Source organism: Zingiber officinale, chromosome 3A (assembly GCF_018446385.1).
Source record: "Zingiber officinale cultivar Zhangliang chromosome 3A, Zo_v1.1, whole genome shotgun sequence".
Lineage (NCBI taxonomy): Eukaryota > Viridiplantae > Streptophyta > Magnoliopsida > Zingiberales > Zingiberaceae > Zingiber > Zingiber officinale.
The window spans coordinates 38808393-38880481 of record NC_055990.1 but is presented as its reverse complement, the minus strand read 5'-3'; positions in this window follow the sequence as shown (position 1 = coordinate 38880481).

Below are 72089 nucleotides of genomic sequence, written 5' to 3'. Positions count from 1 at the left end.
TGTTATAACTAAGTACTCGACCGGCTGTTCATGCTCAACCTGTCTCGGCCTGCCGAACTCATATACTCAGTCGATCCATCTCACTCGGTCTGTCTTTGCCTACCGAGTAGACTATGTTCCTTTCATGTTATAACTAAGTATTCAACCGGCTGTTCATGCCCGGCCTGCCGAACTCATATACTCGATCGGTCCATCTCACTCGGTCAGTCTTTGTCTACTGACTAGACTATGTTCCTTTCATGTTATAACTAAGTACTCGACCGGCTATTCATGCTCGGCCTGTTTAGGCCTGCCGAATTTATATGCTCGGCCGGTCGATCTCACTCGGTCGGCCTTTACCTACCGAGTAGACCATGTTCATATCATGTTATAACTAAGTACTCGACCGGTTGTTCATGCTCGCCCTATTTAGGCTTGCTGAACTCATATGCTCGGTCGGTCCATCTCACTTGATCTCTTCCTCTTCAGCGCTCTATCATACCATTCTTGGCCTATCCCCTCAATCTCCACTACCAGGGGTCCGCTTATCATAACCCATATCACTAGCCTCCCCTTTAAATCTAGTTGAAGAAGGTGTGTCCGACTGACTAGACCCGAGTTTATTCTTGCTTCTTCTACTGTCTCTAGTAGTGGCCCCGTGACCTCCTCTGCAGCGATCTTGTGATCCCTTCTACAGTGATCTTGTGACCCCTTTTACAGTGATCTCGTGACCCCTTCTAACAAGTTAAATAGAGGTGCGATCCTACTTCTTGAAACACCCATCCTCGTTCTTATTTGTCTCCTTTCTTTTTATAGAGTTTTTGAGACTTATGGTCTCAGATCCTTCCCTTTGGGATCAAATGTTACGAGAGAAGGAGAAATCTCTAGTTGAGGCGATACAAGCATTAGACCTGCATCATTCCAGACATAGAGAGTTGGAAGTGTTGGTGCAACCTTAGGTCAAGGTTGACTTGGTTGACCTGACTCGAGTTGTGTTTTGATGTTTGACGATGTTTGACGAGAAGAGAGTTGTATTCTTGATGTTTGACAAGAATAGGTGTTCGGGAGATTGTAGGTGCAACCTTAGGTCAAGGTTGACCTGGTTGACCTGATTTGGGAAAAGTCCAAGCAGGGAGCTTGGCACGCGAAAAGTCCAAGTATGGAGACTTGGCACTGGAAAAGTCCAAGCAGGGAGCTTGGCACGCGAAAAGTCCAAGCAGGGAGCTTGGCATTGGAAAAGTCCAAGTATGGAGACTTGGCACTGGAAAAGTCCAAGCAGGGAGCTTGGCACGGGAAAAGTCCTGGTGAGTGAAGCCGGGCAGTGAGAAAGTCCTAACTGGGATGTTAGGCAGTTGGAAAGTCCTGGTGAGTAAAGCCAGGCAGTGGGAAAGTCCTAACTGGGATGTTAGGCAGTTGGAAAGTCCTGGTGAGTGAAGCCAGGGAAAAGTCCTAACTGGGATGTTAGGCAATGAGAAAGTCCTAACTGGGATGTTAGGCGGTGTGGAAAGTCCTGGTGAGTGAATCCAGGCAAGGGAAAATCCAGATGGATCAGGGATGATCGGACATCTGGTGTTGAGGAAAGTCCAAGTAGGTCAAAGGGATTGACCGGACACTTGGCAGGGAGTTCTAGCAGGTCAAGGGAGTGACCAGATGCTAGGGATGAAGTACCAATAGGTCAAGGTTGACCGGATATTGGTTTGGAAGTCTTGGGACTTGGTTTGGGCAAAAACCAAGCTCTGGATCGGTCACCAGACCGATCCAGTGATACCTTGTTTTCTCTGATCGGTCTGGTGACCGATCGATATCAACAAGCTCTGTTGGTTCTTATCGATCGGTCCGCGACCGATCGAAGAAAACAGAGGCGAAAAGAAAGCGACTGATCGGTCCACGCATCGATCAAAGATGCCCTGATCGATGCGTGGACCGATCGTAGACGCAGCATCGCGAAGGAAAGGAAGGGGATCGGTCGTGGACCGATTCACCTCTTCCCCGATCGGTCCGTGGACCGATCGGGGTCTCTGATTTCGAATCAGTTTCTTCACTGTTTCTTCTTCGCAGGTATAAAGGATCAAGGGCATCTGCTGTGCGTCTCTCTCCTTCTTCCTCTTCTTTCTGCTGCTGAGCTCTGCTGAGTTCTTGAAGCGTTGAAGCTTTGCGTGAGCTTCCTTTTGGCTGGTCACCTGCTGTTGTAGGCGCTTGGAGCTGCTGCTTCTTCCAGTCGAAGAGAAGGCAAGCAAGAGTTTTCTTACTGTTGTATTTCTTGCTGTCTTTCTTTGTATTTCTGTACTCTCCTTACTTGCTGTTGCAAGAGTGTGTTGTGGCGAGGTTTCTCCACCCATAAGGAGTTTGTATTAGCCGGTTCTCCGGGGACTCATCCACCGACGGATTGACTGGAGTCGTCCACCTTACGGACACGCCGAGGAGTAGGAGCCCTAATCTCCGAACCTCGTTACATCGGTTTGTTTGAGGTTTGTAGTCTTCCTTTCGTTTCTAGTTTATTTTTCCGCTGCGCTAACGAATTGTAGGAAGAAACGAGCGATTTGGGGCGGCTATTCACACCCCCCCTCTCTAGCCGAGTACGAAGAGATCCCAACAGGAAGTGCTATTGTTGGTTGCTGAACTCGAGCTCAGTCGGAATCTTTCCTGAGGGACAAAGCCTACCGGGATTTAGAGCACAACACTTAGGAGTTGAATGATTTGAGAGCCCGGCATGCTTCAAAGATAATCATGTTAACCAGGAAAGTCCATGTAGACAGTCTGCTAATATTGCAACAACAACAAGATTTAGATCGGTTGAAGGCCAAGGTAACTGGTATGGAAGCAGAGTTGGAACAAATTAGACTAAGGGTGGACCCTTCAGTCACATGTTTGAAGAGGTGAGGTATACAAACGCTTAGAGCCCGGGTAAGTTTCACACTCCTTGCCCACGCTGGCATTCTACTTCATACATTCACTTGGGCATGGAGGAACAGTCTGGCACCTTTGGAAGGAGATGAACTTCTGTTAGGTGACAGATTTTTCAATCAACAATCGTACCGAGCAAAATATTCCCACTTCTCTCCTCTTGGCCAGGAACAATTCGTCTGGGGTTGATACACTTATAGCAACCTAGGAGCTATGTTTGTAAAATTATTGGCAATAATGTCAAATTTTGGTGTTTGGAAAGGATGTGTAATGTATTTGATTATATTCGGGATGAAAAAATGGGTGATCTCTTGTACAAAACTAAGTAAATCTTTGAAGTCTATCCTGTCTATAAGACCGGACGAGTTTATACATTTTTTAGACACTGCGATGCTTTCTCAAATTATAATTTAACAATGGCTCCTCTCATTTATTACACCTAGGAAACCAAATATCTTTTTCAAAATCTTCTGTTCTCTTATTGGTCCTTCAACGGAAAGAGAATATTAGTGGTGTGTGATACTTCGGCACGGATATGAGTATGATTTGCCCCACTATGTCTATCATAAATGCTTGTTTATGGATTTATGACACGTGTCACTGGTTCCTTATCAATGACGTAATAAGCCGCACACTTTTGGCAACATCCTGTCATATTTTTCCTTTCGTAAATCAACGACTATCTATATGAAGTTTACTTATATCCAACGGTGATTCTTGCAAATCAATATTTTCAAAAAACCCTGAACCCTTTACATTCTAACCTCTTCGTCTTACTCATTCTCACTTTCTACTTGCTCGAGCGTTACACAGTTCCTGCCAACCTCGTTTCTTCTCCTGTCCTTCTTTTTTCCTCTTTCTTCCCAGAATCTCAGTAAGTCACTTTTCTTGTACTATTGTGTTACTCCATGGCTGAAGAATCTTTCTCTGCTTGGTTTGCGCAAATTTCCTCTGTCTTTCGTGAATCTGATAGGTCTACTCTTCGTTCCTTATATAAGATCCCCGAGACTTATCGCATTACCATTTCTGATTCTAACGTCCGCCCTCATCTTCCTCCTAAGAATCATGTTACATTCTTTAAAGACCAACTAGTAGCAGGCTTGTGTTTTCCTATTCCCCCTTTTTTGGTAAAAATTAGCCAATATTTTGACATTCCCTTGCAATAATTCACCCTCAACGCCTTTCGCTACCTATGCGGTCTATACATGCTTTTTCACCTTTATGATATTCCCCCAACCTCTCAGAATTTTTTCATGTTTTCTTATCCGAAGAAGTCAGAACCGGGTGTCTTCTTATTTCAATCTAGACCTAAAATGACCTTCTTTTCAGAAATACCTTCTTCCGTCAAGGGATGGAAATCTCGCTTCTTTTTCATGGAATTTCTTGGACCCCTCCCTTGGTCTTCTTCTTGGAAATCCTATCCTCTTGTTCTTCCTGATGTAAATGAAGTGCATAGACTTCCTTCCTTTGCCATTTACTCAAAGAAATTATTAGGTTGTCGCTTATTCATTCACAAATGGATTCGTGATGATCTCCTCTATCTTTTTGGATTAAGTCCTATTAAGACAGAGCCTCGGAGCTCTCTTGGTAAGTAGCTATTTATTTGCTGAAATTCTTTTTTACTAACTAAGATGTGCTTTGCTTGGTATAGTGGATGCCTTCTTCGAAGCTACAATTGATGATCAATTGCATTTGGCGGAGGAGGTGATCAAGGCTAAGGAACAAGAGCTCCTCACCGCATTGGGTCAATCTCCCTCAACAGAAGTTCCTGTTACCACGGAGGGTGCTTCTGCTGCTCAAGACGTAGTCCCTGAAATGACTGCCATTGATCCTCCTCAAATTGTTGAATTCATGTCCCCAATGGCTTCAGAGAAGTCTTCCGAAGGAACTCCTACCCGGAAGAAACGCAAGTTGACGCTTGCTCCTTCTTCTAAACAAAAATCTATCCTACCTTCTGAAGACCCTACGCCGATAGATGCTACTCCTTCTTCTCCTGATTTACCCTTTTCAGTTCTCTACCTAATCTCGCTCCTTCTTCCTCTACTACTATATCTATTCAGGGTGATAGCTCCTCACCTACTTTTGTTATGAGTTTTCCCGAGCAGATGGTTTTGCCTCCACGAGGAGAAGGAACTCAAGATTCTCCTTTCTTACTTTTTTACCCCCCACCCTTCTATTCAAACAACCCTATCTTCATCCTCCTCTTCTGTTGCTACCCTTCCTATACTGTTGGGAGGGTCCCTTACTACAATTTGGGAGGAGACTCGATAACAACTTGAAAAAACTAACCGTTCTGAGGTGGCCGATAGACTTTCTTTCGAGGAAACTAAGGTACTGCAACTTATATTCATGTTCACATTTTTGTGAATATTTTTATAACACCCATTGTTTTAACAGTGTTTGATAGAGAATATGAGCATATATCGTTTGTTGCACATACTAATCCAAGAGAATGAGGCATTAAATAATCAAGTTTTTGAATTATCCTCCACTGAGGTTGCTAAGAAGATGAATGGCTTGTCTTCCCAACTGGAAAAAACCCTCCAATTGCTTAAAACTGAAACTGAGCAATCCCTGCAATACAAAGTAGACACAGAGAATCTTCGGTCCCAACTACACTCAATCAATGCTCATAGCGCTGAGTTGTCCTTTAAATTAGAGGAACAATCTTCTGAAATTACTCAGCTATCCTCTCAACTACAATCATTGAAGGACTCTCATGCTACTGAATTGGCCAACCAGTTATTTGTTCTAAATCTCAAAGAGACTGCTATGAAAGCTGTTTAGGATGAATTAGTTGACTACAAGGCCAATGAAGACAGCCGCTTCGCAGTACACAAAAGGCCTACTTTAAATCTCCTGATTTTCTCATCCCAATGTCAAACTTTTTTATAAATGATGTCAAGTTCATAGCCCTAGAAGGGGCAGAGCAGCTGAAGGAGTTAGAATTACTAGTTGCGGATCCTCCCCCCAGCTTTCCCGACACTAGGAGGATAATAAAGAATCATCCTCCTGATTTCTTCCCTCAATTTCCATAGTTGGGCCAAGAATATAACTTTTGCTTTTCTTCTGAACTCTTGTTAGAATGTTTCTATACAAACTCTAATGTTAATGTCATTCGCTCTAGATGCTTTGTTGGCCATATATTCTTATCCATTTGTAATTATTCGTTTGGTTTAATGCCACCAGGTGGCCTCTTCCATGTGTTTTCTCTCTTATTACATAAATTATCATTTTGACTCGTGAAAATCAAGATATTACCCTTTCATTCTTCATCTGATAGGTAGTGACAGGGCGAGCTTATCAAACTAGCCCGCTTTATCGGTCGAGTTGGGTAATTTACCCGTGCCTTTCTTCCACTATGTCTTTTACACATAAAGCCGAGCGACTTCATCTCAACTCCTCTCAATAAGAGATCTATCATTTCTCGCCTGATCCATGATGATAGGGCGATCTTCGATAGCCCGACCTGCCCTTCCTAATGTACCTATCTGTTTTTTATTATACATATATATATATGCTTGATTACCTTTAAAGTAATAATTAGAATTATTCCAAATCACATCATCAAATGAAAGAATATCAAAATACTGATCGCCACATCCCTCGGGATCTCACAACTTTTCCAGTTTGAAAACGAGTCTCGGGAATGTTGTCCCCGCGGTAAGTATATTCATTTTGTCCTACCTAATACTTCACCTAGGTATTTACTGGCCGGTTGTTATTTCATCTCTTTCCTGATCCAACGTTTACCTTCCTCAATAATTACATCAAGGGTTTTGAGAGGTGAAATAAGGATTTTCCTCGTGGTCTTCTTCCTTTGAAACCTTTCCGTCTCCTCTGTTCCATTCGCGATTCTTCCTTTCCCTCTGCTTTTTGTCTTATTTGTGTTCCATCTTCTTCCTCTGCTCTTATGCTAGCAATGGTGTCTTCCTCTTCCCCCGCCGAATGGTATGTTCATTGTTCTTCTAGTATCAACGAGTCGAAAACTTTTAAACTTCGCTTAAACTATGGTTTTCCCTCCAATCTGGTTGTCCCTGGTCCGGAGGTTCGCCCACATTGTCCTCCTATTGGGAGTATTGCTATCTTTTGGAAACAAGTTCTATCAGGTTTTCAATTTCCATTTTATCCCTTTTTTGTTACTGTGAGTCAATACTTCAACATACCTCTACATCAACTCATCCCTCAATTTTTTTCTATAATGTCTGGCTTCATTGCAGTCTCTCAATTGCTTAACTTTTCTCCAACTCCCCACTTATTTCACCACTTTTTCATTCCTCATCAAGTAGAGGTCAGTCTCTTCAAATTTCAAAGTCGCCCCAAAGCCATTCTATTTAGTGGGATTCCGGCACAAGAAGAATGGAGGAAAAAATTCTTCTTTTTGCACTTACCTTCTTCTCCTCTCTATCCTCTTTCTTGGCAATGAACTCTCCCTATTCCCCCTAGACTTACGAACTCCTCTATTGACTCAACCCTTCATACTTCTTTATCGAAGTTGAAGGGGGCCAAATTCAACCTGCCACATTTAGTTGTGGAGGGTTTGATGTATCTGTTTGGAATAAATTCTGTTAATACAGAATTGGAAGCTTATTTTGGTGAGTTATATACTTCCTGCAATGTTTATTTGTTATTCTTACATTGCTTCTTTTCTTAAAGCCTATGATTTATATCTCTCTTCAATTGATGTCATTTTCCCATCCCTGATGTATAAGAATTCAGGGTTGACAAAATCGATTTTGGCTAAGCTGGGAGAGGATATATTGAGGAATCGTTGCCTCAATCCTGCCCCCCTCATCTCTTGGATTACTTCCTCCCAAGGAGGTGGCTAAAGGGCCCGCTGAATCCTCCGAGGAAGATGTTGGTGCGAAAAGCATCCGACGATCGAACCTTAGTTTTGATAATGGCAAAGGGATTCAAAGTTAAGCTTAATTGTTATCTAATGTGTATGATTGAATGTTTCAGGAAAGTCTTAGCTGCAGTTAGGAAAGTGGAAAACCCTAGGTGGTGATAACCCTAGGTCATAGGGGGTGGTAACCTTATGCGGAAAGTCTTGGCGGGTCGAAGCTTCGGGCAAAAATTCTAGGGGGTAGTAACCCTAGGTTAAAATCCCGGTATCGCGAACCGGGTAGAAGTCTAGATAGGTTGAGGACCGGACATCCAGCATGAAGACCGGAAGCTTAGGACGCTGAGAAAAAGTCCAGTCAGTCTGGAGGATCGAACTGGCAAAAGGTAAATCTCCTGAGTGGAGTAGGTGAGGACGCGTTCCCCATAGAGGGAACAGTAGGCGTCGATTCAACCTAGGGTTTCCAGTAGGAAATCCGAAGTCAGAACCGGACAGTCCAGAGGCTGTCAGAATATTCTATTATCATATTTATGTGTGCTAACTTTATTTTACAGGGTATGTGTGTGTTTTGTGGACTAACATGTCTTGCAGGGACAAAGGAGCAAGTCAAGCCTCGGATGAACAGTGTCTGAGGCGCCTCCATGGAGCTTGGAGGCACCTCGGGTGCAAAGGAGCAGACGTTGCATGCTGCAGGCTTTGAGGCACCTTGAATATGTTGGAGTGTATACTAAAAGCCTAGCTTTTGTACAAACATTTATAAGAATCACATTGGTCAAGTGTCTACATTTATATATACCAAATGTAGATGTTCAATTAATTTATATTGTAGATAACATAGTGTGTGGTGTCACACACAGAAGATCGTGTTATCGGTTCTTTATTAATTAAAAACAGTAGCTCACGACCAAGATGGAAAGGAACAAACCATTGGAAGGTCGTAGTGTAATTAGATATTCGTTTATCTTAACTATATAATTACACTAGTACACTTAGAGTGTATTGAGCAGGACCACTTAGAGGTCGTTTCTTTTATACTGACTTTATAAAGGAACAAAGACCTCAGTTATTATGGAAGTGTGTGCTCTTAATCCTAATATAATAACAAACATATATATTTGATATTTATTTCTTTAATTTATCAATGGGTGAGATTTAGTTCGATAAATCAATAAGCCCGATAAGTTGGGAAATGATATCACTTATAGTGTGTGTTGTTGATTATAGAAGGAAACTGTGTCCTAGTGATCTAGGCTGATAATGTCCCCAAGAGGAGCTCATAAGGATTGTCATGTTAAACCCTACAGGTGGACTTAGTCCGACATGATGATAAGGTTGAGTGGTACTACTCTTGGAGTAAGATATTAATTAAATGAGTTATCAGTAACTCACTTAATTAGTGGACATTCGACATCTTAAACACAGGGAGACTAACACACTCATAATAAGAAGGAGCCCAAAAATATAATTTGGGATTGGTGCGGTAGTTCAATAATAGTTCTTTAGTGGAATGAATTATTATTGATGGAATTAAGTTGTGTGTTCGGGGCGAACACGGGAAGCTTAATTTCATCGGGAGACAAAAACCAATTCCTCCTCTCGGTCCCTATCGTAGCCTCTTGTATATAGAGATTTATACCCACCATATACCCACCTTCTTACCCACTTTTGGTGGCCGGCCAAGCTAGCTTGGAACCCAAGCTAGGGCCGGCCAAGACCCAAAGGTTGAGCCAAGTTAATTGGCCGGCCATAGCTTGGAGCCCAAGCTTGATTGGCCGGCCATATTAAAAGGGAATTTATTTTTAATTAAAATTATTTCTTATGTGGATATCATGGTTTTAAAAGAGAGTTTAAAATTTAAAATCATTCCTTTTATAGCTTTCTACAAAAGATTAAGAAAAGATTTGAAATCTTTCCTTATTTGTAGATTGAAAGGAAATTTTAATTTTGAGAAAACTTTCCTTTTTAACCATGTTCATGAATTAAAAGAAAGTTTAAAAATTAAATATTCTCTTTTATTAATTTCTACAAAAGATTAAGAAAAGATTTGATATCTTTCCTTATTTGTAAATTGAAGGGAGATTTTAATTTTTAGAGATAACTTTCCTTTTTGAAAATTATCCACATGTTTAAAAGAAAGATTTTAATTTATAAAATTTCCTTTTACTAACCAATCATGAAGGGATAAAATTATTGGAGAAATTTTATAAATTTCTGAAAACAAATTAGGAAGTTTTAATTCTTGTTTAATTAAAACTCTCCTTGTTTTGGGGAAATAAGTGGCCGACCAATATTATTGAAATAAGGAAATTGATTTTTAATAAATTAATTTTTCTTTTTCATGGCAAAAGAATTAAGGAAGTTTTTAATTAAATTTCCTTATTTGTCAAGACCAAGGAATATAAAAGAGGAGGTAGAGGTGCCTTCAATTGACACAACTCTATTATTCTTTTCCTCCCTCTCTTCCTTGGTGTGGTGGCCGGCCTCTTCCTCTTCTCTCTTCTCCTTCTTGTGGCCGAACCATCTTGATCTCTTGGAGTCCTTGTGGTGGCCGGATCTAGCTTGGAGAAAAGGAGAGAAAGGAGGCTTCGTTCTTGCATCCCTTGGAGCTTGGTGGTGGTGGCCGAACCTCATCTTCTCTTGGAGTCTTGTGGTGGCCGAACCTTGCAAAGAAGAAGAAGGTGCTTGGTGGTTCTCATCTCGGAAGATCGTTGCCCACACAACGTCCGAGGTTAGAAGAGGAATACGGTAGACGATCAAGAGGTTATTTTTGCTTACAAAGAAAGGTATAACTAGTAATTATTTTTCGCATCATACTAGTTTTCTTTGTATAGTTATTTATGGAAATACCAAACACAAGAGGCATATGATTCTAGATTTTTCGAAATAGTTTTTTCGAGTTTGTGTTTTCTTCTTTTTCGAATTTGTGATTCGGTTGTTCTTTTTGGTTAACCTAGAGTTATTTAAGGAAATAAATATTAGCTTTCCTTAAAAGGCTTTGCCTAGGTGGTGGTGGTTGCTCCCATATCCAAGAAGGCCATGTGCCTCGCCATGCAGTCCTGGAAGCCAATTTTGGAAATTAATATTTATGGAATTAATAACTTAGGTAGATTTGAATCAATAGTGTTAAGTTCCGCTTGCGATTCAAATCTAAACCATTAAGAACAGATAAGTTAAATTTGGAATCAATGATGTTAAGTTCCGTCTGTGATTTCTAATTTAACTTCCAAAGAACACAATAGGTTATTTAAGGAAAGGTTCGACACTTGTACAAAAAATTTTGTACAGTGGAACCGGTATGATTTTCTTAGGACTAACCAACAGAATAGAGGATGAGGCACCTTGAATGTTTCCTTTGAGGTGCCTCAGAGTGTGATTAAGGCGCCTCCAGGCAGATAAGAGGCATTGATGAGAAGATCATCGCAGCACAAAATGCGGGATAAGCCTCCATGTTTGAGGCGCCTCAATGGGGCTTTGAGGCGCCTCAAGCAGGATATTCAAAGACATCTCGAACAACACTTCACTTTAGAACTTCCAAATCGATTCTTCTTCAAGTACGCTGCGAATGAGACATTCCAGTTGAGCTACGACAAGTCCCCAACGACCCGAAGCTTCAAGATTGTTATTTTTAATCGTCGGTATAATTGTTGTTTTAATTTTAACATTGTACTTCATACTTGTACTGAACTTTACGAGATTATAGTTGTTGCCTAACGTAAACGCTCAACGAGCATGGGCCTTGGAGTAGGAGTCGCTCAAGGCTCCGAACCAAGTAAATAGCTTCTGTTCGTGTGTTGTTCTCTTTCTAATTTCGCTGCATTTACTCGAACATTTTTACGAATCCGAAACGAGTGAAAGTCATGAGCGCTATTCACCCCCCTCTAGCGCTTTCGATCCAACAATTGGTATCAGAGCAGGGTTGCTCTGAATTGATACAACTACCGTTCGAGCATTTTTTTCGTCGCTTTCTCGTTCTTATAGGGTAAAAATAAAACCTTACGCCTTTCTTTTTTTCCCTCCAAAATTAATTTCGAAAAATTCATTGCCATCTTTTTACCATTGGTCCATATTAGCAAAATATCGCGTTTTCAAAAATTTGAAATAATATTTTTTAAATATTTTATTAATATTTTATTATTATTTTTTTCAAAATTAGTTACATGTTATCTTTATCCTTCTCTCGCACTACTAATCCAGGATCAAGTCCTGGGACCAGTTGTTTTCCCCTTTTTTGGTGTGCAGGCTTTTTAAATGGCCCTTCAAGAAGGATTTAGCACAGTCCGCCCGCCACTTTTCTCTAGCGAGGACTTTGCCTATTGGAAGAACCGAATGGAATACCACCTCAAGACGCAAGTCGAGATGTGGATCATTATCCAGACCAATCTCGAGCTTCCATGCGACGACACCGGAGAACTCGTCTCATGCATCAACTGGGATGCCAGTATAAAGAAGGTGGAAGCTGATGTAATGACTCAAATTTTCTCATTTCGAGTCCTAAAAGTAATTTAAAATATTTAAAAATGCTATAGAAATATTTTAGGGATTTTTAGAAATTTTTTGAGTATTTTTATGTAATTTTTGGAGGTCGTTTGGTATTTTTACTAAAAGAAAGAAGTTTAAAAAAAAATGTCCAAGCCGAGATTCGAACCAGCAACCTCCGACCGAACCAAAACTTGACCCAATCCAGCTAGCCAACTGTTCCGCAAGCGTTTTGTGAACGGAAATGTAATGAGATATATATAAATTATAATTGGAATCAAAGATACCGAATAGTTTAAAAGGGATTAATTTCTTTCCCGAACCCTAATTCCTTTTCTTCCTCCTCACGCGTGCGTCGACGCTTCTGGTCTCGGACGGAAACGCAGCAAGGCTAGGGCATTTCCAGCGGCCGGCGAGCACCCTTCTCCGTGAGGTCCTCACACCATCGAGCTCCTCTCGTCAAGAAGAGACGCGGACACAAAGGAATCGCCGAGGTTTCAAGCTCCACCCGAAACCCTAGAACCTGCCTTTCTCTCGGATGTAAGTCCAAGCAAACCGCGGTAAGTACTACTCACCTGCGGTAGGAGTAGTTTCGATCTTTAGTTACATCTTTACTTCTGGAACCGTGGTACAAATGTTTTTATTAGGGATTTGTTCTTTTTGGTTTTCTTCTTTGCATGTATGTTGTAACATGTTTAAGATAGGGTTTGCTGCCATGAAACACATAAAGAAGATAGAAGGGGGTTTTGATTGGATTAGGTTGCGGTTTTTGTAGGTAAAGCATGGTTAGTTTTGTTAGACCTTATGAGTTGCTGTAGGCTTATGAGTTGTTGTAGGTAAATGCTGTGAAGTTGTTGTTTTGATGGAATTCTAGTAGATTTCAGTAGCTTGTTAAAGCTTTGGTTTCAAAATTTGTAAACCTACTTTTTAGACTATAGTCCTATTTATTCTTTAACATGATGTAGTATTCCTGCTATAGTGAACTGAAGCAGAGACATTTTCTGTTTTATTTCCTTGTTGTCGTGGCACCCAACAATGAGAATAATGCATGTTTTAATTCCTTACAATAGGAGTTTTTCTTACAGTAGACATTGCTATGTGATCAGCTTTCATGTTTCTATTTCGTTGCTATAGATTTGAGCATGAGCAGTGTTGGATCCTATTTCCATTTCTTTGTTATGGATTTGAGCATGGGCAGTATTGAATTATATTGCTATTTCCTTTCTATAGATTCCAGCATGAGCAATATTGATTTTAGATCTCTAGATTTCCTTGCTATTAGATTTTAATAAGTATGACATGCAGATTTTTATAGGTATTGTAGTTGATTGGCTTTGCTTTATTTTTATAGCATGCTCAGTTAGTTGCAATTCTCTACTTGTTAGATATACTTACAGTGTTCTAGTAAGCTCTATTAGGGGATTATGAGAAGTTATGAGTAGAGAAAAGACCAAGGTCTAGTTAGAAAAGATAACAAGTAATTTAAAGTAAGAGGCTAGTACCCGACTTCCAAGGTTGTCGTAAAACAAATCCAGGTGACCAATTCCAAGGTCTTGGCCTTGGTAAGACCAAGGTCTTTACCCTCATAGGATTGGAGGCTCACTACCTCAGTCTCTATTAGAGAGCGCGCATTTGGTACTAAGCCTGGGCCCAAGAAAGAGAAGAAGAAAATTAAATATTAATTTCAAGTATAAGGCTATAAGTAAATGAGACAAGTATCACCTATGTTTAAAACTAGCAAAGTTTAGCTCTTTTAATTCTAAGCATACCGTATTAGTTTTCATTTGCTTTCCTTATGAGTTTATTGAGCATGATTAGCTTTATTTCCAGCATGCAGATTTATTCTTGTATATCATGAGTATGCAGATTATTTTAGTGCTTTGCTATTAGATGAGCATGTGTAGCTTTTCTTTTTAGCATTTCAGTTTTAGCATCCTTTGTATCTTATGCACTTTCGAGTTTTTGTGAGATAGTTTAGTACTTACTAAGCATTTCGCTTATAGATTTATTTTCCTCCTACTGCAGATAAAGGAAAAGCTAAAGTATAAAGAGGATGCGTGACAAGGAGGATGCGTGATGGATAGTGTGTGATGTTGAACTATGGAAGCCTCGGGACTTGGCTAAGTAGTTGTTTAGAGTCCTTCTTTAATGTTATTAGAGAAGTTGAGATTGTTAAAGAGTTGTTTCCTTTTTCTTATGTTGCTGATTGAGTCTATTCCGCATTGTTAGTTGGTTGTTTCCCACTGTTGGAGCTTTATTCATTTGCTATTACTAGAATAGTTTTTTTAAGTTGTTGTGTCTTATTACTGCGTGGTTGTAAAATATATATACCAGCCGCATGTGGTTGATGGTTTATTTTGCATGTATTGATGATTATTGTCACCGGTACAGGGGAGACTCTGCCGAAATGTTTCGGTAGGAACTTCTCTGGGGCCGTGATAAATTTAAGTGTTGCTAATAATAGCATAAGTAACACTAGTAAGTAGAGTAATAATTAAGTAACGACCACCTTTAGACAGTAGCAGGAAGGTGGGTCGTTACCGTTGGTATCAGAGCAGTTCCCATTCTCCAGCATCACACACACATCAGCATCAGCCTTGCCGTCTTCAAGTAAGAAAGTATTTAAGTTTTTTCCTTTTATGCTTTCTTTATTATTTGCAATAGAGAGTAATTGCTTATATGCGCTTTAGTAAGATAGAAGTTTTATTTTTCTTATTCATACATATGTTTGTTTAGAAAGGATAGAGAAGATATCAAGCCTTTTTCTTTGCATAATTAGATGGCAAGAAGAGGGCGTCCCCGTACCGCTTGTACTGAGGACCAGGGTCAGGAGAACGAAGGCCCAGGCTCAACTGAGCCCAATCTCTCTGAAGTTGTTGCTCAACTCCAGAAACAAGTAGCAGAGCAGCAGCAAGTAATTGCTAATCTGATGGCAAATCAGCAATCAGTTCCTCCCCCTCCCCCAGCTGTCACTGCGGAGACTCCAGTGGTAACTGAGGTTCCACCAGTTGCCCAGGGAGTCATCACAGTACCTCAGAGACAAGAAGCTTACCTCATACAGTGGCTGAAATTGAAACCAGAGAGCTTCTGAGGCACGACTGAGCCCTGGGATGCCCAGGCTTGGTTCAAAACACTGGAGAGCACAATGGAGCTTCTTGACTGGCCAGAAGTTGAGAAGGTCAAGTGCGGCTCTTTCTGCCTGTCAGGAGATGCTCGTATGTGGTGGGAGAGGATAAAGACCAAGAGGGCATCCAATCAGATCAGTTGGGATGATTTTCAGTCAGAGTTTTTTGAAGAGTTCTTCCACCTACAGATCACCAACAAGCATTATGAGGAATTTATAGAGTTCAAACAAGGTGACCTATCAGTCGAAGAAGCAGCCAAGAAGTTCAACAGACTAGCTCGTCTCTGCCCAGAGCTGGTAAGTACAGAGAAGGAGCGAGTCAGACTGATGCTTAGAATGCTGAGACCACATATAACACTGAATGTGAGCAGTGGAGCTCACCGACCCCAGACTGGTGAAGAGTTGATCAGTAGGGCATTAATTGCTGAGCACTACCTGAACGGCATCAAAGCATAACGAGCGCAGCACAAGCCAGTGAAGATAGAGGACAAGATAGTGGGGAGCCAGAAATCCCAGTCAAGTAAACAGAACTGGAAAGGCAAGGGTAGTAAAAGAAAGCAGTGGATCTCAGGAAGTAACCAGAAGGGAGGACTAGCAAACAAGCAGACCAAGTTCCCTCCCTGTCCCAAATGTGGGAGAACACATCCAGGAGCCTGTCTTTTGGGTAAGACTGGATGTTATTCCTGTGGTCAGGAAGGACACATGGCTAAAGAATGTCGTAACAAGCTCAAAGCACCTCAGCCACAGCCAGTGCAATATGGAGGCAAGCTTGCACAATTATATCACATGGAAGCATCACTAGAGGTATATCAGTCAGGGAAGGTTAGAAGCTCCACCAGTTCCAACCTTTAATAGTGCCAGAGTATTCTCCCTCACCAAAGAGGAAGCTGTTGGTGCCTCCACAGTTGTAACAGGCCAAGTAGTTATTTTTCAGCATTTAGCTACTGTACTATTTCATACTGGGGCGACACATTCTTTCGTATCAGTACCCTTTGCCAGTAAATTACAGGTGCCTACAAAGAGTATGAACTCCAAGTTCTTGACGACCCTACCTTCTTGGGAAGTCATGGAGTCCAATCAGTGGCTTCGAGCTATACCGATCAGAATTGCAGACCGAGAACTATATGTTAGCCTAGTAGTCCTCGCCATGCAAGATTTCGATATCATTTTGGGTATGGATTTCCTCAGCAAGTATAGTGCTTCAGTAGACTGCCGCAGAAGGAAGGTAATCTTCAGTCCAGAGGGTGAACCACCTTTTGAATTCATGGGAGTGCCGAGGAAGAAGACCCAGAAACTTCTCTCTTCTCTAGCAGCTCACCAGATGTTAGCTAAAGGGTGTGCTGGTTTTCTTGCATACATAGTAAATGTAGAAGAATAGAAAGGACTCAAGCAGGAGGATGTTCGGGTAGTATGCGAGTATCCAGAAGTATTTCCAGAATAGTTATCTGGACTGCCTCCCAATAGAGAAGTGGAGTTTGAGATTGAATTGGCTCCCCGTACCGGTCCAATTTCAAAAGCTCTGTATTGCATGTCTCCAGCAGAGCTGAAAGAGTTGCAAGAGCAACTTCAGGAGCTACTTGACAAAGGCTTCATCCGCCCTAGTCACTCACCTTGGAGAGCTCCTGTGTTGTTTGTCAAGAAGAAGGACGAATCTATGCGGATGTGCATAGATTATAGAGCTCTGAATCAAGTGACAATCAAGAACAAGTACCCCCTTCCCAGGATCGATGACTTATTTGATCAGTTGAGAGGGGCAACAGTATTCTCAAAGATAGACCTACGCTCTGGGTACCATCAGCTGAAAGTGAAAGAAAGGGATATACCCAGAACGGCTTTCAGGACCAGATACAAACACTACGAGTTTGTAGTCATGCCTTTTGGTGTGACTAATGCATCAGTGGTCTTCATGGACTTAATGAACAGAGTGTTCAGAGAATACCTTGACAAATTTTTCATCGTATTCATCGACGACATTCTAGTCTATTCAAGGACCCCCGAGGAGCATGACACGCACTTGAGAATAGTACTGTAGACCCTACAGCAGAAACAACTTTATGCTAACTTCTCAAAGTGCGAATTCTGGTTAAATCAGGTGGCGTTTCTAGGTCACATCATTTCTAAAGAGGGTATTCGAGTGGATCCTGCTAAGATAGAAGCAGTCAACGATTGGCATAGGCCCAAGAACGTCAAGGAGATCAGAAGCTTTCTTGGTTTAGCGGGATATTACAGAAAATTCGTAGAGGACTTTTCCAGAATAGCCTTTTCACTTACAACCCTGACCAGAAAGAACAAAAAGTTTGAGTGGTCAGACAAATGTGAGCAGAGTTTCCAAGAGCTGAAGAAGAGACTGACCAGTGCTCCCATTCTGACTGTTCCAGCTAGTGACAAGAGTTTTGACATCTACAGTGATGCCTCCAAGATGGGTCTAGGAGCTGTTCTCATGCAAGAAGGAAAAGTTATAGCTTATGCTTCCAGACAACTCAAAGATTATGAGAAGAATTATCCCACCTATGATCTTAAGCAGGCAGCTGTAGTCTTTGCACTGAAACTCTGGCGACATTACTTGTATGGAGTCCAGTGCAGAATCTTCACAGACCATCAGAGTTTAAAGTATTTCTTCACCCAGAAAGATTTAAACATGAGACAGCGTAGGTGGCTAGAGTTGGTCAAAGATTATGACTGTGAAATCCTCTACCACCCAGGTAAAGCTAACAAAGTGGCAAATGCACTAAGCAGAAAGTCCAGTGCATCCCTGATGTCTTTGTCATCATTAGCCTTGCCACTGCAGAAGGAGTTGACAGATTTTGGAATTGAAATTATTTATGGGCAAATCTCTGCATTGACCTTAGAGTCAACCCTGCTTGAGGATATACAGAGAAAGCAAAGTGAAGATCCAGATATCCAAAAGATCAAGCAAGGGATACAAGAAGAAGGAAATTCAGAGTTTCGAGTATCAGATAGTGGAATCCTCTATCAGGAGAACCGCCTTTGTGTCCCCAATGATGAAGAACTGAGAAAGAAAATTTTGGAGGAAGCTCATAGTACTCCTTACTCCATGCATCCTGGTTCCACCAAGATGTACCAAGACGTGAAACAGAGGTTCTGGTGGGCTGGACTCAAAAGACATGTTGCTAAATATGTCAGTACCTGTCTGACATGTCAGAGGGTTAAAGCAGAACACCAGAGACCAGGAGGAGTTCTACAGCCTCTTCTAATACCAGAGTGGAAGTGGGAAGGCATATCCATGGATTTTTATAACAGGTCTCCCAAGAACCACAAATGGATATGATGCGATATGGATGATAGTGGACCGATTGACCAAGTCTGCTCATTTTCTGGCTATCAAGGTGTCCCACTCTATAGAGCAGTTGGCACAGCTGTATGTCAAGGAAGTGATCAGACTTCATGGAGTTCCTAAATCTATTGTTTCTGATAGAGATGGGCACTTCACCTCTCACTTTTGGGAGTATGTTCAGACTGCACTATGCACCAAACTTAAGTTCAACACAACCTTCCATCCTCAGACTGACGGACAGACAGAGCGAGTAAATCAGATTCTAAAAGATATGCTTAGAGCTTGTGCACTAGATTTCAAGGGAAGTTGGTGAAAGTATCTGTGCTTAACTGAATTTGCCTACAACAACAGCTATCAGGCCACCATCAAGATGGCACCATATGAGGCATTGTATGGCAGGAAGTGCAGATCACCTATTTGCTGGCAAGAAGCAGGTGAGAGAAAAGAAATGGAAGTAGAGTTGGGCATCCAGACAGAGATGATAGATGAGACTACTCAGGCTATTCAGAAGATCAGACAAAGAATTGAGACTGCCCAGAGTAGATAGAAAAGTTATGCTGACACACGCCGTAGGCCACTTGAATTCCAAGTGGGGGATTCAGTTTTTCTCAAAGTCACTCCTATGAAGGGAGTGATGAGATTTGGCAAGAAGGGAAAATTAAGTCCTCACTACGTAGGACCTTACCTGATCATAGAGAGGATTGGGAAAGTAGCTTACAAGCTGGACTTACCACAAGACATGTCAGCAATACATAATGTATTTCATGTCTCCATGCTAAAGAAGTGTCTTCATGACCCTAGCCAAGTGATTGAGCCTCAGTCAGTGCAGATTCAGGAGGATCTTAGCTATGAGAGCAGACCTACATAGATAATGGACAGAGAAGTTAAGAGACTAAGGAATAAAGAAGTACCACTAGTGATGGTCATCTGGCAGAATCAGAAGCACGAGGAAGTCACTTGGGAGCGTGAGGACAGTATGAGACAGAAATATCCCGAACTATTCTAAGTTCGAGGACGAACTTTTTATAGGGTATGGGGGAATGTAACAATCCAAATTTCCTCATTTTGAGTCCTAAAAGTAATTTAAAAATATTTAAAAATGCTATAGAAATATTCTAGGGATTTTTAGAAATTTTTAAAGTATTTTTATGCAATTTTTGGAGGTCGTTTGGTATTTTTACTAAACGAAAGAAGTTTAAAAAAAAATGTCCAAGCCGAGATTCGAACCAGCAACCTCCGACCGAACCAAACCTTGACCCAATCCAGCCAGCCAACTATTCCGCAAGCGTTTCGTGAACGGAAATGGAATGAGATATATATAAGTTATAATTGGAACCGAAGATACCGAATAGTTTAAAAGGGTTTAATTTTTCTTTCCTGAACCCTAATTCCTTTTCTTCCTCCTCACGCGTGCGTCGGCGCTTCTGGTCTCGGACGGAAATGCAGCAAGGCTAGGGCATTTCCGGCGGCCGGCGAGCACCCTTCTCCGTGAGGTCCTCACACCATCGAACTCCTCTCGTCAAGAAGAGACGCGAACACAAAGGAATCGCCGAGGTTTCAAGCTCCACCCGAAACCCTAGAACCTGCCTTTCTCTCAGTTGTATGTCCAAGCAAACTGCGGTAAGTACTACTCACCTGCGGTAGGAGTAGTTTCGATCTTTAGTTCCTTCTTTGCTTCTGGAACCGTGGTACAAATGTTTTTATTAGGGATTTGTTCTTTTTGGTTTTCTTCCTTGCATGTATGTTGTAACATATTTAAGATAGGGTTTGCTGCCATGAATCACATAAAGAAGATAGAAGGGGGTTTTGATTGGATTAGGTTGCGGTTTTTGTAGGTAAAGCAAGGTTAGTTTTGTTAGACCTTATGAGTTGCTGTAGGCTTATGAGTTGTTGTAGGTAAATGCTGTGAAGTTGTTGTTTTGATGGAATTCTAGTAGATTTCAGTAGCTTGTTAAATCTTTGGTTTCAAAATTTGTAAACCTACTGTTTAGACTATAGTCCTATTTATTCTTTAACATGCTGTAGTATTCCTGCTGTAGTGAACTGAAGCAGAGACATTTTCTGTTTTATTTCCTTGTTGCCGTGGCACCCAACAATGAGAATAATGCATGTTTTAATTCCTTACAGTAGGAGTTTTTCTTACAGTAGACATTGCTATGTGATCAGCTTTCATGTTTCTATTTCGTTGCTATAGATTTGAGCATGAGCAGCGTTGGATCCTATTTCCATTTCTTTGTTATGGATTTGAGCATGGGCAGTATTGAATTATATTGCTATTTCCTTGCTATAGATTCCAGCATGAGCAGTATTGATTTTAGATCTCTAGATTTCCTTGCTATTAGATTTTGATAAGTATGACATGCAGATTTTTATAGGTATTGTAGTTGATTGACTTTGCTTTATTTTTATAGTATGCTCAGTTAGTTGTAATTCTCTACTTGTTAGATATACTTACAGTGTTCTAGTAAGCTCTATTAGGGGATTATGAGAAGTTATGAGTAGAGAAAAGACCAAGGTCTAGTTAGAAAAGATAACAAGTAATTTAAAGTAAGAGGCTAGTACCCGACTTCCAAGGTTGTCGTTAAACAAATCCAGGTGACCAATTCCAAGGTCTTGGCCCTGGTAAGACCAAGGTCTTTACCCCCATAGGACTGGAGGCTCGCTACCTCAGTCTCTATTAGAGAGCGCGCATTTGGTACTAAGCCTGGGCCCAAGAAAGAGAAGAAGAAAGTTAAATATTAATTTCAAGTATAAGACTATAAGTAAATGAGACAAGTATCACCTATGTTTAGAACCAGCAAAGTTTAGCTCTTTTAATTTTAAGCATACCGTATTAGTTTTCATTTGCTTTCCTTATGAGTTTATTGAGCATGATTAGCTTTATTTCTAGCATGCAGATTTATTCTTGCATATCATGAGTATGCAGATTATTTTAGTGCTTTGCTATTAGATGAGCATGTGTAGATTTTCTTTTTAGCATTTCAGTTTTAGCATCCTTTGTATCTTATGCACTTTCGAGTTTTTGTGAGATAGTTTAGTACTTACTAAGCATTTCGCTTATAGATTTATTTTCCTCCTACTGCAGATAAAGGAAAAGCTAAAATATAAAGAGGATGCGTGACAAGGAGGATGCATGATGGATGGTGTGTGATGTTGAACTATGGAAGCCTCGGGACTTGGCTAAGAAGTTGTTTAGAGTCCTTCTTTAATGTTATTAGAGAAGTTGAGATTGTTAAAGAGTTGTTTCCTTTTTCTTATGTTGTTGATTGAGTCTATTCCGCATTGTTAGTTGGTTGTTTCCCACTGTTGGAGCTTTATTCATTTGCTATTGCTAGAATAGTTTTTTTAAGTTGTTGTGTCTTATTACTGCGTGGTTGTGAAGTATATATACCAGCCGCATGTGGCTGATGGTTTGTTTTGCATGTATTGATGATTATTGTCACCGGTACAGGGGAGACTCTGCCAAAATTTTTCGGTAGGAACTTCTCTGGGGCCGTGATAAATTTAAGTGTTGCTAATAATAGCATAAGTAACACTAGTAAGTAGAGTAATAGTTAAGTAACAACCACCTTTAGAGAGTAGCAGGAAGGTGGGTCGTTATAGCTAATGCCAAAGCGACTTGCATGCTACAATGCGGCCTTTCAAATGAAGAACTCAACAGAATTGGACCATTCTAAGTGCAAAAGAGCTGTGGAACAAACTAATCGAGCTGCATGAGGGCACCTCCGATGCTAAAGTATGTAAGCGCGACTTAATTTTCAATAAATTATACAATATTAAAATGTAGGAAGGTGAGATGGCCAGCCAGCTCCATGCACGCATCCAGGACCTACTCAATGGGATTCATGCGATCGGCAAAAGGGTGGAGAACAGGGACGTCATAAGGTATGCCTTAAACGCCTTTCCAAGGAATATCTTGTGGGCATCCATGGTAGATGCTTACAAGGTTTCCAAGGATCTTTCTTCTATTAAATTAGACGAAATGTTTTCTGAATTTGAGTTGCATGAGCAGATTAATGCACACCCGGTCGAAAAGGGTATAGCTTTTGTTGCAGGTACTAGCAGAACGCGCGAACCGACATCAAGGCGCAAAACCAAACCCGAGTCCAAAGACGAATCAGACACAGAGGATGAAGACGAAGTTACTTCCAAATTGATAGAGCTCGTACGGAAGATATGCAAGTCAAAAAAAGGCGACTCAAACGAACACAAAGGACAAGACTAGAGTCACTTGCTACAGCTGTAACCAGAAGGGGCACTACAAGCCGGACTGTCCAAATCGAAAGAAACAAAGGAAGAAGGCGTTGCAGGCAACTTGGTCCGAGTTATCAGATGAATCCGGGTGTGACGAAGAAGAACCGACAAGCTTCCACGCGTTGCCAGTACAAGTAAACCTTGACGAAACTGAGAGTGAGTCAGACACCGAGTCCGAGCGAAGCCACGGATCCACATCCGTTTCTGAAGGACCGAACCTCACTGTAAGTGCCCTACTCGCCGAAACTCATTTAGATGAATTACAAGAATTAGTAACTTACATGTTAAAAAAATTGGCAAAATCCAACATCTGGGTCAAGTCACTCCAAAAGCAGGTAGCAGCCCTTAAGGAAGCGACTGACTTGAGTTTTTTAACTGAGCCAGTTCAAATTGAAAACTCAACTCAAGTCGAACAACTTGAAGAAGAAAATTCCAATTTGAAAACTCAAATTAAAGAACTCAAAGACACGTTGGAACGGTTCACCATGGGTTCCAAGAATTTAGATCTAATTCTTGGAAAACAACGAGCCGTTTACAACAAGTCCGGACTTGGATTCAAAACCAAAAGTAAATATAAATCATATATATCCTTAGTTAATAGAAATAATAGAAATATAATTCAAGTATGGATCCCCAGGTCAAACTTGGTTAATCAAGTTGGACTTGGACAATATTGGGTCCTCAAGATCAGATCCATTACCTTGATAGACCATATCGAGGCTATGATCCAGGGGGAGCCAATAGAAAGACCATCTTTACCAATAGATAGAACTGATTGATACTTGTTTATTTTTTTTTTTTATGCATGTTTAGATTTAGGATAGTTCAAGGACGTAGGCGTAATTTACACTTGTCCAGTTAAATCTAGGGGTTTCAAAAAGAAAATTAAATATAATTTCCTTGAGCGGTTCTGTCTAGGAAGTGGTGGATGATCTCATACCCAAGAAGGCCAAGTGTCTCGCCACGACCTAGGAACCAATCTTTGAAATACATATTTAATTGACTAATTGGAAAAATTAAGTTTAACTCAAATGTAAATTAATCCTTAGAACTAACTTAAATTAAAGATAATCATCTCACAAAATTCCTTAAGATTACATGATTGATAACGAAGAATTGGGTGAGATGGATCTAGGTTAAACTTAGTCTAAAAATAATCAAATACATTCAATTTAAAATAAATTAATTCAATCAAATTCAAATCAACTTAATTAACTCTATAATCAGATGTATTAATTATTTAAAAATCATTTTAAAAATAGTTTAAAAATTATTTTAAATTGTTTAAAAAATAATTTAAATTGTTTAAAAAATTATTTTAAAAATTGATTAAAAAATTATTTTAAATAGTTTAAAAATTATTTTAAATAGTTTAAAAATTATTTTAAATTGTTGAAAAATTATTTTAAATTGCTTAAAAAATTATTTTAAATTGTTTAAAAATGATTTTTAAAATAATTTAAAAATTATTTTTAAAATCATTTTAAAATTATTTAAATATCATTTCAAAAAAATTTTAAAAATTATTTGAAAAATCATTTAAAAAATTCTTTCAAAATTAATTGAAAAAGATTTTAAAACTTCTTTAAAAAATTATATTAAAAATCATTTTAACAATAGTTTAAAAATCATTTCAAAAACTTTTTAAAAATTATTTGAAAAATCATTTTAAAAAATTCTTTGAAAATTAATTAAAAAGAATTTTAAAAATTCATTAAAAAATTATTTTAAAAATAATTTTAAAAATTGTTTTAAAATCATTTCAAAAATTCTTTAAAGTTTATTTGAAAATCATTTAAAAAAATTCTTTCAAAATTAATTAAAAAAGATTTTAAAAATTCTTTTTAAAAATAATTGAAAAAGATTTAAAAAATTCTTTAAAAAATTATATTAAAAATCATTTTAAAAATAGTTTAAAAATCATTTCAAAAACTTTTTAATAATTATTTGAAAAATCATTTAAAAAAATTCTTTGAAAATTAATTAAAAACGATTTTAAAAATTCTTTAAAAAATTATTTTAAAAATAATTTTAAAAATTGTTTTAAAATAATTTCAAAAATTCTTTAAAGTTTATTTGAAAATCATTTAAAAAAATTCTTTCAAAATTAATTAAAAAAGATTTTAAAAATTATTTAAAAAATTATTTTAAAACTTGTTTAAAAATCATTTCAAAAATTATTTGAAAAATCATTTAAAAAATTCTTTCAAAATTAATTGAAAAAGATTTTAAAAATTCTTTAAAAAATTATTTTAAAAATCCTTTAAAAATTATTTGAAAAATATTTTAAAATTCTGTAAAAATTAATTGAAAAATCTTTTAAAATTCTTTAAAAAATAATTTGAAAAATCTTTTAAAATTCTTCAAAAAATTATTTGAAAAATCTTTTAAAATTCTATAAAAATTAATTGAAAAATCTTTTAAAATTCTTTAAAAAATAATTTGAAAAATCTTTTAAAATCCTTTAAAAAATTATTAGAAAAATCTTTTAAAATCCTTTAAAAAATTATTTGAAAAATCTTTTAAAATCCTTTAAAAATTATTTTAAAAACCTTTTAAAATCCTTTACAAAATTATATGAAAAATCTTTTAAAATTCTATAAAAATTATTTGAATTTTTTTTAAAAAATCTATAAAAATTATTTGAAAAATCTTTTAAAATTATTTAAAAAATTATTTGAAAAATCTTTTAAAATCCTTTTAAAATTATTTGAAAAATATTTTAAAATCCATTAAAAATTATTTAAAAAGTATTTTAAAATTCTTTAAAAAATTATTTGAAAAATCTTTTAAAATCCTTTAATAATTATTTGAAAAATCTTTTAAAAATTCTTTAAAAATCATTTGTAAAATATTTTAAAAATTATTTTTAAAATCATTAAAAAATCATTTTAAAAATTCTTTAAAAATCATTTGAAAAATATTTTAAATATTATTTGAAAAATTCTTTAAAAATCATTTAAAAAATCTTTCAAGAATCATTTTAAAAATCATTTAAAATAATTTTAAAAATTCTTTAAAAATCATTTGAAAAATCTTTTAAAAATTATTTGAAAAATTCTTTAAAAATCATTTGAAAAATCTTTTAAAAATCATTTTTAAAATCTTTTAAAAATCATTCGAAAATTCTTTAAAAATCATTTTAAAAATCTTTTAAAAATCATTTTAAAAATCGTTTAAAAATCATTTTAAAAATTCTTTAAAAATCCTTTGAAAAATCATTTCTAAAACTTATTTTAAAATCCTTTGAAAAATCATTTCAAAAATTTATTTTAAAATCTTTTGAAAAATTAATTCAAAAACTTATTTAAAAATTTCACTTAAATCTTTCAAAATGCTTTGAAAAATCATTTGAAAAATCTTTTAAAAGCATACTTTGGAAATTAGTTGAAAAATTTAAACATTACTTCTCAAACTTAGATTTTAAAACCCTTGAAAAAATTGTTGTTCCAAACTCATGACAAATTAATGTTTACTTCTATACTCATTTTACTCTCTTATTTATTTTGATATATGGCAAAGGGGGAGAGTATAAGGAAATTCAAAAGAAAATTTAAAATAAAAAAAATTATTTTAAGGGGGAGCTTCTATTAAAGAGGAGCTTTAATATGCTTATGTTTTATTTATGCTTGTGCTCATTTATGTTTATTTTTATTGCATTTTTTTACTTAACTTTGAATTTCGGTTGCCATAATCAAAAAGAGGGAGATTGTTGGTGCAGGAAGCATCCGACGATCGAACCTTAGTTTTGATAATGGCAAAGGGATTCAAAGTTAAGCTTTATTGTTATCTAATGTGTATGATTAAGTGTTTCAGTAAAGTCCTAGCTGCGGTTAGGCAAGTGGAAAACCCTAGGGGGTGGTAACCCTAGGTCATAGTGTCACGCCCCAGGTAGTCCATGTTCGAAGAAATTTCAGCAGCATCTCCCCTGTACGGGTGACAATATGAATCCAGAATACATATATCTCTATACCTCGGCCACACACGGCCGGAATAATACAATACAAATAAGAAACAATCCACGCAGTTATATTCAGAAAGAACGATATAGAATGCTCGAAGATATATGTAAACCTCCTACTTCACTACAACGAAGAAAACAAATCTACGAAGAAATGAAGATATCCGCAGCGGAAAACTAAAATTAGTAAACCCAAGTGTTCGATATAAAGTCCACAATACAAAACCCACATCACAAGTATATAAGATGAAAAAAACAAAACATACCCCGACAACAGGAAATCCTCGCGATAAAGGGCTAGCGACTGGAATCTCTCCTGACGGCCTCAACCTGAAAAATAGTAACAACGGGGTGAGTTCAAAGAACTCAGCAGGTAATCCAATAGATATGTACAGCAACATATAACTACTAACAATATCCTAAGGTACAGTCTCCTAAACCATATGATCTATAGTACAGTTTCATAACAGTACAACCTCCGGTACAGTCTCCTAACAGTATAACAAATATGCATAGCTGAAATAAACTGTAATAACCAACAATAGGCATAAAGTACAGAATATAGAAAGAATAATAAGAAGATGCATAACTGAAATAAACTGTACTCACCTGCGAGGCTTGGGCGAATGACTGTGGACATACACAGATAAAGATAGTCAAAGCAAATACGCATGTATCCTGTATGCATGTCAATCAAATGCAGTCACCCAAGTGCACCATCTAATATGCAACAATCACAATAAATGCAATCTGTGCACATGATGCAATATGACATGGTCACCCCTGACGCCAGTCAGCATCTCACACACAATGGTGAGACCGCGTGGGTAGGGCTGTGACACCGTGCACTCTGCCGTCACTACCCCTGAAGAATGACCGAGTGGACGGGATGCTGTCGGAGTACACCTATCCTCCTACCTCAGACATAGTGAGGGAGCGCAATGCTCTCATCTCCCGGTACACAATGACGGGGAGGGACCCCTGTCCTGCTACTACGCTGCGTCACACTAACCCATGAGTGTACCAGCGGAGCCCTCGACAGAGCAACCTACCATACACACCCTGAGTGCTGTGCCACTACCCATGTAGTGATCACGTGTGTAGAGGTCCATGTAGCCGGCCGACGAGCTCAACAATAATGGAGTCGTCAATCGCCCAGCATGCAATCATGCGATATGGTGCGTGCGGTTGCAGTATGTCATACCTGAATATATCCTCCTCCATATGCGTAGGTGCCAAAAAGGTAAACGCATATATAACAAAGATATAAGCAACATGAATCCAACAACATATAACAAGTAACTACAGCAACTAATCCTGTGTAGATAAGCACTATAAATATCCATCTCTATAAACATACGTACACATGGTAAGCAGTAAAGGTATACCAGACGACAATGTAGCAGATAACAGTAGCAACATGTATCAAGTATCAAATAACTAAACCAGGGAGGTGCTAAAGCTACCAATACCACTAGTCATATATATACTAGACTAACGTATAGCAGACAACAGTAGCAACATGTAACAGGTATCAACTAAACTAAATTCAGGAAAATACTAACTACCAACACTAGTAAGTATATATAAACGGCACATATCATAAGACATTATCAAAAGATAAGTCAAAGGGTACCCGCCTCAAATAGAAGGTACAATCACGCCAAAGCCAACGTCGAGACGCCTGTCTCGAATCAGAGTCCTGTGTCAAACAATATATATATTTTTTATTTAGCTAAATCCAAATGAAATAGCTAAATAAAATTCCCAAAACTAAATTAGGGCAAAACCCTAATCACCACAATCACAACTTACCAATTTAAATCTAATAGTCGATTAGGGTTAGTTACCAAATCCCTAATCACCAATTAGATTATAAATCCAACGGTTGACTAGGGTTAATTACCCTAACCCTAACCATTCCATTAGATTTATTCTACACAATTAAATCTACATAATTTAACAACTAATTACAACATGTATCAACTAATGATATACTAACATATCATCTCCAATTTATTCCTACACATAAATGGCTAATCAATCACACTTAACCTAATCCATCTAGAACAAGATCATTCTACAAATATCCAAATTCGAAACATGATCTACAACATGTTCCAGCCAAAATTCAATACATAGAGAACAACTCTTATACACCTTACCTCACTTCAGCCGCTGTTGATGTTGAAACAAAGAAATCTGCTAGATGAGGCTACTGCTGAAACTAAGAAGCCACAGAACCCATTTCCAGATCCACAAGACACTCGACCTCAGTGGAACCAATCCTCTGTTCGGATCAAGAAAGATCAAGAGATCACAGATCAAATAGAAGATCAATAATGGAAATCAAAGATCACACACCATGATCTATACTAAGATCAATTATCCTATTCCTTACCTCAAATCCAAGGTGATCACCAATAGATCACAATCAAAGGTGTTGCTGCCGGTTAGGGAAAGCTGCTGGATACACCTCAAAGATCACAACTCCAGCATCACAGCAACCGAACCTCACTGGATTGGATACAATCGGATCAAGAATCAACAATTCAACACATCAATCAAACAAGATCCTTGAATCCATATAATTCCCAACATTACCTTAATTGATCGTCTCCAGAAAATATCACCCGATCCGATTCGTGAAGCAAAGTATCGAATATACTACTGACCCCCAATCAGCCAACATCTGCCAAGATCTAGCACCGGCAACGAACCTAGGGCACGATTTGGAGAGAATCAAGAGAAGAAGATGAATTACCGACTGTGCTAGGGCACGAGTCGGAGAAAACCCAAAGAAGAGGAATCGAAGCTAGCCTACCTATGTCGGCGATCGAGTGGATCTAGATCGATCCAGTGGCGTCGGCAGTCGGCCAGAGAGCACGCGACGCTGTGATACAGCCTGGAGAGAAAAACGCCGGCCGAATCCAAGCTCAATGGGCATCGACGCCGGCAGAGAAGATTGCCGGAGCTAGAGCCTCGCTCCCGTCGGCGTCGCTCATCCGCGAGAGAGATCAGAGAAGGCAGAGAGGGGAGATCGGGGAAGAGGATCGGGAAATCGCAAGGAAGAAGAAGAGCGCACGGGTTTGGGTTCCGCGATGGGCTGAGGGAAAGATAAATAAAAAGGGAAATATTTATATATTAAAACATTTTCTCACTTAAACGGGTATCCTAAACAGGCTTTATTCGAACCCAAAATTGATCCCCTCAAAACCCTCCGTACGAGTTCTGAAAAATTCTCAGAAAATTTCTAAAAATTTCGGAAAAATTCTATAAGGCTATTTTCCAAATAACCCTATTAATTAAATTTTTCCGAGATCTCACATCCTCCCCTACTAATAAAAATTTGATCCCCAAATTTCGCTATAACCAACAGCCAACACTATAACATAACCAAACAGTATAAATGCTAAAAGAAACTCTAACCCACATACCTCAAGTAAAGAGATGAGGGTATCGAGCTCGAATCGTATCCTCCAACTCCCAAGTAGCCTCCTCGTCAGAATGATACTGCCATCCGACTTTAACTAGTTGGACCGTCTTGTTCCGCAACTGACGCTCTCTATGGTCCAGAATCCGTACAGGAACCTCCTCGTAAGTGACGTTAGGCTGAATAGGAACGGATATATCTAACAGAACATGTGTTGGGTCGGATACGTATCTCCTCAGCATAGATACGTGGAATATATCGTGAATGCCAGCTAGAAATGGTGGTAGCGCCAGACGGTAAGCTACTGCTCCAATCCTCTCCAAGATCTAGAATGGCCCAATATATCGTGGAGCTAGCTTACCTCGAAGACCAAATCGCTTCACCTCCTTCGTGGGTGAAACTCTCAGAAACACATGATCACCAATAGAGAACTCCAGGGGTCTCCGTCGCCGATCAGCATAACTCTTCTGACGGTCCTGAGCCTCAGACATCCTCCGTCTGATAGTGCGAACTAACTCTGCATCCTGTTGAGCTCTCTGAGGTCCTATCAGCTGGGCCTCCCCAACCTCCTCCCAAAGGACGAGTGTTCGACACGGTCTACCATACAACGCCTCAAACGGTGCCATCTAGATAGCCGAATGATAGTTGTTGTTGTAGGCGGACTCCACCAATGGCAGGTGGTCCTCCCAACTGCCTCCGAAATCCATAACGCAAGACCTCAGCAAATCCTCCAAAGTCTGAATAGTCCGCTCTGACTGTCCATCTGTCTGCGGATGGAATGTCGTACTGAAACGAAGTTGTGTGCCCAAGGCCTGCTGCAGACGCTGCCAGAATCGGGACATGAACCGTGGGTCTCTATCCGATATGATGCTCAAAGGAACACCATGTAATCTAATAATCTCACGACAGTATAGCTCTACTAATCGATCCAAAGAATCTGTCTTCCAGATCGCTATAAAATGTGCGGATTTGGTTAATCGGTCAACGATTACCCAAATCGCATCATGGCTTCGTCGAGTCCTAGGCAATCCCACTACGAAATCCATAGTAATATGCTCCCACTTCCACTCTGGAATAGGGATCCTCTGAAGTAATCCAACAGGTCTCTGGTGCTCAGCCTTCACCTGCTGACAGATAAGACATCTAGCAACAAACTCCGCGATGTCCTTCTTCATACCGTTCCACCAATAGGAACGCCTCAAATCTTGATACATACGGGTCCCACCTGGGTGGATAGCAAATCTAGAACGATGAGCCTCCTGAAGTAACTCCTCCATGACCGGGTGAGACTGAGGTACACATAATCTACCTCGGAAATAAACAATCCCCTCATCATCTCGTGTAAACTCGGTCTACTGTCCGGAAGCTATCTGACTGCTAATGAGCAGAATGCCGATCTCCTACCGGCCTCTCGAATCCTCATCCCGATCGACGATCGAGCAACCATGGTAACCGTAATACCCCGCCTCGTCTGCACCGCTCCTCAAGGCCCAACTCGGAGATTCCCTGAATCAAGTCCGTGACTAAAACTCGATGACAAGCTAAAGTCCCTCTGGACTTCCTGCTAAGTGTATCAGCAACCACATTAGCTTTACCCGGATGGTAGCTAATAGTACAATCATAATCCTTCAGAAACTCCATCCATCTCCTCTGTCGGAGATTGAGTTCCTTCTGTGTGAAAATATATTTGAGACTCTTATGATCAGTAAGAATCTCAAAAGTAATACCATAAAGATGATGTCGCCAAATCTTCAAAGCAAAGATAATAGCGGCTAGCTCTAAATCATGTACTGGGTAGTTCTTCTCATGCTCCTTCAACCGACGAGAAGCATAGGAGACTACCCTACCGTGCTGCATCAAAACAGCGCCCAAGCCCTGAAGAGATGCGTCTGTGTAAAGTACGAATCCGTCATCACCAGAAGGTAAAACCAAAACTGATGCTGATACTAATCTCCGCTTCAGCTCCTGGAAGCTGGTCTCACAAGCCTCTGACCACGTGAATTTCACGCCTTTCCGGGTCAGACGTGTCAACGGCATAGCAATGCTGGAGAAACCCTCAACGAATCGTCGATAATATCCAGCCAAGCCCAAGAAACTGCGGATCTCCTGGACTGACTTCGGCTGCTCCCAGCTCGTGATAGCCTCGATCTTCTGAGGATCTACTGAAATACCTCGGCTAGAAATCACATGTCCTAGAAAACCAACTGAGGGAAGCCAAAATGCACACTTGCTGAACTTCGCATACAGATGATGTCGTCGAAGAGTCTCCAAGACTATGCGAAGGTGCTGCACATGTTCCTCCTCGGAACGTGAATAGATCAATATGTCATCGATAAACACAATAACAAACTGATCTAGGTACTCCAGAAAGATACGGTTCATCAGATCCATAAATACTGCAGGAGCATTGGTAAGCCCAAATGGCATTACCAAAAACTCGTAATGTCCGTATCTGGTGCGAAATGCTGTCTTCTGAATATCAGAATCTCTAACTCTCAACTGATGATATCCAGACTGCAGATCAATCTTAGAATACACTGATGTATCTCTAAGCTGATCAAATAAATCCTCAATCCGTGGCAAGGGGCACTTATTTCTGATAGTCACTACATTCAGCTGCCTATAATCGATGCACAACCTCAGAGTACCATCCTTCTTCTTGACGAATAGTACAGGAGAACACTAAGGCGGCATACCGTGGGGTTCTCCACAAGGACACCGGAATGCTCCTACCCGTGCATGTCATATGCAGCTTCTGTAGGAGTAGCTGCCCTTTGCTGACGATGCGAAGATTGGGCCTTCGGCCCGCCTCGCTGAGTCCCGGACTAACCAAACCGTCCTCCCGGAACAGAAATCCCGGAAGCTACATGCCGATCCTTTAGCGAACAGTCTCGGCTCATGTGCCTCGGCAGTTTACATTAATAGCAAACTGACTGTCCCATAATGCATGCAGAGATGATGTGATCTCGGGATCCGCATCTGGTGCAAAAAGGTTCACCAGTGGTCTGTTTCCGGTTCTGCTGAGACGACCGGGAACGTCCTGATGAAGATCGTCCTAACTTCTGGGATCGGCCAGATGCCCCAGAAGTACCCTGACCCGTTTGAGTGCGACTACTCTGCTGCTGTCCAGTAGTCTGTGGCTACTGGATCTGTCCGGAAGTCCGATTAGTCTACTTTCTCTTCTTGTCTACATTCACTCTCTGATGAGCACACTCAAACATAAGAGCTCTATCCAGTGTCTCGGTATATGATGAACTACCAAAACCGGCAATCTTCACCTGAAAATGCCCGTCCAGTTCCTGGACAAACTGGAGCATACGAGATCTGTCCTCGACAACCAACTCAGGACAGAATCTGGCCAACCGATTTAATTCGGCATTATACTCCATCACTGAGCGATTATTCTGTCGAATACTCAAAAAATCCTGTCGTCGTGTCATCTGATACGCCCGGGGAAAATACTGACTCTCAAATGCCTCTCTAAATCTCGTCCAGTTAATATGCTGCTCGCTTATAATCGAGCGCTGCGTGTCCCACCAGATCTCTGCCTCATCTCGTACCTCAAGTACGCAGTAGTAGACACGACTGGAGGGGGTGTCGGGTATACTAAAGGTGATACCACTGGTGGTACAGTCGAGGTATGTAGCTCTGAAGTCAGAACCGTCGGGATCTTATAATCCGACGTGCCTATAATATCCTAACGAGTCTGTCCCTAACGGACAAGCTCGACCAGAGCAAATCTCTCTGGAGACTCTGTCTCCGGAGAATCTATCGACATCTTATGTGGACGTCCACGTCTCGGTACCGGAACAAGTGTATGTGTCATATCTGTAAACAAAATATTACCCAGATATCACTACATGTATAAAAACTATAAAACTACCTGTTTTACCTATTTGCCGTCTGGAGATGTCCTGTCGCTGCTTAGCCCCAAAAAGAACCAATAAAACCTCGTCAAAATACCTCGGAATTCCGAAACGATAAAATCGACGAAAATCCGTACAATCCGAAAATATCCAGATAGGCTCGCAAAACTCGTAAGCACTAGTATCAGAACGGCTCTGATACCAAATAAATTGGTATCAGATAAAATCCCGAAAATCCAGATACGCTCGCAAACTCCAGGACACAAAAATCCGAAATCGGAGCCTAGCTCTGATACCAAATAAATTGGTATCAGATAAAATCCCAAAAATCCAGAATGCCTAGCAAGTATCATAACCTGCTCTGATACCAAATAAATTGGTATCAGATAAAAAGAAAATACAGAGCATCGTAACCCATGCTCTGATACCAAATAAATTGTCACGCCCCAGGTAGTCCCTGTCCAAAGAAATTTCGACAGCATCTCCCCTGTACGGGTGACAATATGAATCCAGAATACATATATCTCTATACCTCGGCCACACACGGCCGGAATAATACAATACAAATAAGAAACAATCCACGCAGTTATATTCAGAAAGAACGATACAGAATGCTCGAAGATATATGTAAACCTCCTATTTCACTACAACGAAGAAAACAAATCTACCAAGAAATGAAGATATCCGCAGCGGAAAACTAAAAGTAGTAAACCCAAGTGTTCAATATAAAGTCCACAATACAAAACCCACATCACAAGTATATAAGATGCAAAAAACAAAACAGACCCCGACAACAGGAAATTCTCACGATAAAGGGCTAGCGACTGGAATCTCTCCTGACGGCCTCAACCTGAAAAATAGTAACAACGGGGTGAGTTCAAAGAACTCAGCAGGTAATCCAATAGATATGTACAGCAACATATAACTACTAGCAATATCCTAAGGTACAGTCTCCTAAACCATAGGATCTATAGTACAGTTTCATAACAGTACAACCTCCGGTACAGTCTCCTAACAGTATAACAGATATGCAGAGCTGAAATAAACTGTAATAACTAACAATAGGCATAAAGTACAGAATATAGCAAGAATAATAAGAAGATGTATAACTGAAATAAACTGTACTCACCTGCGAGGCTTGGGCGAATGACTGTGGACATACACAGATAAAGATAGTCAGAGCAAATACGCATGTATCCTGTATGCATGTCAATCAAATGCAGTCACCCAAGTGCACCATCTAATATACAACAATCACAATAAATGGAATCTGTGCACATGATGCAATATGGCATGGTCACCCCTGACGCCAGTCAGCATCTCACACACAATGGTGAGATCGCGTGGGTAGGGCTGTGACACCGTGCACTCTGCCGTCACTAACCCTGAAGAGTGACCGAGTGGACGGGATGCTGTCGGAGTACACCTATCCTCCTACCTCAGACATAGTGAGGGAGCGCAATGCTCTCATCTCCCGGTACACAATGACGGGGAGGGACCCCTGTCCTGCTACTACGCTGCGTCACACTAACCCAAGAGTGTACCAGCGGAGCCCTCGACAGAGCAACCTACCATACACACCCTGAGTGTTGTGCCACTACCCATGTAGTGATCACGTGTGTAGAGGTCCATGTAGCCGGCCGACGAGCTCAACAATAATGGAGTCGTCAATCGCCCAGCATGCAATCATGTGATATGGTGCGTGCGGCTGCAGTATGTCATACCTGAATATATCCTCCTCCATATGCGTAGGTGCCAAAAAGGTAAACGCATATATAACAAAGATATAAGCAACATGAATCCAACAACATATAACAAGTAACTACAGCAACTAATCCTGTGTAGATAAGCACTATAAATATCCATCTCTATAAACATACGTACACATGGTAAGCAGTAAAGGTATACCAGACGACAATGTAGCAGATAACAGTAGCAACATGTATCAAGTATCAAATAACTAAACCAGGGAGGTGCTAAAGCTACCAATACCACTAGTCATATATATACTAGACTAACGTATAGCAGACAACAGTAGCAACATGTAACAGGTATCAACTAAACTAAATTCAGGAAAATACTAACTACCAACACTAGTAAGTATATATAAACGGCACATATCATAAGACATTATCAAAAGATAAGTCAAAGGGTACCCGCCTCAAATAGAAGGTACAATCACGCCAAAGCCAACGTCGAGACGCCTGTCTCGAATCAGAGTCCTGTGTCAAACAATATATATATATATTATTTAGCTAAATCCAAATGAAATAGCTAAATAAAATTCCCAAAACTAAATTAGGGCAAAACCCTAATCACCACAATCACAACTTACCAATTTAAATCTAATGGTCGATTAGGGTTAGTTACCAAATCCCTAATCACCAATTAGATTATAAATCCAACGGTTGACTAGGGTTAATTACCCTAACCCTAACCATTCCATTAGATTTATTCTACACAATTAAATCTACACAATTTAACAACTAATTACAACATGTATCAACTAATGATATACTAACATATCATCTCCAATTTATTCCTACACATAAATGGCTAATCAATCACACTTAACCTAATCCATCTAGAACAAGATCATTCTACAAATATCCAAATTCGAAACATGATCTACAACATGTTCCAGCCAAAATTTAATACATAGAGAACAACTCTTATACACCTTACCTCACTTCAGCCGCTGTTGATGTTGAAACAAAGAAATCTGCTAGATGAGGCTACTGTTGAAACTAAGAAGCCACAGAACCCATTTCCAGATCCACAAGACACTCGACCTCAGTGGAACCAATCCTCTGTTCGGATCAAGAAAGATCAAGAGATCACAGATCAAATAGAAGATCAATAATGGAAATCAAAGATCACACACCATGATCTATACAAAGATCAATTATCCTATTCCTTACCTCAAATCCAAGGCGATCACCAATAGATCACAATCAAAGGTGTTGCTGCCGGTTAGGGAAAGCTGCTGGATACACCTCAAAGATCACAACTCCAGCATCACAGCAACCGAACCTCACTGGATTGGATACAATCGGATCAAGAATCAACAATTCAACACATCAATCAAACAAGATCCTTGAATCCATATAATTCCCAACATTACCTTAATTGATCGTCTCCAGAAAATATCACCCGATCCGATTCGTGAAGCAAAGTATCGAAGATACTACTGACCCCCAATCAGCCAGCATCTGCCAAGATCTAGCACCGGCCACGAACCTAGGGCACGATTTGGAGAGAATCAAGAGAAGAAGAAGAATTACCGACTGTGCTAGGGCACGAGTCGGAGAAAACCCAAAGAAGAGGAATCGAAGCTAGCCTACCTATGTCGGCGATCGAGTGGATCTAGATCGATCCGGTGGCGTCGGCAGTCGGCCAGAGAGCACGCGACGCTGTGATGCAGCCTGGAGAGATAAACGTCGGCCGAATCCAAGCTCAATGGGCATCGACGCCGGCAGAGAAGATTGCCGGAGCTAGAGCCTCGCTCCCATCGGCGTCGCTCATCCGCGAGAGAGATCAGAGAAGGCAGAGAGGGGAGATCGGGGAAGAGGATCGGGAAATCGCAAGGAAGAAGAAGAGCGCACGGGTTTGGGTTCGTCGATGGGTTGAGGGAAAGATAAATAAAAAGGGAAATATTTATATATTAAAACATTTTCTCACTTAAACAGGTATCCTAAACAGGGTTTATCTGAACCCAAAATTGATCCCCTCAAAACCGTCCGTACGAGCTCTGAAAAATTCTTAGAAAATTTCTAAAAATTTCGGAAAAATTCTATAAGGCTATTTTCCAAATAACCCTATTAATTAAATTTTTCCGAGATCTCACACATAGGGGGTGGTAACCTTATGCGGGAAGTCTTGGCGGGTCGGAGCTTCGGGCAAAATTCCTAGGGGGCGGTAACCCTAGGTTAAAATCGTGGTATCGCGAACCTGGTAGAAGTCTAGATAGGTCGAGGACCGGACAACCAGCATGAAGACCGGAAGCTTAGGACGCTGAGCAAAAGTCCAGTCGGTCTGAAGGACCGAACTGGCAAAAGGTAAATCTCCTGAGTGGAGTAGGTGAGGACGTGTTCCCCTAGATGGAACAGTAGGCGTCGGTTCGACCTAGGGTTTCCGGTAGGAAATTCGAAGTCAGAACCGGACAATCCGGAGACTGTCAGAATATTCTATTATCCTATTTTATGTGTGCTAACTTTGTTTTACAGGGTATGTGTGTGTTTTGTGGACTAACATGTCTTGCAGGGACAAAAGAGCAAGTCAAGCCTCGGATGAACAGTGTCCGAGGCGCCTCGGGTGCAAAGGAGCAGACGTTGCATGCTGTAGGCTTTGAGGCGCCTTGAATAGAGGATGAGGCGCCTTGAATGCTTCCTTTGAGGCACCTCAGAGTATGATTAAGGCGCCTCCAGGAAGATAAGAGGCATTGACGAGAAGATCATCGTAGCACAAAACGCGAGATAAGCCTCCATGTTTGAGGTGCCTCAATGGGGCTTTGATGTGCCTCAAGCAGGCTATTCAAAGACAACTCGAACAGCACTTCACTTTAGAACTTCCAAATCAATTCGTCTTCAAGTACGCTGCAAACGAGACATTCCGGTTGAGCTACGACAAGTCCCCGACGACCCGAAGCTTCAAGATTGTTATTTTTCATCGTCGGTATAATTGTTGTTTTAATTTTAACATTGTACTTCATACTTGTACTGAACTTTACGAGATTATAGTTGTTGCCCAACGTAAATGCTCAATGAGCGTGGGCCTTGGAGTAGGAGTCGCTCAAGCTTCGAACCAAGTAAATAGCTTGTGTTCGTGTGTTGTGATGGATCGAAAGCGCTAGAGGGGGGGTGAATAGTGCTCGTGGCTATTTTAACGATTTAAAACACAGAATAGAAACGCAGCGGAAAGTAAAATCAAACACACAGAGACGCAGGTGTTTTACTTCGTTCGGAGCCTATGGCGACTCCTACTCGAAGGCCCGCGGTCCTTGACCGCTTTCGGTGGGCAACAACTATATATCGGAAAGATTACAATTTGAAGTACAATTAATGCAATAAGTAAACTAATACCGACAACAAAAGATCGAAGAGTCTGAGCTTCGGGTTGTCGACGTCGAGTAGTAGCACTTCAAGGTTGTCTCGTTGACAGCACTTCACAGAAGAAAGCTTAGAATGTGTTGTCCTTTCAGCTGCTCCCTCAACCCTCTTTTTATATGACCTTCCGGGCGCCTGGGGCCTTTCCGGGCGCCTGGAGTGTGACGTGGCCAGCCAACTAGGTTGCTCCAAGTGGTGAAGTCGCGCAGGGGATAAAGTTTGGTCCCGGGCGCCCGAACCTGTTCCGGGCGCCTGGACCTCAGGGCGCCAGGCCCACCTTTTTCCAATAGGTTCCTCTCCTGCAAAACAAGGTTAGTCCGAGCAAATACCCTGCAAGACAGTGTAAGAATCTGATAAAACATAGTAAAGAAGAACTAACAGTCTTCGGACTGTCCGAGTCTGACTTCGGATTCCCAACCGGAAACCCTAGGTCGACCCGACGCCTATTGTTCCCCCTACGGGGAACGCATCCTCACCTACTCCCCTCAGGAGAGATTACCTGATGCCAGTCCGGTCCTCCAAACCGACTGGACTTTCCGCCTAGGGTTACCACCCCCTAGGACCTAGGGTTACCTCCCCTAGGGTTTTTCTCCACCTAGGGTTACCGCCCCCTAGGACCTAAGATTGTCGCCCCTTAGGTTGCCGCCCCTTAGGGTTTTCCTCCACCTAGGGTTACCGCCCCCTAAGACCTAAGGTTACCGCCCCTTAGGATTTTCCCTCACCTAGGGTTACCGCCCCCTTGGACCTAAGGTTACCACCCCTTAGGATTTTCCCTTTGCCTAACCGCAGCTAGGACTTTCCTGAAACACTTATTCAACACGTTAGATCACCACAAACCTTAACTTTGAATCCTTTGCCATTATCAAAACTCAGGTTCGATCGTCGGATGCTTCCCGCACCAACAATCTCCCCCTTTTGATTATGGCAATCGAAATTCAAAGTTAAGTAATAATATGCAGTAAGGTATAAGTACAAGGAAAGAAAAAAATGGCATTACAAACTCCCCCTTAATATAACCTAAATGGCATTACAAACTCCCCCTTAATATAACCTCCCCTTTGGATTTTTGTTCTCTTTGAATTTTCTCTACTCTCCCCCTTTGCCATATATCAAAAATAAGCTAGTTTTGAAAAAAAACTTAACTTTTCAAGACAAAACTTAGCAGAATTTGTTTAAAAATCTTAACTTAGGCAAGGGGCAAATAAAGGTAAGTGAAAAGCAACATCTTAGAGTTGGTTTTAATAGCAACATTTTTGAAAGAGAATTTTGCTAAGGAAAATAGTTTAAGTGCAAAAAAGAACTTTAAACCATTGAGTTTGATAGAGGAGATTTTTTTTGTGATATATTCAGCTCTTTTTAACTTAGTGAATTTTCTAACAGAGAGAAAAAAATTTTAAATAGAAGAGACTTGAAAGTCTTAAATTTGAAAAAGTTTTCGAAAAGCTGTTTAAGATAAATGAATTTCAAAGATACTTAAGGTAAAGGAGAAGCGTTAACCTTAGTGTTTAATAGTTTACAAATTTTGTTTTAGTAAGGTATCAGAGCCCTAAGGTCCAAGCATGAGTTAAGATTTGTTTTGATCAGGTATTAGATCCCTTAAGTGCAAGCAACAATTAAATTATCTAATTGGTGTTGATCAGGTATCAGAGCCCTAAAGTACAAGTATGCTTAAGCTTAATATTTCCATTTCCTTTAGTTTGAGAGATACTTTTAGCTAACATAAGGTTATTTTTGTCTTTAACAAGTAACTAAGCAAATGTTTGTGATATCACAACACTTTAAATTCTTAGTTTTTAAAGAGGGAGTTTAGCAAAAGAAATTTGATCAAGACTCAGTTTAGCTAAGATTTTTAAATTCAAAATACTTTTATCAAAGACTTAGCTAAATTTATGAAGATAATAGTTTTGTTAAGTATTTAACCTTAAAAAGACTTAGTTTTTAAAAAAATTGTTTTGATGAAATTTTGAGAATGCTTTGAAAAATACTTAGCATTTTCAGCAAAACTTAGCATTTGAAAACAATTGCTTTGAGAGACACTTAGCTAATTTTTTTTTTTAACTTAAAAAAAAATACTTAGCTAAATTTGAAAATACTTAGCTATATATTCAGCTTAAAACTGATTGCCTTGAGAAAACTTCTTGCCAAATAGCTAAGTTTAGAGTATAGTCTAACTAAGCTTAGTTAAAGAAGACTTGATTAAGTATTTAGCTTAAAGAGGTTTTACATAAAGGCTTAGCTTTGAAAACATTCTAGAAGAGTTATAATTTAAAAGCCAGGTCATAAATAATTTCAATTTTAAAGTTAAGTTAAGAATAACCTGAATTTTTGAAGATAAGTAAAAAATAGTTTTTAATTTTGAGGTCAAGTTAAAATTTTATTTTAACGAAAAACTAATTTTAAAACCAATTTAAAATCACTTCCCCTTAATTAATGCCTTAATAAATTCTTTGAGTTCAGGAGTCCAAGCATTAGAGGTTAAAAAAAATTTTTCTATCTTTCCATCTCACTCATTCTAGATAAACAAGCATGTTTAGCATATGAGTGAGCGTGAGATGGAGTTAACATTTGCAATCATAATTTTGAGAATTAAAGATTTTTAAACCCTTTTAAATTAATTGAATAACATTCTGAAATTAATTGAATAATATTTTTAAAGGACTTTTAAAAGAGTTTTAAAATTAAGTTTTGAAGTAATTTTGAAATTAATTTGAATTTGAATTAATTATCAGTTTGTTTTTAATTACTTAGTCATCTCACCCAATCTGAATTTTCAATCAAGGAATCCTATAATTTTTATGAGATGAATTGAGGTTCAATTTAAGGGTCTGGTTTAACTTTGTGTTAGATTCAGGTTTAGCTTTGGGTTCAACAAGTAAGCATTCTTTGGATAAACTTCTAGGCTATGGTGAGTCACAAGGAACTCATTAAAGTAACCATGCCTTCGAGGTTTTCCAAATAGTCCTACCCATTGAACTTAATACTAAACCTTGGTCTAACTAGTTAGGATCCATTTAAGGGTAGCTTCGGTCAGTTCCACTTGGCCAAATGCACCAGGTCGAAGTCATATCTTCCTAGACATGCGATGCCCAAGCTTTCCTAACTTACTATCATCCAAAAACTTTACCAGTACTGTGTTTCAAATTAAATCTAACCCTTTTAATCTATCCTTACTTACCCTGTCGGGTAATCTACTCTTGTTTGCCCATTTCGGGTAGATTCAGTTCAGTTACCCAGTCGGGTAAATAGATTTCGGAGTTGCCAGCTGTTCTGGACCCTCCTTCTATTTTGATTTTTGGATTTTTGAATTAATTTCAAATTTTTGAAATTGAATTTTAATAATTGATTTTGAATGTTGAATTTTGAATGATTAATTTTGAATTTTGAATTTTGAATTTTGAATTTTGAATTTTAATAATTAATTTCGAATTTGAATTTTGAATTTTAATAATTAATTTCGAATTTGAATTTTGAATAATTAATTTCGAATTTTGAATTTTAATAATTAATTTTGAATTTTAAATTTTAATAATTAATTTCGAATTTAAATTTTGAATTTTAATAATTAATTTTGAATTTGAATTTTGAATTTTAATAATTAATTTCGAATTTGAATTTTGAATTTTAATAGTTAATTTCGAATTTGAATTTTGAATAATTAATAATTAATTTCGAATTTGAATTTTGAATTTTAATAATTAATTTTGAATTTTAATTTTGAATTTTAATAATTAATTTAGAATTTGAATTTTGAATTTTAATAATTAATTTCGAATTTGAATTGTTTTAGCTCCCCCTGGATCATAGCCTCGATAAGGTCTATTGAGGTAATGTATTTGATCCTTCGGGATCCAATATTGACCAAGTCCAACTTGATTAATCAATTTGGACTTCGGGACCCATGCTTGAATTATGTTTCTATTATTTCTATTAACTAGAGACAGATATGATTTATATTTTGTTTTGGTCTTAAATCCAAGTCCGGATTTGTTGTAAATGGCTCGTTGTTTTCCAAGAATTAGATCCAAATTCTTGCAGTGGTTTTGGGTCCTTCAGAAACGGATACGGATCCGTGGCTTCGCTCGGACTCTGTTTCAGCAACATGTGCTAGTACTGGTAGAGCGAAAAGGCTCGCTTGCTCTTCTTCGTCCGATTCGGATTCATCTGATGACTCGGACCATGTTGCCTTCAGTGCTTTCTTCGTCTTGCTTGTTCCTGCAAATAACGCAACACCTTCCTCGACCGGACTAGTATTAGTCTGCTCAAATAATTTATTTATTAAAACATGGTTACCTGTTTTTGTATCAGGAATACCTTCGTGTAACTCAATCAGATTCTCCCACAGCTCCTTGGCACTTGAGAATGGGCCGGCGCGATTCAGCTCCTTATTCGTTAAGCCACACTGAAGTGTATACGTTGCTTTTGCGTTTGCTTCTACCTTTTTGATAAGGTTCGCGTCCCAGTTCTCGTACGGTAGTGGCTTGCCAGCGCCGTTAGTTGGCAGTTGAAGCCCGGTTTTGACGATCATCCAGACTTCAAAGTGAGTCTGGAGATACACCTCCATCCGACCCTTCCAATCTCCAAAATTATCTCCGGAGAAGAGCGGTGGGCGAGCAGTGTTGTAGCCTTCTTGATGGGTCATCTTAGAAAGACAATCTCGCAAAATAAACACAATAAAACTTGTTCCAAGACTTAGTCTTGGATTAGTAGTGCGGGAGAGAAATAAAAATAGTAATTCAGGAATTTTGAGAAAAAATAATAAAATATTATTAAAATAATATTAAAAAAAATATTACTACAAATTTTTGAAAATGTAATATTTTGTTAATTCCAACCAATGGTGAAAAGATGAAAATTAATTTTTCAAAAACAGTTTTGGAGGGAAAAAATAGTTTTCAAAAACAGTTTTTAACCTATATAAACGACAAAGCCACAAAAAATGCTTGAATGGTGGTTGCACCAATTCAAAGTGACCCCGCTCTGATACCAATTGATGGATCGAAAGCGCTAGAGGGGGGTGAATAGTACTCGTGGCTATTTTAACGATTTAAAACACAGAATAGAAACGCAACGGAAAGTAAAATCAAACACACAGAGACGCAGGTGTTTTACTTCGTTCGGAGCCTATGGCGACTCCTACTCGAAGGCCCACGGTCCTTGACCGCTTTCAGTGGGCAACAACTATATATCGGAAAGATTACAATTTGAATTACAATTAATGCAATAAGTAAACTAATACTGACAACAAAAGATCGAAGAGTCTGAGCTTCGGGTTGTCGACGTCGAGTATTAGCACTTCAAGATTGTCTCGTTGACAGCACTTCACAGAAGAAAGCTTAGAATGTGTTGTCCTTTCAGCTGCTCCCTCGACTCTCTTTTTATATGACCTTCCGGGCGCCTGGGGCCTTTCCGGGCGCCTGGAGTGTGACGTGGCCAGTCAACTAGGTTGCTCCACGTGGTGAAGTCGCGCAGGGGATAAAGTTTGGTCCCGGGCGCCCGGACCTGTTCCGGGCGCCTGGACCTCCGGGCGCCCGGATCCATTCCGGGAGCCCGGACCACCTTCTTCCAGCAGGTTCCTCTCCTGCAAAATAAGGTTAGTCCGAGCAAATACCCTGCAAGACAGTGTTAGAATCTGATAAAACATAGTAAAGAAGAACTGACAATCTTCGGACTATCCGAGTCTGACTTCGGATTCCCAACCGGAAACCCTAGGTTGACCCGACGCCTACTGTTCCCTCTACGGGGAACGCGTCCTCACCTACTCCCTTCAGGAGAGATTACCTGATGCCAGTCCGGTCCTCCAAACCGACTGGACTTTCCGCCTAGGGTTACCACCCCCTAGAACCTAGGGTTACCGCCCCCTAGGGTTTTTCTCCACCTAGGGTTACCGCCCCCTAGGACCTAAGGTTGCAGCCCCTTAGGGTTTTCCTCCACCTAGGGTTACCGCCCCCTAGGACCTAAGGTTGCCGCCCCTTAGGGTTTTCCTCCACCTAGGGTTACCGCCCCCTAGGACCTAAGGTTACCGCCCCTTAGGGTTTTCCCTCACCTAGAGTTACCGCCCCCTAGGACCTAAGGTTGCCACCCCTTAGGATTTTCCCTTTACCTAACCGCAGCTAGGACTTTCCTGAAACACTTATTCAACACGTTAGATCACCACAAACCTTAACTTTGAATCCTTTGTCATTATCAAAACTCAGGTTCGATCGTCGGATGCTTCCCGCATCAACATGTTGTTCTCTTTCTAATTCCGCTGCATGTACTTGGACATTTTTACGAATCTGAAACGAGTGAAAGCCACGAGCGCTATTCACCCCCCCCCCCCCTCTAGCGCTTTCGATCCAACAGAAGAAAGTCCCTATACCATCCAACGTGAGGCAACGCATGTTCTGAAAACAGTTTAACTCCAATTGTTATCACTGAGCTTGAACAACTTCCCATAGTTCCTTCTGAGATTTCCTATGAGAGAGGCAAGGAACTCATGCCTTATAATCGTATTCATCCCAATTTTATCCTTAATATGATGCGACCTGGCTTGTTGATTTCCACAGCTCCTCCAATTGTTCTTGCTCCTGAGGTAGCTCCGGATTTATCTGTGTCTTCTCCACTTCCCCTTATTCCTTCTCATTCTCAACCTAAGGTGAGAGCTAGAAGAACTCCTTGTAAAAGGTCTTCTATTTCTATCTCTCAAGATGCGGCAGTTGGTCTAATGTGTGCAAATTCTATGTTCATTTATGCATATTTTAGTGCACATACACTTACTTTATGCATTCATATTCTTTGCATGATCACCTATTTTATCGTGTACTCATCATATATACTCTTTTGTTCGGATATCTGCTCTTTGTTCGATTTTGTGTTGACATGTGCAACTTTTGGAGCAAAAATAACAATCGTTGACACACATGAACAAGGCAGAGAACACGACCGTGCAATCCTGCACGGCTGTGTGGCCAAGGCAGAAGAGGGACCGTGCAAACCTTGCACGGCCGTGCGACCAAGACCGAGGTGATCCAGCACACGACCGTGCAATCCTGCACGACCGTGCCCCCATGACAGCAACCAGACAACACGTGGTCGTGCAATCCTACACGGCCGTGCCCCAAGAACCGGGCCCAGAGTTCACACGGTCGTGCCAATTTGCACGGCCGTGCAACGCAACCAGATACCAGGGAAGGCACGACCGTGCCATCCTTACACGGTCGTGCCGCCGCGGCCGTACCCTAACCTATATAAGGGTTTTAAACCCTTTTTCTTAAGGGGAGAGTCGGGAAGCGAGCCGTGAGTTGGAGAATCATCTTGGTGTCATTCTACACTGTCTCGGACCTCCGTCCAGTGATCTTGCATCACCACATCGACTCCATAAGCAGAGGATTAGACCCGAAGGCCACTCGTCGTCATTGGATAAGCATACTTCTTCTTTCTCTCTCGTGTTTGAGAATTGTATGCTTATTTTCACGATGTCTCCGGATATTTCTCTAGAATTCATGGAGTAGATTCATTGTTCTATGATTAGGGAGTAGTTGCGGATCGGTTTGATGTAAGACTCATATTTATGTTTATACTCTTTGGATGGTTTCATTGCTTTGTTTCAATTGCATATTAATTGATTGTGTAGATCTACTAACCTCATAGAGGAAATATCTCTAGATCATACACTCGAGGGGCCATAGTGACAGGGGTAATCCGTTCACGAACATCTAGGATACTTCCTTGAAAGGAAAAACAACTTCTCCTCAAGGAAGCAAGAAACCAAACTTAGCTCTTAATTTCTATTCTCTATAACACCAATTAGAATTATGTTCTCAAGATTTACCGAGGCGCCCTAGTGACAGGGGTAAATAGTAATAGGACTTCTTAGGGATTTTCTTTATTTTGGTGCTTAAGGTTAGTTGTTTTAGTTTCCGATGAATGCACGTTGAGGGGCAATGAGTGTAGGATAGAATGTGATACATCAATACCTTTACAATAAAACTGAAGTCCTAGAACTCCTCATAACCAAGTCTTCTTTTTACTAGCTTTCATTTCTTCTTCCCGATCTTTCTTCTTTAGATTAATTACAACCATTGGTAGTCTAGCTAACCCTAAGTGAGCCATTGCTAGTGCTTATAACCAGTCCCTGTGGGATCGATATTTTTATTATTGACGATGAATCCGTGCACTTGCGGTTTGTAACATGGTCCAGGTCTTAGTTATACGCCTCACCTTCTATCACCCAACATTCCTCCCTTTGGGCAAAGTACTCCTGTGATTTCTAGTGTTAGGCCTCCTCTTCCCCCCTTGGAAGCATCACCTTCCTCCTTTGTGAGGCCTTTGTCTTCTGTCCCCCCTCGGGTCCTGTTTAAACAGTCACAATGCTTACCTTCCTTAATGAGACAAAATCCTATTCCTTCTTCATGCGGGGTCCTCCAGATGTATGATTCGGTAGTCGAGTCCTAGGTGCGGAGCCAAGAATTCATGAGAGGCAAAAGTGTCTTTGCTCAGGCTGATATCCACAACCGTCAGGCTTCTACCGTGACTATTTTGAATATATCCTTCTACCTTACAACTACAAATTGTAACTGTGTTAGTGTTTTTACCCAGTTTTTTTGCATCAAGATTCTATATGGGTAACCTAGCTGCTGACCTAGATAGGGAGATCCAAGCCTTGAAGGATCAAATAAGAACTTTACAAGCAGCTACCCCCTCTTCCAATAATGAGATTATTCAACTAAAGGAAAAAGTGGATTCCCAGGCTCATCAGATGGCTCTTTTGGAGAAAGATTTACAGAATTATCGCCAGTTATTAGGGGTTAAGGAAGGAGAAAAGAAAACTCTGGAATTGTAAATACAGACTCTTTCTTCTAAATTGAGTGTTGAAGTGACCCTGAAGGATAAGGCTGCTTCAGATGCTGCCCTCACATCCTCTATTCTGGAACAATCTCAGACCTCCCATTCCAAATCCCTAGACACAGCCCAGGAACTGGCCTCTCAACATTTCGAGTTATTACAGCTACAAGAGAGGTTGAAAGCCCAAGATTCGGAAGCGGACTTTCTTACGAGAGAATTAGAGTGAATTAAAACTGAAAGGACCCAGTTTCAGGAGAAAGCAGAATGCCTTGAGTCAGAATTTCAGATATATAAGGCAGATGAAGAGGAGTGTTGGGAGAGACACTGCCGACAATACTTAGATTCTCCTGAGTTTAGAAATGAATTTGCAGCTAGATCATAGGAATGATGACCCACTCGGTTGATGGAATTTTCAGGCAATTGCGGGAAGGGAATTTCTTACCTCAAGAGCCTCCTTCTCGATTCATAAACTTGCGGCGCCTTAACAAGGAATTACCCAAGGACCTCATCAGTAGCTTTAAGTAGATTTTGTGTCAATGGACCAGCCATGGTACAAACCTTGAGCCTCATAACTATATATTTCACAAGTTTTAATGCACCCCATGTGTATTTATATATTTTATACTAGGATACTTGTGGCTCTTTGACTAGATCATGTGATAATCCTAATATGGTAAATATACCTATGAATGTCTAAAGCAGATAAGTGGCAATTATAGTATGTTAGGTATACTTATAAATTTCTAAAGCAGGTATGTGGTCATCATGGTATCATCAATGAATATGCAGAGTAATTATTTGTATGTATATTTGATAGGTAGCCCTTACCTGTCCCTCCGTTCATCCTCAAAGCTGTCATTATTTTACTGTAACTCGGTCAAGCATCCCTCTGAAGCGAATTCCCTTAGGCGAGTTTCAGGTTGCTAACAGTTGAACTTGAAGACCAACCTATCTGTACACCTCGGTTGGGACGTGTCTTCAAGCGGGTATCCGAACGGGTCTCCGAGCAAACAAATTTCGGTCGAGAATGTACCTCCGAGCGAATTTGAATTGTTAAGAAGACCAGAATATTAACAAATTTCAGTCGGGAATGTACCTCTGAGTGAATTTGAATTATTAAGAAGACCAGAATATTAACAAATTTTGGTCGGGAATATACCTCCGAGCGAATTTAAATTATTAAGAAGACCAGAATATTAACAAATTTTGGTCGAGAATGTACCTTCGAGCGAATTTGAATTATTAAGAAGACTAGAATATTAACAAATTTTGGTCGGGAATGTACCTCCGAGCGAATTTGAATTATTAAGAAGACCAGAATATTAACAAATCTCGGTCGGGAATGTACCTCCGAGTGAATTTGAATTGTCACTTGAAAACCTACCTATTGATATATCTTGGTCGGGCTTGCATTCCCGAATGAATCTGGATTAGCTTATGATAATCAAGATTTTGATATATCTTGAGGGGATTGGGTCTTCAAATGGACCTACCCAGCTAGGAGTTTAAAGTCTCCGGTTCCCCTTAAGAAAGCCAGACCGATCACTCTTTAAGGTCTCCGATCGACTGATACCGAGCGGAGGAAGCACGCTCAGGAGCGGAGGATGCATGCTAGAATTTTTCAAGGGTTTAAAGTCTCTGGTTCCCCTTAAGAAAACCAGACCGGTCACTCCTTAAGGTCCTCGATCGACTGATACTGAGGAGAGGAAGCACGCTCAAATTTTTCATGCATTTAAAGTCTCTAGTTCCCCTTAAGGAAGTCAGGTCGGTCACTCCTTAAGGTCCCTGATCAACTAGTACCGAGCAGAGGAGGCATGCTCGAGAGCGGAGGAAGCATACCCGAATTTTTTAAGGGTTTAAAGTCTCCAGTTTCCCTTAAGGAAGCCAAGCTGATCACTCCTTAAGGTCCCTGATCGACTAGTACCAAACGGAGAAGGCACGCTCGAGAGCGGAGGAAGCATGCATGAATTTTTTAAGGGTTTAAAGTCCCTAGTTCCCCTTAAGGAAGTCAGGTCGGTCACTCCTTAAGGTCCCTGATTGTCTGATACCGAGCGGCGGAAGCATGCTCGGGAGCGGAGGAAGCACGCTCAAATATTTCAAGGGTTTAAAGTCTCTAGTTCCCCTTAAGGAAGCTAGGCCAATCACTCCTTAAGGTCCCTGATCGACTAGTACCGAGCGAAGGAGGCACGCTCGAGAGTGAAGAAAGCATGCTCGAATTTTTTAAGGGTTTAAAGTCTCAAGTTTCCCTTAAGGAAGCCAGGCTAGTCACTCCTTAAGGTCCCTGATCGACTAGTACCAAGCAGAGGAGGCACACTCGAGAGCGGAGGAAGCACGCTTGAATTTTTTAAGGGTTTAAAGTCTCCAATTCTCCTTAAGGAAGGCAGACCGGTTACTCCTTAAGGTCCCTGATCGACTAGCACCGAGCGGAGGAAGCATGCTCAAAGTTTTCAAGCGTTTAAAGTCTCCAGTTCCCCTTAAGGAAATCAAGTCGGTCACTGCTTAAGGTCCCTGATCGACTAGTACCGAGCGGAGGAGGCACGCTCGAGAGTGGAGGATGCACGCTTGAATTATTTTAAGGGTTTAAAGCCTCCAGTTCCCCTTAAGGAAGTCATGTCGGTCACTCCTTAAGGTCCTTGATCGACTAGTACCGAGCGGAGGAGGCACACTCGAGAGCGGAGGAAGCGCGCTTGAATTTTTTAAGGGTTTAAAGTTTCCAGTTCCCCTTAAGGAAGCCAGGTCGGTCACTCCTTAAGGTCCCTGATTGACTAGCACCAAGCGGAGGAAGCACACTCGAGAGCGGAGGAAGCCTGCTCGTCAAGAGAATTGATTCACCCATCTCAACAGATGTATGGTTGCTTAGAAAACATATGCCTGCGTTTTTCCATTATATTAAAAATTAAATGAAATATATGGATAAATTACAGGCATACTTGTTAGGTTCTGTATAGTTGTAAGTGATTTGCACTCCAAGACCGTTCGAGATTTTTTCCTTCTGCATCTTGGAGATAATAAGAACTTGAGGTAAGTTTTTGTACAATTTTGTATGGTCCTCCCCACTGAGGTGCCAGTTTACTAACATCTCCCACGGGTTTGATACGCTTTCATACTAAGTCCCCTACTTGAAATCATAGGGGGTAACTCTTCTATTGTAGTTTTGTCGCATTCTCTATCGATAGGATATAAGACGAGTTGCGGCCTTGTCTCGAGCTTCTTCAATAAGGTCGAGTTTCATAAGACGTCGACCATCATTATCTTCATCATAGAATCGTCTTCGATCATATTCCACTCCCACTTCAATAGGAACCACTGCCTCACCACCATATACCAGTTGGAATGAAGTTATCCCAGTAGCTTCTCGAGGAGTGGTTCGGTAAGCCCACAATACACTAGGTGATTCATCTACCCAACTACCCCCAACATGATCCAGTTTAGTTTTGAGCCCCCATATAATTTCTATATTGGTTACCTCTGCCTGACCATTACTCTGTGGATATGTCACAGAGGTGAATACCTGCGTAATGTCATACTTTGCACACCATTCTTGAATTTTCTATCCTTGGAATTGTCTCCCATTATCAGAAATTAATTTATGGGAAATACCAAATCTACAAATAATGTGTTGCCATAGGAATTTAATAATAGCATTCTCAGTAATTCTTGCTAATGGTTCAGCTTTAACCCATTTTGAGAAGTAATCCACAGCTACTAATAGAAACCTTCTTTATGCAGTTGCTAAGGGAAATGACCCTACTATGTCTATGCCCCATTGATCAAAAGAAACTATAGAGGTTTTCAGCAATTGTGTGGGATGATGTGAGATATTTTGATGTATTTGGCAAGACATACATGTTCTCACGAGTTGAGCTGCATCTTCTTGTAGAGTGGGCCAAAAATATCCAGCAAATAGTATCTTACGGCCTAAAGACCTTCCCCCAATATGACTACCACATGAACCTTGATGAACCTCCTGTAAAATATATTGTATATCTTTCGGTCCAATACATTTGAGTAAAGGACTAGAAAAAGCCCTTTTATAGAGATGATCTCCTATCAGGGTATACCGGCTAGCTTTCTTCTTAAAAACTCTGGTTTGTTCTACATCTGCTGGTAGGACACCCTGTTGTAAAAATAGTATAATTGGTGCTCTTCAATTACCATGTATTTCTGTGTTAGCTTGTCTTTCAATACAAGCTACCAATACTGTCTGTTCTACTGGTCGATCTAAATTCCAAGGTACTATTACTGATGCTAGTTTGGCTAATTCGTCTGCCACTTGATTTGCTGATCGGAGAATCTTTTGTATATTTACTTCTTGAAATGTAGCTTTTAATTTATTAAAGGCTTCTTCATATAACCGGAGTCGATCATTGCTGATTTCGAAGTTACCAGATAATTGTTGTACTGCCAACTGAGAATCAGAATAGATCCATACTCGAGCAGCTCCTACATGTCGAGTCGTTTGTAAACCAGCTATCAATGCTTCATATTCTGCTTCATTGTTAGTGACTCTATAACTGAGCCGAACCGAAAGTTGAACCCTATCCTATCTTGGAGATATGAGAATAATACCAACTCCACTACATTGTCTGGTAGAAGATCCATCTGCGTAAATTTTCCAAGTCCCTTCTTCCTCGGGGCCTTGTACTTCTATTATAAAATCTACCAAAGCTTGTGCTCTGATTGCCGAACGGGGTTGGTAGTGTATGTCATATTCACTAAGTTCGGTCATCCATTTGATCAGTCGCCCCGACGCTTCTGGATTAAGAAGCACTCGACCAAGAGTGCTGTTAGTTGGCACAACGATTGCCTGCGATAAAAAGTAAGGTCGCAATCTTCTAGCTGTCAATACTAGGGCATAAGCTAATTTTTCAAGTGTAGTATACCTACACTCGGCTCCTTTTAATAAATGACTGGAAAAGTACACTGGTTGTTGCTCCTTACCCCCCTAGCTCACCAGTACTGAGCCTACAGCATGCTCGTTTGCTGAAAGATAAACCCATAGGGTTTCTCCTAGTACATATTTAGCTAAGACAAGTAGGGTTGACAAACAATCCTTCAGCTCTTGAAACACTTTGTCACAATCTTCATCCCATTGAAATTTGTTAGCCTTCCGAAGTATCTTGAAGAAGTGAAAACTTCGGTCAACTAATCTAGAGATGAAGCGGGATAACACAGTGATCCTCCCTGCCAATCTTTGAACTTCTTTCATGTTGCGTGGGGGCTCTATATCATGGATTGCTTGAACTTTACTGGGATTTGCTTCTATCCCTCGCTCTGTCACCATGTACCCCAGGAACTTGCCACTTCTGTCCCTAAACAAGCACTTGGCAGGGTTGAGTTTGAGCCCATACTGTCGCAAGTTTCTTCTATATCTCTGCATAAATCATCAGCCCGAAGTGATTTAATTAATATGTCATCTACATAGACTTCCATATTTCTCCCAATTTATTTTCGGAAAACTTTATTCATAAGCCTCTGATAAGTTGCTCCTGCATTCTTTAATCCAAAAGGCATGACATTATAGCAATAAGTACCTTTAGCTATAATAAAACTAACCTTTTCCTAATCGTCTTTAGCAAGAGGTACTTGATAATAGCCCTGATAGGCATCCAGGATACAAATATATTCACATCCAGCCGTAGAATCCACCACCTGATCGATGCAGGGCAGATGATAGTAGTCTTTTGGGGAAACCTTGTTGAGATCCCGGAAGTCAATACACACCCTCCACTTATTCCCTGGTTTAGACACCAGGACGACATTAGCCAACCAGCTAGGAAATTGTACTTCTCTAATATATCATGCCTCCAATAATCTGTCCACTTCTTCCTTGATGATCTGGTTCTGGTCAGCTCCAAAGTCTCTTTTCTTTTTCTTAACAGGTCGAGCATCAGGAAAAACATGCAATGAATGTTCCATCACCAAAGGAGAAATACCCGTGACCTCCTTGGGAGTCCATGCAAATACATCACTATTCCTTGTCAAACACTGTATCAACTCAGCTTTAAGTGGGAGGTCTAGATCAGCCACCACATAAGTCACAGCTTCTGGTCGCCCAATTTGTATTTGTACTTCTTCTTTTCTTCATATACCAGACCGGGTGGTCTCTCATGGATGGCGTTGACTTCCATCCTTTGAACCTTGCGAGTAGCATTAGCCTCCTTCCGGATGACTTCCACATAGCATTTCCGTGCGAGTAACTGGTCTTCTCGGACTTCTCCCACTTGGTCATTAACCGGAAACTTCACCTTCTGGCAGAAAGTAGAAACGACCGACCAAAACTCGTTCAAGGCCGGTCGACCCAGTATGACGTTATAAGCAAAAGGTGCATCTACCACCATGAAGTAAGATCTTCTAGTCCTCATTAAGGGCTCCTCCCCTAGGGAAATGACCAATTTTATCTGGCTGAGCGACCGCACTGCATTGCCTATAAATCTGTAAAGAGGAGTCACCATGGGTTGAAGCTCGCTCGGATCTATCTGTAGTTGGTCAAAAGCTTGTTTGAAGATAATATTGACAGAACTGTCTGTATCAATGAATGTACGAGAGATGTTATAATTAGCTATAACAGCTTTAATTATCAGTGCATCATCATGGGGTACTTCTACCCCTTCTAGGTCTTTAGGACCAAAACTAATCTCTGGTCCTGCTACCTTCTCTACACTGCACCCCACAACATGTATTTGTAACCGTCGGGCATGGGCTTTCCTTGCCTGGTTAGAGTCACCATCAGTAGGGTAGCCCATGATCATGTTTATATTACCTCGGGGGGAATTACTCTGATTTTCTTCCTACCGAACGGTTGTCATCTCAGGTTGTATTAGTTCGAGCGCCCGATTCTCGCAATGTTCCTTGCTATGTCTCGGTCTCCCGGAACTCTAGTTGAAGTGGGTTGCTCTGCCTTTGGTAGGGTTGTCGATTGGGAGATTGTCGGCGATATCGACCATTATTCGTTCGCTGATTCTTTAAAGTAAAACAATTCTCCGTATAGTGGGTACCTGACATATGGTAGGTACACCATCTCCTTGGGCTCTCCTGTGGCATTTGCACATGTTGTACAACTTGGGGTCTGTGTTCAAGCTGGCGATGTGGCGGAGGAGCCACACGAGGTCCCCTTGGGGGATGCACCGGAGCTACGGGTTTATCATTAGTAGTAACTGCGATAGGAACAACAGTTTCCTTTTTGTGAGCTGCTTGAGCTTCCTCCACATTAATAAACTCAGTGGCTCATTCGATCAATATATCAAAATTGGTTGGAGGATTGCGCACTAAATCTTTGAAAAAATCATTATCATTAAATCCCTGAGAGAAGGCACTCACCAGAATCTCTATGGTAGCATTAGGAACATCAATGGCTACCTGATTGAACCTTTTGATATAAGCTCTGATGCTTTCCTTGGGTCCCTGCTTAATAGAAAATAGACTTTATGGAGTCTTATGATATCTCTGGTTGCTAGAGAAATGATGCAAAAATACTTTGCGGAAATCCTTGAAACGTCGAATAGAATTTTTCGGTAATCGCTTAAATCATCTCTAAGCCACTCCACCGAGGGTAGTAAGAAACATTTGGCACTTAACCCCATCAAAAAACTGTTGTAACAAAGCTATGCTTTCAAATTTGGAAAGATAATCTTCCGGATCGGTGGTTCCAAAATATTTCCCCATGTTTAAGCTCTGATACCACTTTGGCAGGGGATCGTCAAGCACCCTTTGAGAAAAAGGGGTGACAATTCTGTCAGGAGAACTATCGTTGATCACCACTTTTCCCTTACGCTTTTCTTTCACAGGTGCCTCATCAGAAGATTCTTGAAACACCGGCCTCCGCCCTCCTTGTTCCATAGGGGTATGGAAAAATGCTCAAGGTTGTCGATTGGGAGAAATGGGAGCGGGTATTATGTAAACGATATCCTCTTCCTCCGTACCTTTTTTTTTTCTTCGATCCGTGGTTGAAATTGCCGGATTTATCGCTATCGACAAAGTGCCTTCAGTGATTGCTTGTTGTTGTTGTTGTTGTTGCAAAGCCTTCTGAACCCTAGAGCTAATGAGAAACTCCAGATCTTCTTGAGTCATAGTAATGGTGTTGGGTTTTCCCGCATCCTCCATCATGAAGTCTCAGATCCAGGTGAAGAATCTCATAGACGGCGCCAAATTTGATCTTGTCTAAGATCGGTGAGATGGAGAGCTGGGATCAATGCTGATAATGATTCTACTGAAGATGAGCCCAAAAAACCTCAGTACCGCTACAGACTCCTTGGTGAACTAGATAACAGAACCCTAATAGATGAATCACCCTAGATCTGAGAAAACCAAAGCAGATCTAGTGGGAATCTCAGTGAAGAAGATATCGAAGGGAAAACCATGAATCAAGAACTCCGACGAATGGTCCTGCCTTCCTGCGCACCACCAGACCAACCAACAAAGCGTTAGTAACCTAAGATCGGGGTGGGAATCCCTGGCTAGGTGTTGGATCGAGAAGCGCTAGAGGGGGTGAATAGCGCTCGCGGCTATTTTAGAATCGATTTCGTAAAACGCAGTGGAAAATTAAACAAACACAGAAGAACACAGGTCGTTTACTTGGTTCAGAACCTGTGGCGACTCCTACTCCAAGGCCCACACTCTTTGAGCATTTACGGTGGGCAACACTTATAATATCGAAAGGATGTTACAAATTAAGTACAGAGAAAATTAGTAATTAACTTAATACCAACAACAGAGAAATGAAAAACGAAGCTCCGAGTCGTCGGGAGGTTGTTGCAGCACTTCGGGATCATGTCATTAGCAGCTTGTCATAGAAAGATCGCTTAGAAGAAGATATATTGAGTGCTGCCTCGAGAGCTCTTTTTATACACTGTTGGAGGCGCCTCTAAGCCTGTCCGAGGCGCCTCCAGGCTGCCCGAGTCGCCCGCGTGGATCAGCACTCATCTAGTCGCACCTTATCCCCTTGAAGGTGCCTCCAAGGCTGGTCTAAGACGCCTCCACAGCCTGGTCCAAGGCGCCTCCACAGCCTGGTCCAAGGCGCCTCCAGCCTACTCCGAGGCACCTCAAGCTCTACTGCGTTGTCTTCTTCTGGCTCACACTTGAGGCGCCTCCAAGCTCCATGGAGGCGCCTCGGACACTGTTCATCCGAGGTCAAGTGTGCTCCTTTATTCCTGCAAAATGTGTTAGTCCCAAACACATACCCTGCAAAACAGAGTTAGCACATAATAGTCATAGTAAACAAAATATTGATAGTCTCCGGACTATCCGGGTCTGACTTCATATTTCCAACCAAAAACCCTAGGTCGATCCGACGCCTACTGTTCCCTCTGCGGGGACACGTCCTCACCTACTCCACTCAGGAGAGTTACCTGTTGCCAGTACGATCCTCCAGATCGACTGGACTTTTGCTCGACGCTCGATACTTCCGGACTTTCTGCTGGACACCCGGTTCCCGGCCCGTCCAGTCTTCCACCTGGTTCGCGACACTAGGACTTTCCACCTAGGATTACCACCCCCTAGGGCTTTTGCCTGAAGCCCTCGACCCGCCAAGACTTTCCGCATAGGGTTACCACCCCCTATGACCTAGGGTTATCACCCCCTACGATTTTCCACTTGCCTAACCGTAGCTAGGGTTTTTACCTAAGTACACTTAGGACTTTCCTACAAGCTCATTCAAACTGTTAGATCACAACATAACCTTAACTTTGAATCCTTTGCCATTATCAAAACTTGGGTTCGATCGTCGGATGCTTCTCGCACCAACAATCTCCCCCTTTTTGATTATGGCAACTGAAATTCAAAGTTAAGTAAAACAAGATGCACAAATAAACATAAGCAAGCTGTAAAAAGTTTTAAGTAAGAAAGTAAGCAAGCTTAAGTAAACAGTTCAAGTGCAAGCATGATTTAAGCTAAAACATACTTAATTTAAAGTGTATAAGGCTCCCCCTTAATGAGAGCTCTGTTTTTCTTATCACTTAATTTGAAAATTTGAATTTGTCCTACTCTCCCCCTTTGTCATATATCAAAAACTTTTGTAGGAAAAAGAGACAAGATGAAAGGTCTAAGTTTTCAACTAACAAAGGTTTACTTTAAAACAAAAAAGATTTTACTTTAAAACAACATTTCTTGTAGGTGAAATAGGCTAAGTAAAACAAGTAAACAAAATAAAGCATGAAGTTGTTTTAAGAAAACTAAGTTTAGTAATTTCGCAAAAAAAAATTTTCTTTGACCTGAAACATAGCTAAATTAAAGTTACTTTAGTTTTGAACCACTCCTTTTACTTAGCCAAAATTTGTGCAAATTTAGGTTAAATTTTGAAAAATTTAAAACAAACGATTTTCGAAAAGGAGGTTTTGTAAATAGTAGTCTAAATTTTGCAATTAAAAGGACTTAGCTAGTTTTGAAAGGATTTGTTGAAAAATGTTTCGTTAAATTCTTAAAGCCTTTTAAAAGATATTAATTTCGAAAAAAACTTTTTGAATAATTTTAAAAGCTTCTCAAAAGTTGGGATAACTTGAGACCTATGTAAATTTTGAAAACTCTTAAAGGCAAAGGAGGAGCAATAACCTTAAAACCTTAATGTCCAAGCATGAGTTGAGTTAAATGGATTGTAAATTAACCATTTTCTTTTAGCAAGGTATCAGAGCCCTAAAGTCCAAGGATGAGTAAACTTAAAAAATTTAATGTCTTTAACCAACTGTCTAACCTTTAGCTACTGGCTGAATACCTAGAGGGCAACAATTTTCACTTGGTTAGTCAAGTTAAGTTAGTAATCCAGTTAGATTTGACTAGGGCTGGATCATTTAACTTGATTAATGTAAAATTAGTTTTTAACGCCTAGACTTACTATGATGCACAGAAATAAGCATTCTGAAGTCTAGGTTGTACCCTATGCTTCTCATACCGTTCTAAGTTTCTTTCAAACACAAGCAAGTTAAGCCTAGGGTGTGTGTGAGATGCTCTGGCAGAAATAAGGGGAACATGATTTCTATAGTTAAGGCCTAGGCTAAGTCCAAATTTTGAAAATCTCATAAAGTTGGGAATTTTAAAAAGTTATTTTTCCTAAAATTTTAAAAACAGAAGTAAAAATTTAAAAATAGATGTAAGAAATTAGTTTGAAAATCAAGATCTATTCTACCCAACACATTCCTATTTGCCTTCTAAGTGTACTGAACTCCAGTTCAGGTAAGGGTTTTATGAAAATGTCAGCTAGGTTTGATTTGGACTCAACATGGTTAAGTACAATTTCACCTTTAGCTACATGATCCCTTACAAAATGGTGTTTTACCTCTATGTGTTTAGTCCTAGAGTGGTGAATTGGATTTTTGGTTAGATTAATTGAACTCATATTATCAATTAAAATTTTTATATTTTTATATTCTAGTTGATAGTCTTTTAGTGTATGCATCATCCATAAAAGTTGAGAAGCACACTCTCCTAGGGCTATGTATTCAGCTTCAGTAGTGGATAAAGCAACACAGTGTTACTTTCTGCTTGACCAACTTACTAGACACTGACCTAGAATTTGGCAGCTACCACTTGTGCTTTTTTATGTCTAGTTTACACCCAGTATAGTCTGAGTCAGAATAGCCAAAAAGGTCAAAGGTGCAAGTTCTAGGGTACCAAAGTCCTACATTTAGGGTACCCTTAATGTACTTAAGTATCCTTTTAACATATGTTAGGTGTGTCTCTTTTGCACAAGATTGGTATCTTGCGCACATACCTACTGCAGATAATATATCGGGTCGACTTGCAGTTAGATAGAGTAAGCTACCTATTGCACTTCTATAGTACTTTGGGTCAACTGGTTTTCCTTCTGGGTCAGAATCAATATTGATATTAGTTGCCATTGGAGTATTTATAATTTTTAAATTTTCCATGCTAAATTTTTTAATTAGTTCCTTAACATATTTAGTTTGATAAATATAGATTCCATCTTTGGTTTGTTTGATTTGTAAGCCTAAGAAAAAATTAAATTCCCCCACCAAACTCATTTCAAATTCGTTTTCCATTAAATTAACAAATTCTTTAGTGTTGGTTGAGCCAAAAATTATATCATCAACATAGATTTGGACTATAAAAATATCTTTTTTTATGGTTTTGACAAATAGGGTCTGATATATTTGACCTTGGTTAAAGCCCTTAGATATTAGGTAATTAGATAATCGTTCATACCATGCCATAGGTGCTTGTTTTAGTCCATATAACGCCTTTTCAGTCTAAATACATGGTTTGGGTTATCTAAGTCCTCAAATCCTGGGGGTTGACTTACATATACTTCTTCCTTAATAAACCCATTCAAAAAGGCTGACTTGACATCCATTTGGTATAATCTAAATCCTTTATGTGCTACATAAGCCAGCAGCATCCTTATGGATTCGAGTCTAGCTACTAGTGCATAGGTTTCGTCATAGTCTAAACCTTCAACCTAGCTGAATCCTTTGGCTACTAGTCTGGCCTTATTTCTCACTATATCACCCTGATCATCTAATTTGTTTCTAAATACTCATTTGGTGTCAATTATGGACTTATCTATGGGTTTAGGTACAAGTTCCCAGACTTGGTTTCTATCAAATTTAGCTAACTCTTCCTGCATTGCAATGATCCAGTCTGGATCAGGTAGAGCTTCTTCAGTAGTCTTAGGTTCAATCTTAGAAATAAGAGCAATCTGACTCAGGTTTCTATAAGAAATCTAGTTCTGACTCCTAGGTTTGGGTCACCCAAAATTTGATCAGGTGGGTGAGAAGTGCTTACTCTTGTTGGTCTTATATTTGGGTCAGAAGTTAGTTCCTCTGGTTTCCTAGTGTTAGGTTGAATTTCATCTTCTATAACTCTTGGATTAATGTCAACATTTTCATTTATATTAGGTAGGTTATTTTCTTCATCAAAGATTACATTAGTTGTTTCTTCAACTTTTAAGGTACTTTTGTTATAGACTCTGTAGGCCCTACTAGTTGTGGAGTATCCTAAAAATATTCCTTGGGCTGACTTGGGTGTAAATTTTCCTAAGTAATATTTAGTGTTTAAAATGTGAACTTACATCCAAATACTTTTAAATAGTTTAAGTTGGGAATTTTATTATAGTATATTTCACAAGGGGTTTTATTTGTTAGGACCAAAAGTAGCTAGAGGGGGGGTGAATAGCTCATCGCGTTCGCTCGGTGCTCGGCGTTGCTTGTTCCTTCAAAGATGTGCAGCGGAAAATACAGAAACAAACACACAACGCTAACACGGTTGGTTTTACTTGGTATCCACCTCACAAGAGGTGACTAATCCAAGGATCCACACCAACACACACACCCTCCACTAAATAAAACTCTCCTTTATGGTAACTACCAAGGGCGGAGAAGCCCTACAAGACTCAATACAAGAAGAGAGGGAAAGGATACAAGAAATACAAGCTTACAAGCTTACAATGAGTACAAAACCCTAACCCTAGCTTCTCTTCTTGGCTTTGATCCGCCTCTTGACTTGGAGAGCTTCCAAGATCCTTCAAGAACTGGCGATCTGAGCTTTGTGAGCGCTGTGGAGGAGTTGGCGAGAGCTCTGGAGTGAATTGGAGAAGAAGATACCGCAGCCATCGAACGCCTGCAACTATAAACGACGCCAACGGTCGGATCCCGATCGATTCGAATGTTCCCAATCGATCGGGGAGGCTTTGGATCGATCCACGGATCGATCCAGAGCGCCTCTGTGCTCTGGAAACGCGCCTGGATCGATCCACGGATCGATCCAGCGCTTATCGCGCGAAGCAGCCGCGTCCCAATCGATCCACTGATCGATTGGGACCTCTGGATCGATCAGCCGATCGATCCAGAAGCTCTCTGTTCGCTGGGACAGGTCTGGATCGATCCACTGATCGATCCAGCACTTGATTTTTGTCCAAAATCAAGTCCCAAACCTCCCAAACCAACATCCGGTCAACCTTGACCTGTTGGTATGTCATGCATAGCATCTAGTCACTCCCTTGACCTGCTAGGACTCCCTTACCAAGTGTCCGGTCAATCCCTTTGACCCACTTGGACTTTTCTCTGTGCCAAGTATCCGGTCAATCCCTTTGACCTACTTGGACTTTTCTTTCATGCCAAGTATCCAGTCAATCCTTTGACCTACTTGGACTTCCCAGCACCAGATGTCCGATCATCCTTGATCCATCTGGATTTTCCCTTGCCTGGCTTCACTCACCAGGACTTTCACCTAGCTTCACTCACTAGGGTTTTCCATCTGCCTAGCTTCACTCACTAGGACTTTCACCTGGCTTCACTCACCAGGATTTCCATCTGCCTAGCTTCACTCACTAGGACTTTCACCTGGCTTCACTCACCAGGATTTCCATCTGCCTAGCTTCACTCACTAGGACTTCCTTCTGCCTGGCTTCACTCACCAGGACTTTTCTTCTGCCTGGCTTCACTCACCAGGACTTTCATACTGCCTAGCTTCACTCACTAGGTCTTTCATTTTGCCTAACATCCCAGTTAGGACTTCCCAGTCAAGTATCCAGTCAACCTTGACCTACTTGACTCTTCTTCAATCAATATCTTATTGTCAAACATCTAAACCCAAACCAAGACTCAGCTTGGTTACCCAGGTCAACCTTGACCTGAGGGATATTGCACCAACAATCTCCCCCTTTTTGATGTTTGACAATACCACAATAACACTTACAATCCCATATGTAAGTTAGGCTAATCCCATAGCCTTCTTCTTCATGCCACTAGGTAATGAAAGCATAAATTAAGCTCTTCATTCTCCCCCTAAGAGGGCAAACTCCCTCTAGGTAATGAAAGCCTAACTTACTCCCTTTCATGAGTCCTTTCATTCTCCCCCTATGACCTTCCCATAGGTAATGAAGGACTAAGCTTAACCATACATTCTCCCCCTATTGGCACACATCAACCCATCGTTGGACACACATCAACCTATGCTCCAATTCTGGGCACACTTCAACAAATCCATTTGTTGAAGACTCTCCCCCTGAAGAGTTGCTCATCGTTGTTCACAACATCACTCGTTGTGATCAACACGATAATGAAGGTCCAATACCCTTCATTTATCCTTAACTTCTCCCTCAATGTAGACAACTACCCAACCTTGAGCATTATCTACCACTTGAGTGTCCACTTGAAATAATGAGGATATCCACTCCCCATTTCTCCCCATTTCAAGTTTAAATGCTCAACCTTGATCAAGTTCACAACAGAAGGTTAACCACCTTCCAAGGTTCATGAAAAATAATTTTCATGTCTTTAAAGAGTCCCTCCCCCTAAAGACATGGTGGTAACTTCTGTCATTGCACCAACAATGACTTGGAATCCCTAAAACATTAGGAAACCCAAATTTAGAAGTTTTGAGGTTCAAATATTTAAAATTTGAAACAACCTCAACCGAAACTTCTACTTAGTCTTCGTTAACCAATCCATCCTTGTTTTCAACATGAAAACACCCTTTGTATGTATACAAATGTATTTAAGGGGTTTGGAATGGTTACCTAGACTCAAAGAGGTTCAAAGATGCTGAAATCAGGCCTTCCCAGCCAAAATCAGCAACTTGGATCGATTGGAGTTGAGTTCCAATCGATTGAACCTTTCTGAATCGATCCACTGATCGATTCAGACTCCCTGGATCGATCGGCTGATCGATCCAGCGAGCTTCTGCTCGATGGAATTGCCGTTTGAATCGATCCACGGATCAATTCAGGAACTCCAATCGATCCATGGATCGATCGGAGCTCTGATAGTTGCTGAAATTCCATTTCAGTCAACTTCAGAAACCCCTAGAAAATTCTACAAAAATCCAAAAATTATGAAATTTCGTGTAGACATTATTTAGGGCATACTTAATCATGGAAAAATAGCTTTCTATGAAAATACATCATATTTTCAAAGATTGACAGAAACTTGAAAACTTGCAAAAACTTTAGTGTTTTATTCAAGTTTGTGTCTAACTATTCAATGGTGATTACTATCAAAAGATAGCCTTCACTAAGGTTTTCCAAAATCATTTTGAAAATATTTTCAAAACCATTATCCCATCACATTCCTTGGGCTTAATGCACATGACTTGTACATTAGCTTTCCCAATGATGGGAAAACACATAACTATGTGTTTTGATGAACCTAAAACTCAAAAAATGCACTAAATCAACATCTTGAGCTTTGTTCATCATCCTAACATCTCACTAGTATATAATATGCACTAAAACACATACAAGTCACCTTATAGTCTTTGTGAGATGTAGATTTTGGTTTTTGCCCTAATCTAGGGATCATGCATATTTATCTAGGCATTTTAGAAATATTAGACATCCACCTAGGATGTCACTTGTCAATAAGTGTCGTTAAATGTCATTTGTCCTTAATTACAAGGAATTAAACTTAATGCATGATTATGTTATGGCATACATCAAAAGAAAATAATTTTCAAAAGAAAATATCCTATTGCTACATGATGTATGAATGTCATGACATGGTATTTTTAGATTTTTCTTAATAAAACATGAATGCAAAAATAGACATGATGTCATGGCATGTGATAGGCAAACAATCATGACAAAATTTAGCATTAATAAAATATACCTAGATTAACTATCTAAGTATCCTTAAAGTCTTAGCTAAACTTACAACTTAAACCTAGATTGCCCTAAAGTGCTTCAAGAGAATGCCAAAACCTAAATTGGCATTTCTAATTTCCTTGATTTAATGTATGCCAATTGAAAATAAACATGTCCTCAAATGTTGGCATATTCCATGTTTCCTCAAGAGTAGCACTTTTAAATTAAGGCTTAGTTCGCCTTTAATTTCCTAAGAACATACCAAAATCCCAACTTGGTAGTTCTTGTGTTTTCTCAAATTTGTGCCACTTTAAAATAAAATCAATACTTCTCCAATTTGGCACATTTACTCTTTCAAGGAGTAATCAATAATTTCATTTCATTTTCAAGGGTTAACTAAAACCTTGAAAATGCTCCTTGAGTGTCAATTTCCTCAAAGTTGGGTTAACTACCCTTCTAATCGGAGTTGACACTCTCTAACCCATCTATGGGGTAGAGAAGATGCTCCTAGGAACCCAACACCTATTGGTGCTCCTTGGATGCTCTAGGTACTCACTAGGGATAACTTCCCTAGATACCTTCCTAGTGACCTTGTTGGGCTTCTTAGAATCCTTGGTCACATTTTCTAGGTCAACTCTAGGGATAGCCTCCCTTGTGACCTTGTTTGTGACTTTCTTAGACTTCTTAGAAGTCTTAGTCACATTTGTTGCAAAAATACTCTTAGGGATGACTTCCCTAGTATTTTTGGCTTGACCACTAGACCTAGGGTTTGTTCCATAACTATATGGAACTCTATGGTAAGAGGGCACATCCTTCTTAGCCTTTGGCTTGTATCCCAAACCTCTATGGCCATTGGATGGCTTTTGTACCCCTAGACCTAGGTTATGCTCATTTTGCCCTAATAGGATATTTTCCATCCTTTTTAGGGTCTTTTCAATTTTATCAAGTCTTGACCTCAAGACTTGATTTTCCATCACTAAGTCCTTAGTTTTTGGTTTTCCATTAAGTTCATGAGCATTTTTGTTTCTAGGCTTGTATCTTACATCCTTAGAGTTATCGCCTAGGTTTTTACCTACATTCCTAGCCTTAGGGATAGTAGTTTTGGCATGTAGGGCCACATGCTTTTCCTTAAAGCCCTCATGCTTCCTATTCTTATGGTAAATCGCATTAAGATGATAAAAATTTGACCTAGCATGCTTTTTACCATTTTGCAAGGGAATAGGCTCAATGAATGTTACCTTCTTCTTTACCTTGGAGGCTCCCCCTTGACTAGTGCCTCCTTGAGCCTTGACCATCTTCTTCCCCTTGGGGCATTGACTTTGGTAATGCCCTTTTTGTTGACACAAGAAGCACACAATGTGCTCCTTGCTCTTCTTTGTCCCGGGGGTGGTCTCCTTGGGCTTCTCCTTGCCCTTTTGTGTCACTTGACCCTTTTTCTTGGCCAAGTTGGGACACTTGCTCTTGTAGTGCCCACTTTCCCGACACTCAAAACATATTATATGATTTTTATTTTTAATTGAAACATTTATACCTTCTTGTGTAGGGGTGGTGCTTTCTCCTCCATGTGATGTGGATGTAGGGGCTTCCTCTTGATCCGATAGTGATGCTCCTCCATTTGATTTTTCTTGACTTGTGGAGGTGGAAGCTTCTTCATCCTTTTCATCTCTTGACCCGGATGTAGAAGCTTCTCCTTCTTCTTGATCCAGTGTCACCAAGGATTGCTCCCCCTCAATCCTAGAGGTGGAGGCTTCATCATCTTGAATATGAAACAAGGAGTATGCTCCCTCCTTGTTCCCTTCGTTGCATTCCCTTGAGGATGAAGCTTCTTGGATTTCCTCTTCTTCGGAGGTTGAGCATCTCTCAACCTCGGAGTCCTCCTCTTGGTCTTGATCCAATGAGTCGCCCTCTTTGGATTCTCCTTGATTTGATACAGTGGAGGGGATCTCATGAATTCTTGCAAATTTGCTCCAAAGCTCCTTGGCATCTTCAAACTCTCCAATTTGTTCCAAGATGTTGCTTGGCAATAAATTGACCAAAAGCTTGGTCACTTTGTCATTGGCCTCACATCTTTGGATTTGGTCTTTGCTCCACTTGCTCCTTTTGAGTACTTTGCCCTTGGAATTTGTGGGAGCTTCAAAACCTTCCATGAGAGCAAACCATTGCTCTATCTCCATCATAAGAAAATTTTTGATTCTTGATTTCCAAGAATCGAAACTCGTAGAAGTGTATGGTGGAGCCACCCTTGTGTCAAATCCAAGCCCATCTTGGAATTGCATCTTGAAGTTGAGCTTGATAAAGTCTTGAACTTGAAGAATTTGCTCCAACTTCTTCACCCTCTAGCTTTTCTTGTTATGCTTGACCCTTCCGGCGATGATTCCGGTGAAGAGCGGCCTTGCTCTGATACCACTTGTTAGGACCAAAAGTAGCTAGAGGGGGGGTGAATAGCTCGTCGCGCTCGGCGTTGCTTGTTCCTTCAAAGATGTGCAGCGGAAAATACAGAAACAAACACACAACGCTAACACGGTTGGTTTTACTTGGTATCCACCTCACAAGAGGTGACTAATCCAAGGATCCACACCAACACACACACCCTCCACTAAATAAAACTCTCCTTTATGGTAACTACCAAGGGCGGAGAAGCCCTACAAGACTCAATACAAGAAGAGAGGGAAAGGATACAAGAAATACAAGCTTACAAGCTTACAATGAGTACAAAACCCTAACCCTAGCTTCTCTTCTTGGCTTTGATCCGCCTCTTGACTTGGAGAGCTTCCAAGATCCTTCAAGAACTGGCGATCTGAGCTTTGTGAGCGCTGTGGAGGAGTTGGCGAGAGCTCTGGAGTGAATCGGAGAAGAAGATACCGCAGCCATCGAACGCCTGCAGCTATAAACGACGCCAACGGTCGGATCCCGATCGATTCGAATGTTCCCAATCGATCGGGGAGGCTTTGGATCGATCCACGGATCGATCCAGAGCGCCTCTGTGCTCTGGAAACGCGCCTGGATCGATCCACGGATCGATCCAGCGCTTATCGCGCGAAGCAGCCGCGTCCCAATCGATCCACTGATCGATTGGGACCGATCCACGGATCGATCCAGAGGCTCTCTGTTCGCTGGGACAGGTCTGGATCGATCCACTGATCGATCCAGAGCCTGGATCGATCCACTGATCGATCCAGCACTTGATTTTTGTCCAAAACCAAGTCCCAAACCTCCCAAACCAACATCCGGTCAACCTTGACCTGTTGGTATGTCATGCCTAGCATCTAGTCACTCCCTTGACCTGCTAGGACTCCCTTACCAAGTGTCCGGTCAATCCCTTTGACCCACTTGGACTTTTCTCTGTGCCAAGTATCCGGTCAATCCCTTTGACCTACTTGGACTTTTCTTTCATGCCAAGTATCCAGTCAATCCTTTGACCTACTTGGACTTCCCAACACCAGATGTCCGATCATCCTTGATCCATCTGGATTTTCCCTTGCCTGGCTTCACTCACCAGGACTTTCACCTAGCTTCACTCACTAGGGTTTTCCATCTGCCTAGCTTCACTCACTAGGACTTTCACCTGGCTTCACTCACCAGGATTTCCATCTGCCTAGCTTCACTCACTAGGACTTTCACCTGGCTTCACTCACCAGGATTTCCATCTGCCTAGCTTCACTCACTAGGACTTCCTTCTGCCTGGCTTCACTCACCAGGACTTTTCTTCTGCCTGGCTTCACTCACCAGGACTTTCATACTGCCTAGCTTCACTCACTAGGTCTTTCATTTTGCCTAACATCCCAGTTAGGACTTCCCAGTCAAGTATCCAGTCAACCTTGACCTACTTGACTCTTCTTCAATCAATATCTTATTGTCAAACATCTAAACCCAAACCAAGACTCAGCTTGGTTACCCAGGTCAACCTTGACCTGAGGGATATTGCACCAACATTATTGTGTAATTTGTTAATCAGTATTCTATTTTGAATGTAGTTTGCTGTATTTATTGCTTCAGCCCAGAATTGATGATTTAAGTTGTACTCGTTAAACATGGTTCTAGCTGTCTCTTATAGGATTCTATTTTTCCGTTCCACTAGACCGTTCTATTGGGGGGTTCTAGGGCATGAAAATTCATGTTTGTATCCATTAACTTTACAAAATTAGATAAATCTATGATTTTCAAACTCACCCCATGATCACTTCTTATTCTTTTAATTTTGATGCCTTTTTCATTTCTTTTAACTTGCAAAAATTATTAAAAGTTTCAAAGGTTTTATCTTTTATTTTTAGAAATTTTACCCAAGTGAACCTAGAGTAATCATCAATTATAACTAAGCAGTACTGATTCTTGCTTAGTAACTTGGTTCCATGTGAATCAAATAGATCTAAATGTAGGAGCTCAAGTAAGAAGTTAGTTCTATCTAGGTTGGTTGACTTATGGGTTGATTTAGTTTGCTTACCTTGTTGGCAAGCTTGGCAAATTGCATTTTCTAAGTGCCTTAATTTGGGTAGCCCTCTAACTAAGTCGTTTTGACTCATTTTTGAAATGAATTTGACATGAGTGCGACCCAGTCTTCTGTGCCACAGCTTGGTTTCCTCTTGTTGTGTCAAAAGACACTTTATTGAGGATATGGGCAGGTCAATTGCGTAGACGTTATTTTTTCTAACTCCCTTAAGTATGATTTCGGGGTTATCAATATTTTTAACTAAACACCCAGAATTATTAAAAATAACTAAGTAGCCACTATCACACAATTGACTTATACTCAGTAAATTAAAGTTAAAATTTTTAACTAATAAAACATTTCGAATAATGAAATAGGAACTAAGTTCGATATTACTTTTTTCGATTACCTTAAGTTTACCGTCGTTATCGAATGCAACTGATCCTAGGTTCTTGTATTTGACCTTAGTGAACTTCAACCTATCTCCAGTCATATGTCTGGAGCATCCACTATCTAACATCCATTGATCCAATTCCTACACATAAGGTATTTGAATTGGATTCATTTTGATGGATCAAAAGATAGTTTGATTGAAATAAGTTCCCTAATTTTCCATCCCACTCAAACTAGGTTAACAATCAATTATTCCTATGAGTGATTGTAAGATGGTTGAATTTGTTTTAAGTTTTTGATTTAATAAATTGATTGAGTTTTATAACTTAAAGATGATTTTAATTTTTCGAAAATAATTAAGTTTAAAAGGTAATTTCATTTTGAAAATAGTTAAGTTATTTAAATTTTGGGAAATATTAAGTTAATAAAAAAAAACTTTAAGTTGATTAATTTTGAAAAGATATTAAGTTAATTAATTTGAAAAAAATATTTTAAGTTAATTAATTTAAAAAATATTTTAATTTACTTAATTTAAAAAATATTTTAATTTACTTAATTTGAAAAATATTTTAAGTTAATTAATTTGAAAATATTTTAAGATAATTAATTTGAAAAAATATTTTAAGTTAATTAATTTAAAAAAATATATTAAAAAATATTTTAAGTTACTTTATATTAAAAATATTTAAGTTAATTAATTTGAAAATATTGAAAAATATTTTAAGTTAATTAATTTGAAACAATATATTAATTTAAAAAAAATATTTTAAGTTACTTAATTTGAAAAATATTTAAGTTAATTAATTTGAAAATATTGAAAAATATTTTAAGTTAATTAATTTGAAAAAATATATTAATTTAAAAAAATATTTTAAGTTACTTAATTTGAAAAATATTTAAGTTAATTAATTTGAAAATATTGAAAAATATTTTAAGTTAATTTATTTTAATTTTATTAAATTTTTAATTTAATTTTTAATTTAATTTAATTTTTAATTTAATTTAATTTAATTTTTATTTGTTAATTTAATTTAATTTAATTTTAATTTAACTTAATTTTAATTTAATTTTAATTTTAATTTTAATTTAATTTTGATTTAATTTAATTTTGATTTAATTTAATTTGAATTTTATTTTAATTTAATTTAATTTAATTTTAATTTTTTGATTTAATTTAATTTTTAATTTAATTTTTTATTTCAATTTTGAATTTTGAATTTAATTTTGTACTTAATCATTTCACCCAATCTAAGTTTTTCAATCAGGGAATCTTATAATTTTGTGAGATGAGTTGGGTTTAATTATAGGGTTTGGTTTAACTTTATGTTAGATTTAGGTTTGTTTTGAGCTCAACAAATATGCATTCTTCGGATAAACTTCTGGGCTATGGTGAGTCACCTGGACATCATTAGAGTAACCATGCCTTCAAGGTTTTCCAAATAGTCCTACACATTGAACTTAGTACAAAACCTTGGTCTAACTAGTTAGGATCCATAAGGAGTAGCTTCGGTCAGTTCCACTTAGCCAAATGCACCAAGTCGAAGCCATATCTTCCTAGACATGCGATGACTAAGCTTCCCCAACGTACTATCATCCAAAACTTCACCAGTACCATGAGTCAAGTTAAACCTAGCCCTTTTTATTCTAATACTAATTACCCTACCAGGTAGGTTAAGTTTGGTTACCTTGTCGGGTAGATTAAGTTTAGTTACCCTATCGGGTATATTACTTTTGGAGGTGTCAGCTATTCTGGTGCCTCCTCTTACATTTTTCCTTTTAACTTATTTATTTATTTATTTAATTATTTAATCATTTCTTTATTAAGACAGTTTTTCTTTTTGCTCCCCCTGGATCATAGCCTCGATAAGATCTATCAAGGTAATGCACTTGATCCTTGGGGGCCCAATATTGACCAAGTCCAACTTGATTAACCAAGTTGGACTTAGGTACTCATGCTTGTGTAGGATCGAAAAGAATTTAGATATTTCCACAATGGTATGACATTGTCCACTCTGGGCCTAAGCCCTCATGGTTTTGCTCTTGCGCTCTACCCAAAAGGCTTCATGCCAATGGAGATATCTTTTCTCTTATAAACCCATAATTCTCATGTCCCCAACAATTCCCCCCTCAAACAAAGGACCACAGGATTCTCATGCCCGATCCTCGACCCACCAGGTCTTCCTGCCCCTCGGTCCACCCGACCTACTAGGACTTCCTTGCCTAGCCGCAACTAGGACTTCCTGCCTGGTGTCTGGTCCTCTTGATCCAAACATAGGAACCCCCACTTTCTTTGTTCAAGGTCAATATTGCACCCACATGTCTCAATCAGACTATAGCTCTTGTACACAGTCGACGGTTAAACCTTCTGGCAGTCCGGACTCTGATACCAATTGTAGGATCAAAAAGAATTTAGATATCTCCACAATAGTATGATATTGTCCACTTTGGGCCTAAGCCCTCATAGTTTTGCTCTTGGGCTCTACCCAAAAGGCCTCATGCCAATGGAGATATCTTTTCTCTTATAAACCCATGATATTTCCCATGTATTTTCAATGTGGGACTATGTTTGCAACCTTGCAACCCCAACAGATTGGACTATTTTACTATTTAGTCTGTGTACAAGTGATAAATACGATTTATACTTTTGTTTAGACTTGAATCCAATTTCGGATCTGTTGT